Source organism: Scleropages formosus, chromosome 9, assembly GCF_900964775.1.
Source record: "Scleropages formosus chromosome 9, fSclFor1.1, whole genome shotgun sequence".
Classification (NCBI taxonomy): Eukaryota; Metazoa; Chordata; class Actinopteri; order Osteoglossiformes; family Osteoglossidae; genus Scleropages; species Scleropages formosus.
In genome coordinates, this window is record NC_041814.1 from 28,575,700 (window position 1) to 28,647,788 (window position 72,089).

The following is a 72,089-nucleotide window of genomic DNA, read 5'->3' on the forward strand; positions in this document are numbered from 1 at the left end:
TGTGTGGGTAGGGTTAGGGTCTATATGGGTACGGTCTATATGGTTAGGATTAGGGTCTATATTGGTAGGGTTAGGGGTAGGGTCTATGTGGGTAGGGTTAGAGTTATAGTTAGGGTCTATATTTTTAGGGTTAGGGTCTATGTGGGTGAGGTTAGGGTTACGGTCTATATGGGTAGGGTTAGGGTTAGAGTCTATGTGGGTAGTATTAGAGTTATGGTTAGGGTCTATGTGGGTAGGGTTACGGTCTATATGGTTAGGGTTAGGGTGTATGTGGGTAGGCCCTTAAGATTAAAAAAAATCTGCAAACTAAACTGCTGTTCCACTGAATTGCCTTTTGGTTACAGTGACAGGTGGTAAAAAGAACATTGACATTACTTGATACTTGTCTCCATAGCTTTTTACAGCGTTAACTTGTATTGGTCAAGCCATTTGTACCGCCGGGCAATTTTTTACTGTAAGCATGTCGAGAGGACACGCTCAGCTCGCTGACAAAAGCAAAGAAGGAGTTTGGGTGCTCGAATCCCTACTGTATGCCAGCTATTGGAAAACAAGAATGAGACAGCACTTCTCAGACAATTCAGTTCTCACGAAACAGGGATGCGTTTAGACTAAGCGCCTCCATGAGCGTTACATTTTTTTAAAAAATAATTGCTCAAGGATAGAGCAGAAGAGGGTGGGATTCGAATGGGGTCCCTTGAAGACAAGGCAGGAGCTCTAACCGCTACGCCACCTGCTGCCATCATATATGAACTTCTTCCTTAACATCATATTTGCCTGTGTGTGCGTGCCTGTGGGCGCGTGTGTGCTCTCTGGGAGAAGGTGAGCAAAACAGGTCCCGACGATGCAGCGGCTGACTGATAGCACGCGGGGGCCTGTGTAAATAGGAGCTGCCGGGTACCGGGGGCCTCTATTCAGGCCCATTCAGGCTAAAAGCGGGGAAGGCCGGCCGGGGCGTGAGTCCGTGTTGAAGGGACATGTCAGACGGCCGTTGTGGCAGGCGATCCTCTATGGAGTCCAGGGGGCTCAGACGGGCAGCACTGCGTCCAGCCAAACCCGCACAGCACTTTTCCAGTGACCCCTGTCACCCCCTGGCAAACACACACACACACACACACACACACACACACACACACACACTTTCCACAATCCCTGTCCCCTTTTACACAGGTGGGCTTCAAACAGGACAGTCCCTTCACTAATCCCTTTATGACCGTGTGTAAAATCGTTCGGTTCCACATGAGGAAATAGCAGAAAATCAGACTCTTAAAAAAATACTGTGGGTTTAGGGTCCAGATAACTGCACATTTTCTAGCGTTTGTGTGTCGCGCCACTTTTTTTCAGGTTTTGAAAACGCCTTTCATGCTGATAAACCAAACAAAGGGTCTCGTGTCACGTTTTATCGGCCTGTAAAAACGGAGACAGCAAAAGTAAAAATGGAAACAGGGCTGAAATATTTGCGGAGCCGTTCGGATTTGTGCGTTTCACCTCGTATTTTTTGAGAAGCGCAGAAACAAAAGAAAAAAGGTGGATTGACAAAGTTATGTTAATTTTTTTTGACTCGTACAACGGGAAATGCGTTAAGTACAAGCTCTTAATTTGAAGCTGCTTCGCATCACGGGTTCAACTACATAGATAAATAATAGTTACCAACATGTTCCCAGTGTTTATTCTCAAAATATCCGTAACACACGTAGAGTTAATAACTTTCTGAGAACAAGATAAAAGGTGCAAGATATGGCAGAGTCAATAAATTCAGGCAAATATTACAGCGCCGCTTTATGAGCAGTAAAACACAGTAAAATCACTGGGTATTTATAGTATTTTCCCCTTAATTCCCTGCACTTTGGAATACTAACCTGTAGTCTGTCGTTGACCTCCGGGATTGTGGGTGTCTTTCTCTCCTTCATCTGTCTCGCTCACCTTCCTTTCCTTTGTCCATGTGTTTCTTGCCTTCACCCAACTCACTCATCTTCTCCTCGATCAGTCTTCTTCATCTTCTTCTCCATCAACCTTGCTTGTCTCGCTCATCTTCCACTCATTTACCAGTCTTAGTCAATCCATCTCTTTTTCATAAATCTCACTCATCCTCTTCTCCTTCATCAGTCTCATTCTTCTTCTTCTCCTTCGAATATTTCGCCCATCCTCTTCTCCATCAGCTCTGATCATCTTCCTCTCCTCCATCTACTTTACTCATCTTCTTCACCTTCATCACCCTTGCTTATCTCCCTGCCCTTTATTTATCTTGCAAATCTACTTCTCCTTCTACCTTGCTCATCTTCTTCTCTTTCAACGATCTCCCTAATTTTCCTCTCATTACCAGTCTCACTTGACTGACATTTACATTTATTCATTTAGCAGAGACTTTTCTCCACAACGACGTACATCTCAGAGAACAATATGAAGAGTGCGTCACATCAACAGAAGGAGAGATTTGGTTGCTGACACATGATTCTAGAGTTCAGTCAACAGGCTTTTCCATTATTGAACAAACTGTCACTAAAAATTATTAAACATTGACAGGGCTTCAGCAATTCTGAGTGAGCAAAGGAGGTCATTCCACCATATCGGAGCCAGAATCAAAAACCATCGTGCTTTTGCTTTTGGACCTCTTGTGCATAGGACCACCGAACGGGCAGAGGTGGAGGAGTGTAGCGCTCTGGTTAGGATGTAGCAAGCGATCAGGTCTTCCTGTCCTTTTCCAACAACTCTTTACTCGTCTAGCTTTCCTTCATCAGTCTTGCTCACATTCCTCTGTTTCACTGACCTTTCCCATCTTCCCCTCCTTTATCCTTCTCACCTTTCTTCCACTCCTTCATAAGCCTTGTTTTTCATCCTCTACTTCATCTCTCCTCCTCGTCTTTGACTCCTTCATTAATCTCATTCATCTTCCTCTCCATCTACCTTGCTCATCATCTTCTATCTCATTGATCTCAGTCGTCTTGCTCTTCTTGACCAATTTCTCTTGTCTTCCTCTCTGTTAACTACCTTCAGTATCTTCTTCTCCTTCATCAGTCTTACTCATCTTCATCTCCTTTGTCCAGCCTAGTGATAGAGGTCTACTGAATACTGTTGTTATTCTGATTTTACTCGACTTACTTGACTTGCATAAGTCAGTCCACTTGATTTGCTGCAGGGCACAGTAAGAGGGGTTTATAGGTTTATACTTTCGACATACTCTTTAAAACCGAAAGAAATGTACAGTATATGATGGATATACATGATGCATTAAAATATTTATTTATGGTATTGATATGTTAATATATGCACGCACATACATATACACATATGCATGCGTCTATAGCAAGAACGTGGAGAAACATCTGCAGTGTGTATGAAACAAACACCAAGTTAAATCTGAATCAAGATCAAACGAAAGTAATGTACAATTAAATATGTTTGATGGCTGATGCAATGATGAAAGATACTTGTGATCTGTATTCATGCACAAAGGACATAAGTGCGTATCGCTTAATCACAGCAGTTACCAGTGCAACCGCCAAGGCGTCTGCGCGAACATCTAAAACCTTTGGTGCTTCTTAAGCCAGAAGGGCCGTGACCACATATCGGAGCTCTAGAACGGCCTGTCGCCACGGTCGCCAGCAACATCGCCTGAAACAAACGTGGTCAATGTGGCATTTTAGACGGCAGCTCTTGATTGGCAGATTAATATCAGGTGTATCCGTCGTACAGCCGAAGTTTTGGCAAAGAGATTCCCTGATGTGACTCACAGACTGCGTGTGTTTTAGCAGCTTTTGCTTCTTTCTTCTCTTTATGGTGGTGGGAAACCACCTTTCCTGAAGCCATAGAAGCGGCACTTCCTTGGGTGTGATTTTTTTTTTCAAGTGGTTAGACAGCTCTGGAAGGGCGCAGATCACAGGTGTACAGGTCTGATTACAGAGGAAGCGGACAGGTGTACTCTGTCTGAGCACACGGATTTAGGCCCCTGTGCTCATTCTGAAGCTGCTCTCTGAAGCTGATCTCTCTGTGACTCAGGGCACGAGGCTTCAGAGGAGAAAAACGGTATATTGCACATCCAACCACATCCTTGAAGTCCCAGTCGTTAAAAAGCTGCTTGAACAATTTCAGAACGACAATATTCCAAATTTTGCCAAATGTCTAAATACCAAATATGACTTTAATTGTAATTAATCCAGCCAACAAACATTAACAATAGCCACTCATCCAATGCAAGCGTATGGTGGCCCAGAGCCTACAGTGTCCTGGAAGCACAGGGTGTGAAGCAGAGTACTCCCTGGATAGGATGCCAGTTCATCATTGGACAATCACACACACATACACATACATACACACACACAGAGCAATTTAAAGTTTCCAGTCCACTCAAAATGCATGTCTTTGGACTGTGGAAGGAAACCAGAGCACCCGGAGGAAACCCACACAAGGCTGGGGATTGCATTTAAACTCCGCACATTCTGAGCTGGATACGAGTATCAGTGCTACTCGCTGCGCCACTATGCCAACCCTTACTGCAATTAAAGAAAAATATAAGGCGGAGAACATCATCTCAGACGCATTTGAAAACTTTGTCTAAAAATAATGGCTATCACACTGATTCTTTACTAAAACAACTCTAGTTAAAATGAAACCCCAATCAGTTATCTGTAATTCTCAGCCATGCTTTTAATTTCACAGAATGAAAAAGCTGCCATTGAAAATCCTTGTGTTGCAGAGATGTCAAATAATAAATACAGAGCACTTCACAATGCTGAGAATATACAGCGCTGCTTGAAAGTTTCTGAACCCCCTTTGTGCCTTAGTTTTACCGTGAAATGGTTATTTAGTGAGAATCAACGTTTCTCATGTGACACAATAGGTGTGTAATGACCAATTCCATATGTTGCTTTAGAGGAAATCGTGTGTCTAATAGAAACACACAAGTAGTACAGGTATAAAAAATAGTGAAGCCCAAGTTACATTACTTACACCAGGTAGGTAAGTAGAATCAGGTGTGTAAATCATAGTCATGTTTTCATTCTGTATGTTTATTTTAACATTTAACACTTAGATTTTATGCATTTATTTGAATATTTTACTGATCAATAATAACCATCCCTACAGGGTTCACATACTTTTGAGCAGCACTGTACCAACACACATATATAGATGTATGTAATAAACATAATATAAAGTATGAAACAATTGCTGTAATATTATCGAAAGGAATGGCACGGTTGGAAATAATGGGCAACGTGGTGATAGTTTTTGGTTTAGAAAAGTATTTCACTGTACAGATGTGTAGCGTAGTGAAATGCACCGCAGGCGGAGTTTCTCACATCGTGGTAAAAAGAAACTTTTGTGAATTCATATCAGAAATTCGGCTTTATGTTTTGATGACGGGGCCAGATGACCACTGCCTTAAAGGTGGAGTTTTTGGTCTAATGATGAGAAGTGAACCCCATGAGGTCATCCACGCATCAGTGGGGACCAGGTTTGGAAAGAAGGGAAATTTCCGGAACGATCCATCGAATCCCGTTTGTGACGGCGGCACCATCCTTTGGCTGCGACGGCTTTGGAAAAGTGACACGGGAGTGAGCAAAAGCGCACCCACTTGCCATGTTACGAGTTTGGCCGCTGACGAGAATGGCGTTCAACGTACAAAAATGTGCCGAATCCACTGGCTGAAAAATGCCTTCAATAAAGAAACTGTATCACTGTCCTTCCAGACAGATGCCGATTGTTTTCAATGGCAGGATTCAGTGCGCACCCGGATTTCACTGTTGACCATCTGACAGCCACGGACATAAAAAAAACACACAGTTTTGGTCCTTTTCAGGATCCGAGCCATGGAGGACAGATGACGAGAGGTGAACAAGTGGGGTGACTGTGCTGAAAAAGAGCCCTGGAAAAGGATGGCAACAGAGAGAGAGAGAGGGAGAGAGAGAGAGAGAGAGAGAGAGAGAGAGAGAGAGAGAGAGAGAGACACAACATCGGTGTCTGAAAAGGTCGACTCAGACTGGATATGTCTAAAACATGGCCTACGAAAGGAACTTGTCAGCGTCTTCAAATGCATACAGAAAAATGGCAGCATGTGGCTGTCAAAGGACTGGTTCAAATCCCCACTCCTGCTGCAGTACTCTGATCAAAGTACTTATACAGAATGATTACAGTAAAGCTAAATTAATAATTATAAATAGTAATTTATAATAATTCTACTAATACATCTATTTATCAGACACTTTTCTCCAAAGGGACTTCTAATGAAGTCTATGTAGTTTTATCAGCCCACACACCTTATTCACCACGGTGACTTACACTGCTCCATACACTACTTACACTGGGTCACTCATCCATACATCAGTGGAACACACACACACTCCCTCTGTCACTCACACACTATGGGGGAACCTGAACAGCATGTCTTTGGACTGTGGGAGGAAACCAGAGCACTCAGAGGAAACCCACACTGACACAGGGAGAACATGCAAACTCCACACAGACTGAGCGGGGATCGAACCCATGTCCTTTCACACCACCCAGATGCTACGAGGCAGAGCACTGCTCACCGTGCCACTACTACTATTACTGCCACTAGTAATAATATCAATATATCCTTAGGCCTCCTTGAACTTGCATCATCCACGCAAAGCTGTTTATCACAACACTAATACACAACAGAGGGAATCACCACAGAATTTGCCAGCGAACTGACGTTTACACTGATTTGCGTGGGGTATATGGTGGAGTAAATGCATACGTAGACGCTTCGATCCAACTTGATCTTACAAAGCGCTTTATACAGGACATTTCTAAGAAATTTCTGTCATCCTGAGATGTTCCGGTTTGGTGTTTTTGGGCACCTGTGTTCGCCACACTTACCTCAGCCTCAAGATAACGTACAAGTCCTCTGCAACACATTGAATCGCTTTTAAAAAACGGACAGTATTCAACGCGAGGTCCACAACGAGAGGAAAATAGGGAATATGTACTTTTATAGCTGTTCGACTGACGTTACAGCAGGGCGACTTTGCAGTAAATTTTGCTGTATTCATGTGTCAGCTGAATGTTTGCTGAAGCAACCCATCTTCTCGCTCAAGGGTACGACAACAGGACCCCTCCGGTAACGAGAAAGCACAGCTGTCAGGTCCCGATCCGTAGCTGTCAAACCGCTTGAACTAAGCGCCGAACACGGCGACACTTTGACCCCACGTTTCCAAGACCTGCAAGTCTTGTTTTTTTTTCCTGGTTTCTGGGCTGGAGGTCTTCTAATGGGCCCTAACAGCAGCTTAGCAGGGATCCCTCCACTCTTTCTCACTCAACACACGTGCGAGGGAAAGCGACGTGACGAAACTCAGATCAGAATGCCACTTGGCCTCTTCCTCTCTCCCAGACACCGTCTCACCTTTCCATCGAAAAAGTCATTCCTAACAGTGGGGAAAAAACGCGATGGGCGAGGCGCCTTTCTGTTTCCGAACAGTCATGCTCACGATCAGCAGCTGCATTTATAACATTAGGATTAGAATTAACACAAGGTTCCTAAGCTAAATTCTGATCCCAAAACTATGTTAAGAGTCTTACCAGGCATTGCGAAAGCCCCGCCGGGCAATAGTTTTGAACGGGGTTATAATCTCGCATGTAAAACAAGGGGTTTTTTTCATAGCTGGAGCTGAACCGATGGAGCTGTGGAACTGCAGCGTGCTGCGGACGTTTCCCTCCCTTTTTCCAGAGGGCTGAGCTTGTCCTTCTCCACAGTGGGAAAATGGCCATTGTAACCACCGACCGGCAGGACGTACTGCCCCCTCGCCATCACCAGCCGATCGGCTGCTCTCTCCGCAGTTAAGTGCCCTGAGGGGGCGAAGATTGCGGAAAGGAGCAGGGGGGCAAAAATAGAGAGCCCTAATGGAGCGGTGATCAACGTGTCAGAATTGTAGACGTTGTTATGGGCATGGCGGGTGGGGGCAGATCTCTTGTGCAGGAAGGCTTACCCGCTGTGCTCCATAATTCCAGCCGCCCACCATCCCCCCAGCCCCTCGTGGCCTTCTTGTAAGAATGGCCTTGTACTGGATCAGACCTTGTCCCCAATAACATGGCCCTCCACCCCCCAGGGTGCCGGCAGGTGGTTTGGCTGATCTGCGCATGTCGGCAGTCTTATACAACACGGGAAACGCTCCAATATTTGGCACCTACTCCCCAAGACCCATACCCCAGTTTATGCGATATGTCCTAATAACACAAATTTAGCACAAAATCATACAGAAAGGTCGCTTAAAGATTACTTATAACACCTCATACTGAACGGTGGAAATGATTAACTGAACTGCCAAGACGAAATCTGTGAGGTCTGGGATCATTCCACGGTCTTCCGCGGTCACGGTTTCCATACACGAAGGGCCCCGGTGCAGCACCGGCGTGATCGAGGGTCACTACCCGATGTGCCTTTGATGACAGGATGGAGACAGCAGATGGTACGACGGTCAGGGTCTCGCTTTGCCTACACATGTGACGGCACTTTCGTTGCCGGGTGGCGTGCGAGGTCAGGTGAAACCGCGAAGCGGCTCTTTTACGTGAAGCGGCGCTCGCACCGGTGATCGCCCCCCCCCCCCCTTCATGCATACCATTAACCAAACATAGCATAATAAAGATATTTGGCAACGGAAAACAATGGAAATTAGAATCGGTACCAGCGGAAGCGCTCAGAACCAATGAGCGGAGGTCATACTTCCTGTCCTTGGCCACACTTCCTGTAAGCAGGCACTTCCTGTCAGCACAGACAAGGGTACGAGGGTATAAACCACACTATTAGAATCTTCCCCTTCACCTCGTTGCGAATTTATCACGGCATACCAAAGCTTCACATTTCGGACGTTTGGCACGGGTACCGCATGGAGTACGACGCTATATCGTACCGCTGCAATGTTGCAAAGTATGAATAAAATGAGAAATGGAAAAAGAGCCAGTAATTCGCATAAATGCCGCAAAGTTATTCACAGTGTAAATGATCTAATCCGGTAGCGATGCGCCGTAGCACACTATTAGCCAGGAACTAGCTAATTCCGCGTGCGAGTCAGCAAACGAACCCCGGCCCAAAGAGTTTGCTGCGTTTGTTGCGTCCTTCGCTTCGGGCCTGCTTTTTTCGCTCGGCGTCCTCACAAGACGGTTCTTCCTGTTCCGCGTAGAACAATTTACACGCGATGTCGTCGGGCTGCGAGAAACGGCCGACATTTCGCCTTACGGCTAACGACAGCTAACCGCTAACGTGCGGGTGGCACCGAAGCGCGAACAAATGTTCCTTTTCTCCCGAGCACCTTAACCGGGAGGCGCCGGGAGCGCGAGAGGCAGTTCAAAAAGACCTCTCGGGAAGAAATCCCTCCTTCTGGGTCGGCTGCTGCTAGCCACAACCGGCAGGGCAGTAGGACCTGGAAAAGAAATCGATGTACCTGACTGATATTCTGACGAGCGTGGAACAGTCACCTCCACCCTGACCCAACCGGGCTCAGTTTATTTTCCTTTCATTTTTTTCCCCTCCCCTTCTCTTCCGCAGAGCGCAGTCGGTAACTAATGGAGACTGCAAGGGCAAACATTTACCTTCCTCTGTGTGTGAAATATTTCTGCTCACGGACATCTCCGCCCACAATGAATGGTCACCGTGCAGAAACGCGCACGGGGGCCTTCGCGTGAATGACGCCCTTGTCTCCGAGGGAAGTCGCGGGGAAACTTCAACTTGCCCGCACACAAAAACGCCGCCCGCACGGCCGCGGCGGGAGAGCGCCCGCGCTGACAGCGATTAATTAGGCTCAGAAAGAGCCGGGACGCTTCAGCAACATTCGAGCCTCGGACGCCAATTAACAGATTACCTCCACGGACAAGAGCAAAGGACGCGCGTCTGTCAGCGCCGGCAAGGAACGGCAGGAAGGTCGAGAGCAGGTATACCTGGAATGTCCGAGGGGCGAGAGGGCAGGAGGGCAGGAAGGTGGGCCGAGGGTGGGGGTGGTTAAGAAGCGCCAATCACTTGAGAAAATGCCGACAATGCAACATCAGATTGTCCATGAAGACAGGCCCTACTGGGGACTGCTCTGTTCTGAAACACGCGCAAGGTGGGTTATACACGAAACATACAAACACACATACGCACACACACACGCACACACCCTTTCAGAACCGCATGTCCCATACGGGGTTGCGGGGAACCGGAGCCTACCCGGCAACACGGGGCGCAAGGCCGGAGGGGAGGGGACACACCCAGGACGGGACGCCAGTCTGCCGCAAGGCACCCCAAGTAGGACTCGAACCCCAGACCCACTGGAGAGCAGGACCCGGTCCAACCCACTGTGCCACTGCACCCCCCCAAACAAACAAACAAGCAAACAAACAAACAAAATTTAATGTGTTTTTCTCCCCTTTTAAGAAGCCCGCTTCTGGAGGGGACCTGGGGCCGGTAACCTTTGCGAAGCCTTTCCCCTTTGCATTCAGCCGCCGAGACGCGGGGTGGCCGAGCGTGACCGGTCACGGGCTGCGTCGGTGCCAAGGAGCCGCCTCGGCACGGCGGCAGGCCGGCAGGCCGGCGCGCGGCAATTTGTCAAGGACAAACCGTGGTGTCAGGTGAATAAATGCCCGCACTAAAATTAGCACAGTCAGGCAGATGCATCACCAGGACAGCGCTGAAAGTACCACACGATGTGGGATTCACACATTTCACTTTGTTTGCCGAGTAACGCGATCCAGCCGCATCTCGCGCAGGTAACCGCGCGTTCTGCGCAGGACTATTAAGACAAACGCTGGAAAAAAATGTGACAGTTGAGTGTCTCGTATTCCACTCTAATACGATTTTCCACCGGATGCGTCTCATTGAAAGCTGCGAATGTCGCAAAAATTCGGGAGCCCGGGTCGGTGACACGCTCCTCGGCCTACGAGAGGGAAGACCACGCCCATCGCCCCGCCTCCAGCATGATGTCATTGTAGTACAAAAGAAAGAAATCTTGCTTAGTCACCACTTTTGATGCCCATTAAATGTTCAAAGAAGAAAAATGTTAATATTAGATTTGGCTAGACGAGCGCGATTACGTACGTCCCGACTCTCAACTTTGCATTTAAAGCACACGGTCCAGTGCCGCTCTTAAAAGGATGAAATGATGACTTCACCTTGCCATTCACAATGCTGCCTCGGCTCCTTGAATAGGAAGCTGGGGGCGGGAAGGGGGGGGGGGTCAGAAAATTGAGAAACCAATTTGTTAGATTAAACATTTCTTGAAAAAGCGCGTGATTTAGAGAGCCAGATCGCAGGCGAGTAAGGCCTCACCTCCGGTGGGACCACGGCACTCTGTCAATCCGGAGAGCCCGGCGCTCTAATTATAGCCAGCAGACACATGAAGGTCAAACCCTTATTTAAAGTAAAGGTTCAGATTCCTCATGCGCATTGATAGACTCGCCTCTCTCTACGGTGATGCGCAGCTCCTGAAATCGGGAGCAGACAGCGAGCTGTCGATAGCAGGAGCGCAGGCGGCATTCGGGGAATCGCTTACAGGAGGCGGTACAGCGCTGTACGTGCCCTGCAAACAGGGGTTTGAATACTTTAAAGTTTGCTCTGGGGATGGCAGGCGGTGTAATGTTTCGCACTGACACCTTGCAACCGGAAGGACCCGGGTTTGAATCCCATCTCCTGCTGTGGTACCCTTGATTAGGGTACTTTGAAGTGATACAGTAAAAAATTACCCTTCTGTGAAAACTTGTTTATTCCAGACCACCCTGGATGAAGATGCCCCATCAGTAAAAAATAACTTAAGATTCTGGGGTATCTGAACGATTTGCGCGGGCCTTTGCTTGTACGATGTCATGGTGTTCGGTGGGGAGGCGGGGTGTAAAACAACAAAAACAGTGCCGACGGATCACATCGGGTGCTTGTCTCAAGCTCACGCCGTGCAAACTGATGCGCCGAACCACCGGGTGACAACATGAGAAATGGGTGTCAATTCTAAACCGGCAAATGTTGACGTTTGTTCATTAAACTGGTGCTTTCCTCCAAAGCGATTTACAGCATTTAGCTTCTTACAGCAGTTTACCCATTTATAGAACGCGGTAATTTTACGGTATCGCTTCTGGGTAAGTACCTTGATCAAGGGAACTAGAGCAGGAGCAGGGATTGGAACCTTGAAATGTAAAGCAGCAGCTCTCACTTCTACGCCGCCTGCTGTCCTGCACCCTCCGCTTCAACCTGCCTCCAAGCGGAAGTGTGGACAGAAGCCTTTCACGCTCCCGTTTGGTCCCGAACGAATCCCCGCCGTTCGTGGGGTCGACGCCATCGGCCGGACTGACGCACGCAGCCGTTTGAGCCAAAAAAACGCAGGTGAATGACCAAAGGTGAGCCGAGGTTGGGGGAAAAGGGCCCGTGGAAATCCAGAGGCTCCCATCAGCTGGGCCTCGTCCCCGAAACCCTTCATTTCTTGTCGTGGAACAAAGAGCTGCTCAGAAACAATTCCACATTGTCCTTAAAGCTCATAAGCACGCAGGAAAAATGTTAAGCCTTTTTTGTGTGTGCGTGTGCGTGTCTGTATACATATATTCCGTCGGCCTCCGTAATCCCGGCCTGGCTTCGACCTCTCAGAATCACCTTTTTCACCCCAACGCATGTGCTTATTTACCTTACTGCCTCTCGCTGTTTTTCCGACGTCCTGCCGCCCCGAGCCGACCGTCCTCGCACAGCAACAAAAAAATTCTACCGCGTCTCCTTATCCCAAAGTCAATAGCGGGGACTGGTGCTTCTTCATTAAAGCGCCTTTTTTTTCCAACCGTCAGTGCGTCACGCAACATCACAGCACCCGCTTCTTTTTCCCCTGCATTGTGAAGCAGGAAACAGTTAAGGTTGCATTATTTTTTTTTTTTTTTTTTTCCGAGGCAGCCCCAAAAGACTTGCGGACAGACAGATCAGTGGACCAGCTAAGCCACCGCTGTCAGACGCTGTCTGTTCGGGGCCCGGAGATGTAAAGAAGCCACCTCAGTCAACAGGAAGCGCCGGGCTCAAACAAACAAAGACGGCGGCCCATTTGCCTCCTGCCCCCGCAAAGGCCCCTGGGCTCCTCGCTGCCACCCCATTCATCCCCTGGCGTGCCTCGCCGTGATTAAAGCGACGGGCTTCAAGCGCAACTTTATTAAATGAATGGCTGAACGCGCCACGCCGTTGTCATTATCAGGTAAAATTTACCGTTGCGTCTCCTATGAAGTGGCGCGCACACAAAGGACGCGCTTAATCTCGAACCGTATAATTGGTACTTGCTGGCAAAATTACCATATATGTGGGAGAGATAAACATGATACATGTTTCCCAGCTCCTCTCACATGTGGTTTCTTACACTCGGGTCAGCTTGCTTGCATCTGCTCACCAAGAGGCATCTGTTCGGCAATAACGTATTAATTATGCCTCCCCCGGCCGGGTTTAAAGCCGTCTAGGGTATCGGCAGGGAGCATTTATTTATTTATATATCCGTTCATTTTTTAATTTATTTAATCTATAAAAAAAATTTGCTGCACGCGTTCAAACAGGTCTTTGAGCGGCGATACCGCACAGCGATCGCTGTCCCGCCAGCCCCGGCACCTCTCAGGTTGTGTTCTTGGCCATGTTGCGTAGGGTGAGAGCCTGCAAGATGATGGATGGTGTGGATGATGATGATGAAGATGATGATGACCCGTCGTCCTAGGTGATGTGGAGCAAAGCGGAGGGGCTCCGAATTATTGTCGCCCTAATGTGGAGGGGCGGGTTCCCTAGTGCCGTCCACCCTTCCGCTGTCATTAAAACCGAAGGAGGCCTCAACGTGTCCCATGATTCATTGCTCCCTATCACTGCCTGTCTGAACCAAAGAGCGAGGCGTCACATGTCTGTTTAACCAAAGAGCAAAAAGATGAAAAAGCAAGGCTTTTATACTTACCAACCCTTTTGTAAAGTTAACCACATGGACGTACCTGGAATATTTGAGCTTCGCTGCTTGATACTGCTGCAACACCCTTGATACCATGGTAAATACCATGTTAAGTAACACTGGACTGATACAGTAAATATTACCCAGCTGCATAAACCACCACGGCACTGCACCGAGCTTGCAGTCATTGACAATGGATGGATGGATGCGTCATGTCTCTTGAGGCTCAGATTTTACCTCCCTGGTACCAGGCAAGACACCCCTGAGTCTTTATTTCTCTTGAGAAATTTCGAGCTTGATTCGGCTCCCCAGACTCCTGTTTACTGTAGTCTTCTCTTGAACACGGTACTTTTGGTAAACCTGGTGTCACCTCAATGGTCTCTGTCACTTGGATTCCTCGGTAATAAGGCAGGCCTAATATTCAATCTAGGGAAGAAAAATTTGGGTATTTCAACAGTAAATCACGTGTTAACTTGACTAAATGGAACCATTCTGCTCGTAAATACACACCGTTGGGTGTAACACATCATTTCCCCAATTGTACCACTATTTACCGTAATGAAGTAACATGGCATGTCCCTTCTGTAAACTGAGTGATAATATGACAGTTAGTTTTGTAAATTCGTAACATATTACCTTGCGCCTTGCATTATCCCAGAGCTCTGTCACATATTTACCTGGACAAACTCTGTTTACATTGTCAGGTATGCTGGGCTGTAAAACAGCACAGCCACATAATGCAGAATTCATCGCGGTTTATGGCGGGGAAATTGCTTTATGGTTAAAGACGACGTGCACATATCCACACTCACACACACACACACAGTGGCTAAAGCTGCTTGTCCCGGGGAGTTGGAGTATTGAGATTTGAACTGACAACCTTCTGCTTGCAATGTGATGGCCCTGACCACTATCACATCTGCTGCCCCTTTTGTCTTAAGTCCCATCAGAATAACATAGAAAGTTTTATAATTATTACTTCTCTTGTGAAATTGCAATATATTACTCTTCAAATTTACATTACATTTATATGCTCTGGTTTCCTCCCACACTGCAAAGACATGCTATTCAGGTTCACCCATAGTGTGTGTGTAAGTGACAAAGAGAGTGTGTGTGTGTTCCACTGATGTATGGATGAGTGACCCAGTGTAAGTAGTGTATCTACCAGTGTAAGTTACCGCGGTGAATAAGGCGTGTGGGCTGATAACACTACATAGAGTTCATTGGAAGCCGCTTTGGACAAAAGGATCTGCTAAATAAATAAATGTCAAGCTGAATATTCCTATAAATTGAATTTTCCACTGCTTACAGGGGGTACGTCACAAAAACAGCTTTGACCTCATCTCGATCTGCTAGCCTCACGGAGCAGAGGTTGCTTTCGACTCAGAAAGGAGCTCGGTTGAAACCAATCCCCCACTTTCAGCAGCCCTGTGGAAAATCCTGCTTCACATGATAAATCACAGAAATAAAAAGCGCGGCGCAGTAATGCGTGAGGAAGAAAAGAGGATAAAGCAGCGCGCGGTGACGGTGAGGACGGGAAGCAGCACATCTCCTTTATTAATCCACATCAATTATCCTGATATTAGGCTAAGTGGGAAAGGGGTTAGACGCAATTTCACGGAGCGCCGCGAAAATGAGGTTGCTGAATGACATGGAAAAGAAGTGTGATTTTAAGGGGAGCAGAATACATACTTCAGTTATTGTCCCAGAAATGGCCCGGCCTTCAAGAGCACTAATGTATCGACGCATTGTCGGGTCTAGAGCTGCGGGGAAAATGTGCGGCCGTTCACGCTGTACGTCTGCCCGTGCGGGAGCGTATTAGGGCTCCTTCATTGTGATGAATGAAAAAACAGCGCAAAAAGTGGACTGCTGCTGTTTCCCGGCGAGGCTGAAACGCAGACAAGATACAGACTGACATTTATTCATTAAGCTGATGATTTTCTCCAGTTTATCCCAATAAATGGCTTAAAATGTTAAGCTATAATTTGCCCATTTGTGCACATGGACAGTTTTACTGTGTCAGGTTAGTGTAAGGACCTTGCTCAAGGGTACTATAGCAGGATGTGAGATTCGAACCAAGGTCCTTGGAATGCAAGTGGGCAGCTCTAACCACTACTGCAGCTGCGGCTGCAAAACTGAACTGCTCTCCACTTATTTATTCATCTGTTTGACCCTTTTCAAGGCAACTTTCAGTGATAGGTTTGTACACTACCTGTCACAACGGGGTAATTTTTACTGGGTCCGCTGGTGAGTTCGTGCTGTACTTGGGGATGCTGTGGCAAGAGGAGACGTTTGGACCTGGGTCCTTTGCTTGGAAGGCAACAGCTCTCAGCACTACGCCACCTGCTGCTACAACACTTACCCTAGCCGTGCAAATATACAGAGGATGCTGTTTTACGAAGCTAATCTTGGCTTCCCAGCATGCTTTGCTACAAAAGGTGCGCAACGCAAATGAACGGGCGCAAGATGCCGGAGCTGCGGTTGACTTGGTCCATCACCGTGACATCTGCTATAGTTCCTCTTCTGGCTGAAGGTGCCGCAACGTTGACTGAAGGTCATGTTTAATCCCCCCAATAAAACTGAGCTCGGGTTCACACACTCGACAGGAGCAGGCAGTTGCTCAACACACCCCCGACCGACCGCGAGTTTAGATAAGACAGGGGGCCCGTCCGTCTCCGCACGGTTGGTTCTGTCGCCATCGTTCAGTGGTTCCCGTGGTTTCAGTCCGTGCTGCGTGAAACAAAAGTCACACCCTGCGACACATCTTTCGGGGTTACGAGCTCAACCTCGTGAGGTAGTTCACTTAATAACCCAACTTTGTCCTTCATCTTCACCACGACCGAACTTGGATTTTACGCGTCTCCCAGCATCTGAGTGGCGCGAGAGCGGAGCCACCATGAGCTCTTCTTCTCAGTCGCACTTCAGCTGGTGCCGCTTCAAGTTCTCGTCCTCCATCAGTCCTTGTCAGCTAGTTTCACCTGTTACAATCTCAGCGATCATGTCCCCGCTTGGACTGTCCAAACCATGTCCACTCGGTCGCTATGCGTCAATTCATGTCCAGTGTTTTCATTGATTTCTTTTCTCTTTGCTCTCCTGTTTTTTTTTCCCACATTTTTTCGTTTTTTGCATAAACGCTCAGTATCGTATGTATGTTTCTTTGGTTTATGAGCATTTCTGAAGTGTTTTCTTCATAATCCTTACAAAAGGTCTGAACGGGCTCAGGTGGACAGCAGTACAGCACTATGGAGTAATTAATGAAGGGAAATTGTTGTGTTTATAATGACTAATGTTATCTACTAAAGTAACTGTATCCATTCAGATGGGATTTGATGATATTTTTGTATAAATGGGCATCAGTTTTGGGGCTCAGAAAAGTATTGATTGTTTTCACTGTTGAACCTACAGATGGTCCCCAAATTACGAGGGTCTGACTTACGATTTTTTGACTTTACGATGGTGCGATAGCGATCAGCATTCAGCAGAAATGATACTTCGAATTTTGAGTTTTGATTTATTTCCTAGGCAAGCGATATGAGGTACGAAACTCTCTCCTGATGCTGGGCAGCGTCAGCGATCCTCATCTCCCAGTCTGCCACGTAGTCACAAGTGCAAACAACCGGTACTCTACGGTGTTCTGTGTTTCCAACGTTTTTTTGGATACCCCCTCGTATCTACGTTGTGTTTTGTGCATGTCTACGAAGTGTCCATCTGTGTCTCCCGCTACCGGTGAGAAGAAGAAGAGGAGGGCAGTTACTCTTGAGGAGAAACTCGAGATAATTGCCCAGCATGAAGGCGACAAGCCCATAACGGCCATCGCACGTGAACTTGTACTTTCGCAATCGACGATCTCGACCATCTTAAAGGATCAGAAGCGTTGATGTTCGGTAGGTTTGGTGTATTAAATGCGTTTTCGACTTACGATATTCTCAACTTACGATGGGTTTATCGGAAACGTAACCCCGTCGTAAGTCGGGGACCGCCTGTAATTGTAACGGTAGTTGGAGTTGTGAGACTTGACCGTACCGACGGTTCTTCAGGCGCGAATTGCCTTCGTACGGTGAGGCAAGGCTGTAGCTGAAAGCTTCACCTCAGGTAACAGGTAACAGCTTCACCCCACCCCCCACGCCCCACAGGTGAGACCAGCCGAGCCGGGAACAGCTGCCGTAGGACGGGGCGCTGACGGACGCCGAGTGATCCGTGTTCCTGCCGGCATGACGGCCGCGCTCCGGCTCCAGCGTCTGAGGATTCCCTCTTTGATATCCTCAGAGGAGGGGAAAAAAAAAGAAACAGGCTGGAGTATCAGCGCTCAGGATACCGCTGGCAGCCGATGTGTTTTCTTTAGGAAGAAACACGTATTACACAGTGGCAATCCTCTTCTCCCGAAGAGATGGTTCCTGACACACGGCAGCCTGCAGGGTTTGAGGAGTCGCCCTGACAGCTTTCCAGTTTGCGTAAACCAAGCTGGGGATGCCGTGAACAGGCAGCTGAGTGTTTGAACACCAGCGGGGGTCATTTACTGTAAACCAAACCTCGGAAAAATGCTCGGTTGGCTGCAGAAGACGCCCGTCAAGCGGCCTCGAAGTGCGTCTGGGACGACCGGACAAGCAATTTTCCTGGGTTTTAATTTACAATAAGGAAACCTTCAAATATATATATTTTTTGCCCGGGTTCCTTCAAAGAAATATCACTGCTGGGCCTGCCTCGAGTTCCATAAGGGAGTCCATTACTCAAAATTCAATTCCATTTATTGCCCGATATGAGGTGTGACGTCTAGAGAAACACTCCCCAGAAAGCAATGAGGTGGAGGCTCCACGCACACTCCACGCTCGGGGTGGGTGCTTCCACTCGCTCGTCCCACCCCCAAAGCGAAGGAGTCGCCTCTCTGCTGATTAAATGCGCGGCACAATTTACTGCCGGGTGTACGGGGCGATGAAGACGGGCCGCCCTCCTTCCCAGCGTCGCTCCGTCTAAAGTGCCAACAAGGCGGGGCGGGGCGGGGAGGCCCTGCGGGTCTGGCCCCCGCAGATCCCGAGCGCTCGGCGACGCAGATGCGGCCGTCGAGCGGCGGCGGGACGCGCGCCCCGCCGGAACTGGCGGCGTCTCGGCTCCCTTTGTCCGCTAACTGCTCCCTTTCAGAAGCTCTGAATGCGCGGCTGATTTGGTCGCCGCCGCTGCATTTATCGCGCGGCAGATGTGCCCGAGTCACGCGGGGCGCAGCCGACGGGGTCCGCCACTGGCGGGGAGGGGGTTGAAGCCGGTTCCAGGAGCGGGCCGCACCGGAGGAAGCCTCCCGCCCCAACCCCCCCAACCCCCCCGTGCTTAGAGTGGTCCTGGCTGAGCCTTGGCAGCAGGAAGGAGCAATTAGATCATGTCAATGGCTGCTTGATGACTCCTCTCCACTCTCACATCCATTTACTGCTTGATTTCATGTGCTCGCATCTGCCTCAGACCGGGCGCGTGTCGAAGCGTCACCTTACCAGGAAAGAACGAAATGTCAGTGCGTACGCGACGAAGGACGCTGCATATCTTTGCCCGGTTTTACCGCACTGCGAATGGAACCGGTGCTCTGCCCAAGTGAGCGAAAATGGCAATGGAAAGAAGTACTTATTAAAGGTGCTGTTCCAGACCTGTTTGTGGTGAACAAATGCAGGACCGTTCCCAAGAGGAACACCTGCACCCTCTGGATTTAATGAGAGGGGTTTTTTTTTTTTCATTCATCATCATCATCATCATCATCATCACTTTTGTCTAAAAGTCACCTTGGACAATGATGCCCGCTAAATAATTGTTGATTGTAATAATAAGCCATCTATCTATCTATCTATCTATCTATCTATCTATCTATCTATCTATCTAGTTATTTCTTTATTAATTTATGCAGCTATTCAAGGGTACAGCTGGCAGCGTTGGACATAGAGCTACTGCCTTTGGACCCAAAGGCTGAGGGTTTGAGGCACACCTCTTGCCGCAGTATCCTCGAGCAAGGTACTTACCCTAAATTGCTCCACTAAAGTTACACAGCTGTATAAATAAGGAAATAATTGTAAGTAGCTTAACAGTGTAAGTCGCTTTGGAGAAAAGCGTCAGGTAAATGAAAAGATGTATTTATTCCTTTATTTAATCTGTATCACATGGTCTTGCGACAGATTGTGTAATTTTGTCATTATAAAAGCTCCATCGGGTCACGCAGGAATGTGGGGCTATGTGATCTATGTGGAATGGGACAAATGAGAACTATTCAGGCCGCAGTCCTCGGGGTTTCAGCTCCAGACAGGCAGCGAACCACCTGATTCAACTTAACTCTTTTTTGCGGTGTCGAGGCGAGCCGGAGGACCCGCTGGACTCGGGCCTCCGGAGCTGTAGGACGATTAGCCCTGGAAGAAATGTTCTTCAGGTGCTCCATTCATGCTGCTCCCATTTATCGAAACCTTTCTGTAAGACAACGTACGATGTCGGGTTTGTACACTAAGCCAGTTACAGCGATTTACCCATTTATACTGCTGTATCACTTCAGAGGGGAAGTAATCAGGTTGGTAATATTCAAACGAGGAACTTCAGATCCAGAGACAGCAGCTCTGACTATTACACTCCCTGCTGCCCCGTTACAGCCACAACCCAAAAAAAACTGGCGTAAATGTGACATCTGATTACAAGGAGCATTCCGCTAAACCTTTACTTTTTAAAATTAAATATCATATCGGGTAAAATGAGCTGGAATCTAATCCAGAGCGTGCGAGGCCCTGTGAGAGGACATGGGTTTGACCCCTGCTCAGTCTGTGTGGAGTTTGCGTGTTCTCCCCGTGTCTGCGTGGATTTCCTCCGGGTGCTCTGGTTTCCTCCCACAGTCCAAAGACATGCTGTTCAGGCTCACCCATAGTGTGTGAGTGACAGAAAGAGTGTGTGTGTGTGTGTGTGTGTGTGTGTGTGTGTTCCACTGATGTATGGATGAGTGACCCATTGTAAGGAGTGTATCTAGCAGTGTAAGTCACCGCGGTGAATAAGGTGTGTGGGCTAGTAACACTACACAGAGTTCATTGGAAGTCGCTTAAGAGAAAAGTGACTGCTAAATAAATGTCAGTGAAACTGCACTACTTGCTCTCCAGTTGTTATGCAACGGCACAAGAAGCAAAGGGCTATGAAACCTTGTTTTATCTTATTTATCATCAATTGGCACCTACTGATTTGGGTTTGATCAGAGATTCCTGCAATGAGCTGTCAGAGCCTGCAAACATTTTTGGGTGCAGAGGTCATTCGTGAGCCACTCATACCAAGGCTGGCGGCTGCGGCGGGACAGGAATGATCAGAGCCCCGCCGCGTCGGAGACCGTGAACTCGCAGCCGCTTTCCGGAGCATGTAGAGTAGCAGGCAACTTATTGATCAGGGACACGGACTCACATCTTCATGCAAAGGGGATCACAGGGTAAAATTATTAAAGTGTGAGGGTAAAGTCTTAATAAAGGTACTAGTCAAAAATATTTGAAAGATCGACAAACATGGAAACACGTGCAACACTATAATTTTTTTATCATTTATATAATTTATATAGAACATAATTTACATGTAACACTTACAGTTTTTACTGGTAGGTGTTCAACCTCACTTTGAGAACATGTTTGCATGTCACTTTTAACTCAAAATGATGCTGTGACCAAAGGCCTGTGTCCGAACACACACACGAACACACACACGCACAGCCCTGTCTAAGGTCTTAAGGTCTTTATTAAGCGGTGTCTTTGGTTATTGATTAAAAAGGAGCGTTGGTGCCAAACCAAAGCAGAACCCTCCTCACCACAGTCCCCCTTGAGGCCGGAAGGGAAAATACACATCTCTAGATGTAAATAGTTTTTTTTTTAAATCAACAAATTTATGTATTTAACCGACACTTTTCACCAAAGCACCTTAAAGTTACAGCTTTTTACTGTGACAATTCAGAGCAAGTGTCTTGATCAAGGGTACAACGGCAGGATGTGGGATCCAAGCCTGGATCCTTTAGGGAGTGGTTCTAACCACTATGCCATTTGTCACCCCAATACGAACGTCCTGGGAATTGAGAAAGCTCCCTCCGATCCACCAGCCATCTGGGCATCGGTTAGGGCTAGGGTTTCGATTCGGGTTAGGGATAAGGTTAGGTGACTTTTGTTGTAGGTTAAGGTTAGGGTTAGGGTTGTGACCACACAGGTGGATTTGTAGTCAAGCTGTGAGACTGTGGTTATGGTTTCGATTAGGGTTTGGGTTTGGGTTAGAGTTAGGGTTAGGGAGAAGGTTAGGTGGCTTTTGTTGTAGTTAGAGTTTGGTTGGGTTAGAGTTAAGGTTAGGTCTAAGGGTTAGGGTTGCCTTTTGGTGTGACCACACAAGTGGATTTGTAGTCAAGCCGTGAGACTGTGGTTTAGGGTTATGCTCCACATACCGATCTTTAATCAGTCGCATTACAAAAATGCAGCCCACGATCCCACTCTTTTTTATTGTAATTGCCCCCACCACACAGCATCTGTACCTGCACTTGTTTCTGTTACTGGGTGGAACTCAGGCTCGTTTAGCTAATCCATGTCAACACTGACATGTTCGTGAGTCAATAGTATACATTCACCATGACAATGTAGGAAAAATTTCCAGTGTGGATTTTTTTTTTTTTTGGCCCCCGCTTGGCAGGCTGAGAGATGGTAAATAGCACGTTCTCACAGCCAAGTCCCTGCAGTCAGAGGCCCCACGTCTTAGACACCATAAGCAGACAGGTTTAAAACCTTAATAACAATGCTGCGGCAGACCGAGCTGCGGCACCTCGGCCCACGGTAATTTAGCTGGAGACGCAGGATTGCGGCTTATTCTGCTGCGAGGATATCAGTAATCACTCGCAATTATGTGTAAGTGTTGCGATGCGGAGGTGAAACAGCCTTTATCATTGTGAGCGCGGATCAGGGCACACGGACATTAAAGGATATAGGTTTGACTGGAAACCGCTCCTGCGCATTACGCTGTGTGTACCCCGGTATTGATGGGAGGGTAATTGTAGCCCTGCGCCACAATGTAAATAATCTTTTGAGAGACAATGGTTATGTGGTGCAGCGCGGGGCTGGGGAGAGAGCTACTTGGGGGGTGTGCGATTGCGTGTGTTCGACCTTGCGGTTGTCATCTCAGAAGAGGGGGTTCTGGACAGACTGCTGCTGGAGGTTCTGTTAGGAGGAGCTAATGGAAGAGTAGATATAAGCTGGGCAGACCCAACCGAGGGGTCGGAGGTTCAAGTCCCAGCACAGAGACTCCTATGTAGTCGGTACTGTAGGGATCGAAGACCTGGGTTTGTGCCATTTGAAGGTTAAAGGTTCAAGTTCCAGGTAGTAATGTCCCGTGCAACAGGCAATGTAGGCTTCAGAGTCTGAGTCTGGGCATCTGAAGGTTGCAAGTTCAAATCCCTGGAGGGAGTTTCCAGTGCAGTGGGTAGTACAGGTGTTAAGGAACTCGACTGACACCCATAATGTTGCAGATTCAAGTCCCAGAAGGGGTTCAGCTGTTGAGCCCTGGAGAAAAGTCCCTAAAAGGAAAAATTATCTGGTTAAAATGGGTAAAGTTGTTTCATTTAACATAAAAAAGACTGAAATGAAACAGAGCATGTATAATTATATGTTGTAAATGTTTTATTGCTCTCAGAGAGACATGGATTCAAGCCTAGGCTGCTCGCCGAGCTCTGTCCGTCTCCCCAGCTGCTTCCAAAACAAAGAAGCCACCGGAGAATTTTTTAAATTTCTCCTTCTTTTTTTCCCGAAAGCTGATCTTGAACGGAAGTCTAAAGGGCTGGCAAACGTCCAGCGTAGTGGAAATCTGAGATTTCAGCTTGGGCAGGGAGCGGGTGCAGAATGACACCCTGATACATTTCCTATCAGCCTGACTGCCAGCCCTCTCCTTCATGCTAAAGGAGCTGTTAAATTGTTTTGGTTAATTTAAATCGTGGGGGTCTCATTATGCAAGGTGTGCCGAGCGCCACTCTTGACACCGGCACTTAGGGTTAAGACATTACATTCTGTCAGGGGGTCAAACGGCAAACAGCTTTCGCTGGATATTGGGCCTATCTTTCAATCGAGGCAGCTCGGCGCAATCACACCGTCATTGTTCCTGTCATGTTGTGGAAAACGCTTTTGTCGGAGCGCAAGATGAATCACCTGAACTTGTCTTGGAAAGAAAAAAATGAAAAAGAAGTCGTCGGGTGGAGGGGTGGAGGGGGGGAGGGCTCAGATCCGATCGGCTTTTTCATTGGGAAAAAACAACATTCAATTCATTTTCCCCGGCTCTTTCATGTCAACTGCCTTTTCACTAGAACACGGTGTTTTAAAAGTTATTCACTTTGCCTCTTTTCTTTCCGCGGGCCTCGCAAAAGCAAATATCTGGCGGGGGAGTTGATAAAAGAAGCGAGCTTTCACCCAGCTCAAGGTGCTGACGGCAGGGTCGTTTTGTTATGCTGGGAGCTTAGAAAAAACAGAACTTAACAGGACTGGACGCTGGCGAAATTAAGTGGCAAAAAGCTTTTAATTGTCTCAGGTTCATGTTGCCTTAAAGAAATGCGGTGGGCCTTTGTGTGCTAAGCCACTGGGAGGGAACCGTATTCTTCCTTTTTTTTTTTTAAAGAAAACTAAAAAAAGTTTAGCCTTTTTATTTTTTCCCTCCCAACTGTGAAAAAAAGGACAAATAAAAAAAGCCCACGAGAGCTACCTGCAAGTACATGATCTGAGGTCTAAGGTGAGCGTTTTCAAAAGACTCGAACGCCCGGTTGGAAAACCCGGCAACCCGACAGGTCGCTCACATGCTTCTTCAAACCCAAACATGAGAGAGATTTAATGTTCCTTTGATTCGGCTCCCCGAAACATCAAGTGATCCTACGCATTCAAAGCCCGTCTGACACGGGCCCTCGACGATCGGCCGTGTTTCTACGCCGCTGTGACACGGTGTGGGACGCGCACCTTGTTTTCATCGAGTGTAGCGTAGTATGGCGCAGGCGATAAATTCTCCCTAGTCGCCCGGTGCAAATAAAAATGGTGCGGCGTGTAGGAACCTATTGCAGCGGGACTGTGAAGAGCTGCGGATCCCAGGTTGGTTCCTTCTAGTCTCGGCGAACCTGCATTTGGTCCTTTTCGGTGCGAACGAAACTGTGGCGTTTGCACCTAGAGCAAGAGAACGAGATGAGGGTTTTTTAGAAAGAGAGTCATTATCAAGTGGGAAAAGGCAGGCCAATGAAGAAGGCATCGCGGAGAGGAACCCCTACGGCCTGCACCTTAATGATTTTGTCTTTTACGACAGTCATTTAACATACTCCCCTTAAGCGTCTGACAGGCAGAGGGGATCAAACTGCTCTCGGCTCCTCCGCCGCGTCAAGTGATTTGTGGGTCGAGCCAGACTGTACCTGCCAGCCGCGGCGGGGCCGGGCAGCCACGCCCACCCCGAGCAGCAGCAGACAAAACAAACCGCCCGAGCAATGGGGCCGCGACCCCTTCTCCACCTTTCCGCACCGGGGTCGGAGCGTCGAAGCCCGGCCTGTCCGATTTCGAGCAAATTACGAGTTCCGAGCGCGGGACAGCCGGGGCGACGGCCCTGGAGTGGAAGATCTCTGCAAACGAAGTCTTCGGCGTATGAAGAGACACTGCCAAAGGCCTCTGGCGAGATCTTTATTACACCTCTCTGGAATCAGGCACCTCATTTCCAGGCAATAAAACTTTAACCCATTATGGAGAGTGAACATAAACGGAATGATTCAGAGTTTCTAAAAGGAATGAGTGTGGAGATAACCAGCCGTGGGCAGCAGGAAGGCAGAACGCGGGGCGAGACGGAGCCCGGACTGCGTGCCACGGTGGTCGAATTTCGATTTTTCACATTAGTAGCGTCTTTAATCTCGAGGGGCTCGGAGACTTCTTCTTTCGAAGCGCTTACGTAAACATTTAAGAGCAATAACGCCCGAAACGTTCTCAACATCCTGCGCTGCGTGACACGTCCAACGCATGCAAAACGAGGCTTTTCAATGGACCTTTTCATTGGTTCGCGCCTTCATTATGCGGCCCATACAAATAGGTTGCAGAAGCCGACTGCGGTGAAGGTTAAATACCTCAGCACACCCTTTCCCCTGTCGGTTTATAGGCCGAGCACCTGGACAAACATTTGTGCGAAATGAGCTGTCATCATTGTCGAGAGCCAGTAAAAACTCTGCGGCTTTTGTTGACACACAAAAGAGTTTGGGAATTAATTTAACGCTTTGCATTTCTTTTCTCGAAAACCTTACGTTCACTCCAACCGCGATATCAAAGGACTTGTCCGCTGGCGTCTCAGGCTATTTGCTTCTGTCGAGAGGGTAGATGAGCTGTGCTCAGCAATTGTTTCCGTGCTGCCGAAAGCAGCCTGGCACAGCGTTCACGTATCTGGAACGCCTTCTGATGTGTTTTCACGGATTTGTCGCTGCGCCGCTTTCCAGGCCTTAAAATGCGTTGTAAAATCTTTGCAAACCAGTGTAATTGACCATGTTTTGCTACTGCTGTTTGACACACACGGTGAAAACATCTGGGATTAAGTTAAGCACGGAGCATGGAATCCCTCACAACATATTTCTATGTTATGTGTTACGTATTTTCTCTACGCCACTTTACTGTGAGCGTCTGAGCGTGCGGTCGCTTTACCTGTGGAACAAAAATAACAAATGCTCGTGTTCGATTCATAGACCCCGAACCCTCTGTGTAGGGGCAGTAGGTGGTGTAGTAGTTTGGGCCATCACTTTGTGAGCTAAAGATTCCCAGTTCGAATTCCTCCCCTCGCTGTTGTACCCTTCCAGTTCAAGGTACTTACCCTGAAGTGATACAGTAAACCATACTGTAAAAATGGGTAAATCTTTTAGAGTAGCTTAGTGTACTGACCTCACTTTGTAGGTCACTTTAGAGAAAGGTATCAAAAAAAAGCATAAATGTCAAAAAATCAAAATGAAAATAAAGACATATGTTGCTTAACGATGGGAAACACACACACACACACATTTTCAGAACCGCTTGTCCCTTACGGGGTCACAGGGAACCGGAGCCTACCCGGCAACACAGGGCGTAAGGCCGGAGGGGGAAGGGGACACACCCAGGACGGGACGCCAGTCCGCCGCAAGGCACCCCAAGCGGGACTTGAACCCCAGACCCACCGGAGAGCAGGACTGCGGTCCAACCCACTGCGCCACCGCACCCCCCGATGGGAAACATTCTGAGAAATGCGTCGTTTGGCGACTTCATCTTTGTGCAAACATCATAGAGTGTACTTAAAGAAATCTAGACGGTATAGCCTCGATCAAAGTGTACTTACACAAACCTAGATGGTATAGCCTCGATCATAGAGTGTACTTACACAAACCTAGATGGTATAGCCTCGATCATAGAGTGTACTTACACAAACCTAGATGGTATAGCCTCGATCATAGAGTGTACTTACACAAACCTAGATGGTATAGCCTCGATCATAGAGTGTACTCATACAAACCTAGATGGTATAGCCTCGATCATAGAGTGTACTCATACAAACCTAGATGGTAAAGCCTTGATCATAGAGTGTATTTACACAAACCTAGATGGTATAGCCTTGATGCAGTCAAGAGATGCTGTAAACATGAGATTTATGACGCTGCTGCCAGTGTAACACGGCACACTGTTTTACAGTAAACTTTTTATAAGTAAAAAGAGTATTTACAAAAATAAAAATAAAAAGTACAGTATAGTAAATTGATAAACCAGTAACATAGGGGTTTTTTATCATCATCAAGTATTATGTACTGTAATTGTATGTTTTATACTTTTATACAACTGGCAGCACAGTAGGTTTGTTGCCACCAGCACCACCACAAACACGTGAAAAAAAATTATTATCGACTAGCAACGTTGTCACTAGTCGAGAAGAATTTTTCAGCTCCATTGTAATGTTATGAGACCACCATTGTACATGGGGTCAGTTGTTAAATGAAACGTCGTTAAGCAGCGCATGACTGTAAACGTAGCACTGCAGTTATTGAGTGCACTGTGCAAGAAGTCCATTCCTTCAATATTCCCAGGCTTCTCCTCCATCACGTTCAGTCCCATCTCATTCTCTTACCCATGGCGCATGGTGAACAGTAAAGGAATATTGAAAAGAAGCAAAAAATGATGATAACAAACAAGATGCATTATTTTGGATCGTATTTTGGATTGAGATTTTTAAAAACAGCTTAAATAGTGTTTGTAAGTGAACACACTCAATACCGGTGATGGGGTTTGGCATAAAGACCACAACCGCTCTGTTTGTACAGACCAGAATCCATGAGGACAGCTCTCCGTCATCTCAGACAGGTGGGGAACTCGTGCTGTACGCAAACCCCAGGCGAACTGCGGAGAGAAGATCACACGAGAGAAGAGTCTGAATGCGACGGGAACCTTTTACGTTCACGGGATCTCGACATTCGCTGCTGCTGCTCCTGCAAAACAATGTTTCTGTCACTTTCTCCATCATTTCCAACTTACAGCAAAAACAGAAAAACAAAATCAATTAAAGGACAAATCTGGAATGTGTATTCTCCTCAAAATATAGCCATTGCTTAGAATTAGGCCTGTATTTGACAGTTAAAAGTGAACTTTCATTTTATTCAGAATTTTACCGCAGATCCCATTCTTAAACAGTGCTTTAAAAACATACCAGAGGCTACAACCGAGGGCTGTTTAAACTGGCTTAATTCTGAATAGTGGAATCAAGGGATAAAACTTGCAAGTCGTGCTGATGGTGCGAATGTGTGCATTAAGATCATTCTTCGTCTATGTAGACAAGAAATGTTTTTAAATGTGGCCGAGAACAAGGAATGTCAACTTAACGGTCACATACTCTGTCTCGATGGAGAGACAGGGCTATATGTTTTACACCATAATTCCAGACATAGACACCATTCTGCCTTTCACAGCACACATCTTTTTTGCCTTTTTTTCCCCAAGGGTCCTGGTGAGAAGAAGAGATACAACAGCAGATTAACAAAAACTCCAATTTTGCATTAGCGCCTTCAGCCTCTATGGGCCCAAGCAGGGTCCAGGCAGCCTATTGAATTACATGTGGCTTATGGAAGTCCGAGCGCTCTGGGAGGGAATTGTGAAGGGATTAGTTTTGTCATTATACGCAAAATGAGAAATAAAAACAGTGTAAGCATGGGGGCAGGGTCGGGGGTGGGGGGGTTATACCCAATGGAGAGCCCCTTTCTCACTGCTGATTCCACACTTGGGAACAGAAGACCGTCAAGGGGCAACCCCACTTGGGCAGATTAGCCTAAACCCGCCGGATGATGGAATCCTGGCCTGGTTGCTCTTGTGGTGTCTCATACAAAGGTTAGCTCAGCTAGTCCATCTTTTTCAAGGCTTCTGTGTCGTGGTGGCAAGAATTTTGGGATTAGGGACCGAGGACAGAGCTTTTCCTTGAGAGGGTTTTAAGGGGTTGGGGGGATTGGCCAGCACCTGGTATTGCCTCCTTTTGTCGTCCTTGTGACATCTCTAAGGGAAGGAGGTGTCATGATGAGGTGAATAACAGATTTCGTTGCATTCGTCTTCTGATGTTAGTCTTAACAGTCTTGTTGTTCCTGTCTTTCCCATTTTCTCAACATATCTTACCTGTTGGTCTCTCCCATAACTTTTGAAAGTATAACTACTACTTCCATAAAATCAGACCAGTGATCAGCACTTTACCCAACTGCTGCCTCACCAACAATTTGCAGATGCAAAGTCAAGACCTACCTCCTCAGATATGATGCCTAGAATGGCATTCTTTGTGAAATTGTTTCGTCCAAACGTTGCTATACTGACAAGGTAAGTGAGAGACATGGAAAGGACTTCCGGAAAGTTCTTGAGGTCCCGTGTAGCCCTCGGTGACCTAAAGTATGAGAAAAGCCCCATGGTTGAGTTGAGGGGGAGCACCTTGATGGTGTCCACCTGCAGTCGGGCATAATGGTGTATAAAGACACTTCGGGAACTCAAACTACCGTTAACCTTCATGCTGAAGGCTTCCTTCATTTAAAATAATGATTGGTGTGTTCAGTGAAGGATTTTATAAGGCAGTCAAACTGAATTATGAGAAAATAGTATTTTGACATGTTCCAATTAAAGAGGACCATTAAAATTGTAGTGCATCCAGCATTAATGACCTATTAACCAAAAGAATTAACAAATGAATCATTAGCTATTAAAAGTCTGCCATGAGTCATACCTTCTATTAGTCATAAATTAATGACCTTGTAATTATTTACAATTTGAATCGTTAAGATGTGCTTCCTGATTTTTGTACATTTCTTGCTTTGTATTAAAGTTGTAATATTATTTCAGTTTTCAATATTATTTCTCATATTTTTATGCATGAGAATAGAGAATTTATCACCAATTTCATGTCTGTAAGTTGTGAGTCGATGACATTCCGGCTTGGGCTGGACGTTGGGAATGGTCAATCATGGCAAACAACCTCCAATTTTATACGGTGTTATGCATCATCATACGCAGAAAAGAAGATTTTTAAGGGAGAAAAACATATCAGAGCTTCACAACTGCACACGTTCAACACCTTTGGTTTCTCCTGCAGGTTTTAAATATTGACTCTTAATTCCTCGCACCCAAGTAGGATCGAGACCAATGAGTCTATTGAGAAGCAACAGGAGGCTGAGTTTTTGCCGGCCGCCTCTGGAAGAGCTTCAGCTCATTTCTGAAGGCTGATTCCTGTGTTACATGTTTTATTTGGCAGATTAAACGTGCCATTTATAGCCGACTTCGATCCTCAAGCGGAGCGCAGTTCCTTGTTCCTTATAGGGCAGAGCTCAGGGTTTGAGGCGATCTCCGGAAGAACACCTCATGTCAGTTTGTCCAAGTTGCTCGGAAGTCAAGGCAAATCCCAGGTGTGATTTGTTGTAGTCCCCTCACCTAAACATGCTTCAGCAAAATCGAGCTATGCACTATAAATAGCTATAACGCATAAATAGATTTTTGTCAGAGCTGTAAAAAAAAATAACGTGAGGCCCTGGAAAGGGAACAATTTTCTAAAGACATTTCTGACGCGTTTCTCACACAAGTAATAAACTCGCACCACTAAATGCCGTAAGATGTTACCGAAATTAAGCGGATGCCAATATTCTCACCACAGAAATCACATAATACCCAACGTAGCCCTGCTTTCCAATTTGCGGCTTTTACAAAGTTATTTTACAGAAAACCAGAAAAAGAGCTTGGCAATTCAGAACACCAATTACAGGTACAAACAGTGGTGTGAAACAAATTGAATCCAAAGATGCTGCTAATTGTTTGGGAAACGAAGTGTTCTCAGTACTTCGGTGGTAATTTTTTTTTTTTTTGCACAAATATAATATGTCTGTGAATCTTTCTCACCACAGTAACCCATGTCAGAAGAAGTCATGAGAATAGGCAGCGACACATATCGTGTGTGTCCCTGTGTATCTATCTACACGCCAAGATATGTGTTCCAGAGTACCTCTATGGATGAGTGACCCAGTGTAAGTAGTGTATCTAGCAGTGTAAGTCACCGCGGTGAATAAGGTGTGTGGGCTCATAACACTACACAAAGTTCATTGGAAGTTGCTTTGGAGAAAAGAGTCTGCTAAATAAATAAATGCAATTGTAAATAAATGAATCTTGGCCAATTTACCACTTCACTAAGACATGACAGCACAATTAAGGCCTACAATTACGGTCGTGTCTGAGTTCACAGGGTACATCAGGCAGAATTATATCTGCTTTATTTTCCAGCATTGTTTTCATTTATATTTCAACATATTTTGCTTTGGGAAAAAGCAGACTGTACAGATAAAAAGGCAATGTAGCTTTTACTGAAATCTATGTCATCACTTTTTAGAGCAAAATATTTATATTTTTAAGACTGGACAGTCAAAAGAGGTCAATATTATAAGTAAATACAGCAGAAAACAAGCATGTTCTTTAGAAAACACCTACGTCTTTGGTATTTAATTGTACTTCACAATGATTGGCTGTAGCCAGTTCACAGATTAATATCTACCCGACATTTTGCTCCAAAGTGCCTGAAAGTGTTGACACTGTCCTGCTTAGAGCGATTCCACTTCTCATGCAGCTGGGAAATTTTTACTTTACTCATTCAGAATGAGGACCTTGCTCAGGGGTAGTAGAGCGGGAGCAGGGATTCCAACAAAAGCCCTTTGAGGACAAAGTGACAGCTCTTACTCCCACGGCACCTGCTGCTCCAGGTAGTGTAGTTCCATGGAGAACGTTTTTTCAGAACAATTGACTGTGGTCTGCGCACAAACTGCAAAGGGACTTGGATCTAGCAGGCAGGATTGGTTATGTGTGCTCAGCCTCACTCGATTTAGTATGTGTCATAGGTTCATAGGGCCATAATCATTGTGTTATTTTAAATAATTATTTATTTAGGAGACACTTTTCTCCAAAGCAGCTTCCAATGAACTCTATGTAGCGTTATCAGCCGATGTACCTTATTCACCACGGTGACTTACACTGCAAGATACACGACTTACACTGGGTCACTCACCCATACATCAGTGGAACACACACTCTCTCTGTCACTTGCACACTATGGGGGAACCTGAACTGCATGTCTTTGGACTGTGGGAGGAAACCCACACAGACATGGGGAGAACATGCAAATCCACACAGACTGAACAGGGATTGAACCCATGTCCTCTCACACCACCCAGGTGCTGTAAGACAGTAGCGCCACTCGCTGTGCCACTGTGCCACCCATTGTGAGCTCTCCACACGCAAAGAGACCAAACCCATGTCTCTGTTTGAGGTACAACAATGTGGGGGCATTCAAAGGACAGGCCAATGAGAGAAGGAAGAACAAAGAGACACCTGTCAGCAGGTAGGGCACGGCTAGAGCTCCACAGTCCTGGACAGAGAGTGTCCGGTGTCAGCTCGTTGATGCCTCGGAGGGCGGAAAGAGGCCCATCTCACATGAATGCTCTTTGGGCAACAGCTAGTGCTGTGTTTAATTAAATATCACCATAAAGCTGCAGATTCAAGTCCTGGGAGTGGAGCCTTGCTATTGTATCTTTGAGTAGTTGAGTAACCTGAATTGACTGAAGGAGGTACATTAGGATGTGCAAATGGGAATTGTACCAGACTGCAACCTATGTGAGTCACCTTGAATAAAAGTATCATGTGTAAAATAAGCTCGTCCAAAAATACATTTCATGTGGTACGCGTCGTGCACACATGTAGTATAACTGATTAAATGTTTTATTTTGAAATACAATAAATCACTTTGCACTTGGAAGAAAAAGTCTTCTATATATTGTGTCATATTGTAAAGTTGTAAACAGCAATAAGAACAATTTTTAGAGACTATCGTGTATGAATGACATGCGATCAGAATTTTTATAGACACGGTACATGCCGTGACCCTTTTTGGCTTGACTTTTAATTTAGCGTTAAGACTTTGATGAACTAGAAAAAAAAGAGAGAAACACGGAGAGCAACAAAGCGTGGTTATATAAATCCTACACGGAGCATTGCGAATGGGCTACAAAAAACCAGCAGCTGTGCAGCAAAGTTTTGGGATTCTTTAATTCCTAAGGCCGGGACGTGCTCTGACAAAATGCTCGCATTCCACGTTCTCATAACTTCCTTTGTTGTAATATTGTTTATATAAATCTTTTGCTCCTATTTGCTAAAAGATTTGCTGGAAGACTACATGAGGATGATGTAAAATATTTTACCCTTTTTCTGTAGCACAGGTCGGAACCTGCCAAGCTTCGGAGCGAGCACTCGCTGTGTGTGTGTGTGTGTGTGTGTGTGTGTGTGTGTGTGTGTGTGTGTGTGTGTGTGTGTGTGTGTGTTTTTCGGGAGAGGAGGGGACACGGCTCTGTGTTTTATAGAGCAGTGGGTCAGAGTTCGTGCCATCGGTGTGTCGCCGTGTCACCAGGGTTGGGCCAGGCTGACCGTGATGGACTGTCCTGGGTGAACGCAACGTTAGCGGCCCGATCCTGATCTCACCTGTGCAGCAGGACGGTGTGTACACAGGTGTGTGGCTTAAGCGAGCGACACAAAACACGAGCGTCAACGGAGCGTCAGAGGGTGTCTGGCAGATATATTGCACAATAAGAAGTTACCGAGGTGGATTTATGATAAATTTACATTTAATTCACTTTGCGGTCTCGCTGACGGCACCGGACGAATTAGCACGTTGTTCAAACTGATTACTAATGGGACTTCGTCATAACAAGCACACGTCTAACATGATTCCGATCAATATCGACCACTTCCTCTCTTACTTGTCTCACTTCCTGTCTCACTTCCTGTTTCACTTCCTGTATCCATCTCTGCTTTTTAAAAAATATATTTTATATTTTATGTAGATTTACATATTTATTTTTTAATTATTATTTAATTATATTTTAATAATTTATGGACAATAGAATTGCGTTTCGTACAATTATATAAAACAACGCATGATGTTTTAAAAACAATGCAAACTCCCGGCTTCACAGCCCATTTAAGTGAAATTAATAAGGAGTTAGCAAGTAAATAAATAAATACAAAGAGGATATCAACAAGCCACCAAAGTGCAAAGAGAATTTTGAGTGAGAGGTTATAGTTATAATCGCATATTTTAGCCTCTCAAGGGGCAAACAGGGCTCTGTTCTCAGTTACGACAGAATACACGAAGAGATTAGCGCTCTTAATAATTGGGAGCGTAGGCATGCATGGATTCGGGTGTGTGATTTATATTCAGAATGTCATTTTGTCATTAGTGTGCTGTTTAACAGGTGCTGCGGCGTTAGTATTAGGGACAAAAATCACATTCCTAAATGGTTGTGTCATTTAACAAGACTGGGGGGATGTCACATCCGCGAACGCACCGCAGTCAACAGCACCTGACGCCAATCAAGCGCCCAACGACAATCAGAGGGCTCGCCTTCGAAAGACCCTCCTCAGCCCCTTCGCTCTCGCGGAATCTCAACGAGACAACCGTCCCCCTTTGCGCTCCGGTCCCCGGCTTCGGACCGTCCGCCTCGTCTCCCGACTACGTCCGCGGATCCTCGCTCTCGCTCTCGCTCCGACCGCCGATCGACCGACTCTTCGTCGTCCCCGACAACGAGAACTCGCCCGACCCCTCGGTTCCTGCAAAACGACCCCGCGCTTGGGTCCAGCCGTCCCCACGTCCTCGGTTCTACGTAACAGGGGGAAGTTTTGTTAAGGCAGGTGGGACCGGACTGAGCTTTGCCCATCGCTCAGGTGTCTGTCTCTTAACTGCAAAATGTAATTAATAATTCTACTTTGAGTGTTCATGACGTAAGGCGCAAAAAAATTCGACCTTCTCATTCATTGTAAATAAGCATTCGTCTGGCGCAGGGTCACAGTGGTCCACAGTCTGTCCCAGAAGCATAGGGTGTTAGGCAGGGTACACCTAGACAGGACATCGATCCATCACGCTGCAAGCAAATAGAGTCATTCACTGACCCACACACACACACACACACACATTGCACTACTCCACCTGGACTGAGCTGGATTCAAAGCCATGTCTGAAAGCAAAAGCAAGTGTGGGGCACCAGTGCTACCTGCTGTACCACCGTATCACCCAGACCAGAATACTGCTACTGATCCAAGTGATTTACATTTTTTCTTATCTCTACAGTTGGATTTTTTTACTGGAACCACAGGGTGTTACATGAAGACAAGTCATCGGACTTGCTGGGCCTCCGCTCTCCAATATGGCAGTTTTATCTGAGCAAGTTGGATGGAGTCACATAAAAAAGACAAGTATTTATGACTTCCTCCAGTGATTAATGATAAGGTGTGCGCTGAACAAAGGAGAGGACTCACATGGGTGAAATTTCTCAGAAAGCACCGATATTCCTGATACCTTCTGTACAGTGTGGAGGTTAATCATTAAATCACTAATCATCAGTCACAAGAGAGCAAAACCATCCCATTTCCAAAGGAAAACATCCACTCAAGATTACGTGTCGATACAGCAAATCACATGACGCATAATCTGGTGCATCATCCTCTTTATCATATAATATATAAAAGCACAATACTGCTAAATAGTGCATATTTTTAAATAAATGTCAGACTTCTATAGTTGTGTCAGTACAGATGACATATATTGAAAAATACCGATTTCCATCACGAGCAACCGAGCAGGAAAGTGTCTCGGCTGTAGTTTAAATTTTCCCAGAACATCCAAAACTTGGAGACAGAGTCATCCATGCAACACACCCCAAAATAAAACCATAAACAGTAATTACGCATACAGAAATGCTGTGTTATTTCTCTTATTATATAATTTTTAATGCTCTCGGTGTTGTGTAATTGATGGGCGAATGGGTAATTTGGAAGAAGAACAGTTTTTAGAAGAATCCCTCAGCTGTTACTAAGAATACAGTTAATAAGCTGTTACTAAGATAGGAACATAATAATAATAACAACAATAATAATAATAATTGAAGGCTGGGTTCTCATGAAGGCTATTGCAAGAGATACAGTAACACTGAGATTCAGCTCAGGGCTTCTACAATAATCATATTTTAACACCGGTCTTCCTAACTTCAGCATTTTTTACACTTCAGCACTGAAATATGCTCCGCTAAAAATAATGGCTCTTATTTGGCCTTTTTTTTTCGAAGGCGCGACCAGCGCCGACTGAGGGAACGAGGCGAGGGAGACGTGCGCTGCTTAATGTCACAGTTTCCCAGGGGTGCCTGGATAGGAGACAGGGAACTCCCACGTGAAGAGATTAGCAAGCATTCATAAAAGGATTGGACTCTTCAGACGCAGGGCCCAAATAATCATTATGTCAGATCTGAGTGGCGGGGGGTGGGGGGTTTGGGGCGCTACCCGTGTCTGTCCCTGCGCGCTCAGGGTGTGGGCTCGAACCCGGGCGCGAACCTCGCAAAGGGTGAAAGCGCTGAGGCTGGCGTGCACGGCTGTGGTTTGCAGAGTTGCATGCTGGGAAATGTCAGAAAAAAGACGTGTGCCACCCTCACACAGACCCTTACCGTCTCCGGCATCCAAAATCAATTGTATTGATCCCATCATGCGGAGAGCTGTCTCCAAAATATCTACAACGCAATTCCAGCCGCTCTATACTCTAATTTACCGGGGCTTTTTGCCACAGGTGGCCACGCAGCGACACGACCGAGAGACGATCGACATACGTTTCGAAACACTGCGGCGACTCGTCGAGGGCCGTGGCATTTGGGAGGGCGCGTCTCGAGCGGAAAGCATCCTTGGGGCCTAAGCGAGCATCGCGCAACATCCGAGCAGCGCGGTAGGAATTAGCGAGCTTTCCGAGGGCCTCGGCGAGACACGTGCGAACGGCGGCGGCGCTTCAGCATCTCCACCGTGAAACCGTGTCAGGACGCACCGCTGATCTGATCTGACAGCTTAGTGATGTTTTCGGCAATACAACGTCTTAGCAAAGTGCTCCAGAGAGGGATTCATCTTTTATTCATCCAATCTTTTTAACCCATTAAAACAGGCAACGTTACAAAGCGCACGGGGACCTCTGAAGGACGTACGGCGCCCGACACAAAATGACCCGCCCGTCCAGTACTCGGCCGCGTCCTCCAAAACGGCACGGATGCAGCGGTGATGATGTTGTCCAGCCTCAGTCAAGCAGTTATTATTAGTAATTCATTTTTCTTTAGGTTTCTACGCTCAGCTCGTTACAGCCATTGTCAAAGGTACTATGCTATTTACAATTACATTTGTTTATTTATCAGATGCTTTTCTCCAACGCGACTTCCAATGAACTCTGTGTAGTGTTACGAGCCCACACACCTTATTCACCGCGGTGACTTACACTGCTAGATACACTACTTACACTGGGTCACTCATCCGTACATCAGTGGAACACACACACCCTCTCTGTCACTCACACAGTATGGGTGAACCTCAACAGCAAGTCTTTGGAGTGTGGGAGGAAACCCATGCAGACATGGGGAGAATATGCAAACTCCACACACACTGAGCGGGGATTGAACCCACATCCTTTCACACCACCCAGATGCTATGAAACAGCAGCACTACTCGCTGTGCCCCCCCCCAGTTACTTTTATTCTAAGGAGAAATTCCTGTTAGAGGAGGTGAACGATTATGTCGGTGAAGCTATAAGGGTGAACTCAGCGTTTTTGATCAACACATTGTGTTTATGCACCGTGGTTCTACATTTATTTGTTTGATTAGTTGGAAATGACAGGAGCCTCACTGGTGTGGAAGCGTTGCAGTGTATTGATCCGCAAAAGGTACTTTGCGTGTTTCCCGCCAATGAAGCGGAACAGCGTGTTTTTTTTCCCCAGTGCACTATATGAAATATTACTGACACACCCATGCGTGCAGAATAGACGGGGGAGGAAGTGTGATTTCCCACACGCTTTTGGCAAATGATATTTGTCATACTGGGGGGTGCAACGGCGCAGCAGGCTTGGGCGGGTCCTGCTCTCTGGTGAGTCTGGGGTTCGAATCCCGCTTGAGGTGCCTTGTGACGGACTGGCGTCCTGTCCTGGGTGCGTCCCCTCCCCCTCCAGCCTCGCGCCCTGTGTTGCCGGGTTAGGTTCCGGTTGACCGCGACCCTGCTGGGGACAGGTGGTTTTGGCCTGTATGTGTGTGTGTGCGCGCGCGTGTGTATTTGTCATATTCATCCGCCAGATATTCACCAAAAGAGATATGCCCTCCCGGTGATGCTCGGTGACCCCCCCACCCCTGCGGACAGCTTCAATACGGTAAAGTGCACGGGGCCCCGCCCACCCGAGGCCACGCCCGTGTCAGACAGCTCCGGGGTCATAGGCCACAGCATGCCGCCTGAGCCCTGAGAAAAGTCCCAGCAGACACAGGGAGAAGCCAGTCCTCCTGATGCCTTAATACCTTCTGATGACAGCTCTGTCCGCGGGCTCAAAGACAAGAGAAAGAAACACACACACAGGTTCGAGGCGTGTCATCAGAAAGGGCTGCGAGCAGATTAGGGGCTGATCTAATAAACACCGGTGTTACGCGTGTAATGCCTGCTTCGGTGGGTCGGAATGCGCGGGCATCGCGCCGTGTCGAGTTTGCGTTCGCGGCACCGCGGGGGCCGAGCCGGAGTCAAATGACAGCCTTCGCACCTGGGTGGGGACGGAGACGCGGCGGAGACGCCGACGACGGGACGCGTGAGATCCGCGGCGGAGCGCATTCCCAGCTTTGTCTCCCGCGGAGCCTCGTCATTATCATCATCATCATCATAACCACCATCATCATCATAATCACAATCATAATCATCGTCATCAGCGCTCTGGCACCAGCAGAGTGAGAGATGATGCCCTTGAAAGATTAACTAAATAATTCATCTGATTTCATCCTCCCTACTTTTGTTCCCCTCCTATATGGGAGGCCTTTGCTTCCGAAACAAGTTTCATTACTTTGGCTTTTCTTTTTTTAATACTTAAAGGCGGCAGAAATGAGCCGCTGCTCATTTCAATCAAGAGTTGAGGTGAGCCTAGTTTGCACGGCTGGTCCATCGCTATAGCAACCGCCGCCTTCGCTCAGCCACCGAGACATGCCCCCCCCCCCCCCGCTTCCGAATGGGGCGAGTGAAAAGGCTCGCCGAAGGGAGAGCGGCGGAAATCGATAACTTGAGGGGTAATGAAGATGCAGGCTCCGCTCTCGCCCGCACACACATTTTTAAACGGAGAGATGTGAGGAAGGGGTCGCAGGTTGCGGGGAGGGGGGAGTTGTGAAAAACACACCGATGCTGCGCAAGCGAGACACTGAGCGCAACTTGATTTTTCCATCCTTCCGACACACACGCGCGCACACCGTTGTGCTCCACTGTGATGCTGCAAGGCAGCTGGAGGCACCAGAGATGTGGCGCATAAAGGGAAACTGCGACCGTGTGGTCGACGGTCCACAGGTCCAATCAATCCACAGGTCGATCATTTCTTTTTCCTCTCCGTTCCCTTCTGTTCCAGTTACACGTCTCTTTATGTCGCGAACCCAACAATTTTACATGTTGCTTTGACATTTTCCTCTCAGTTCTCCCCCTCACAGCTGCATTAGCACATAAACTGCACTGTGGGGCATTAGTGCCGGAGGGCTGACCGCCGGTCAACAGCGCGGGGCTCTCGCCGCGCCCGTCCGCCTCGGGCCTGTCTCATGGCAACAGTCGCGCTCGGCGGCGCACCGAGTGTCTGGCCGCAGGACCGGAGCGGACGGATCGTTGCTGCCCTGCCTCCTGCGTGTCAGCGAGTGCGCGGAGGCCATCCTTCATCGCCATTGGCCGATTATGACATCATTCTTTAAGATGTGGGGCGGGGGAGAAGTTACACAAGCAAAGAAAATTCCTATTTATTAATATCCATTTGTGCTGCAGACTTGCAGGATAGAGGCTGGAAACACACACACACACACACGCGCACACACACGGTCCATTTCAGTCTCATCTCCAGCTTCAACAAGAGCTTCAACTGCGTCACACGCAGCACTTGCGTTCTCCAAGAACACGCACAAAAAAATAATTGGGTTCCGGTTAGACCTGAGAATTTCCACGTTTAATAAACTGCCCGCGCTCCGATGCAAAGAGGAAGTCCGATTCGTCGCAGGCGTGTCCACTTGTCCCAGGTGCCCCCCCAGAGGTGCCGCGCAAAGAGACAAAAGGGAGGTGGTGGCGCGGGAGGAGACGACCCTCTCGGACCGCCGCCGAAGCGTCCTCACGCTGGCGCTTGGACACGCGCACGCCTCTCGCAACGGGCTGCGATAAATATTTAACACCCAGAACCCCCCCGGCTCATTATTAGTTAATGTGATGGCATACGGTACATATGCCGAATACATAATGAAGGGTTTCCATTGTGACATCATCCTCGGAAGGAAACCCCTTTTCGCTGCGATTCAGGAAGTTTCCGGAGCTCCGTGGTCAGAGGGCGCCAACGGGGCGAGTTCTGCCCGCCGCCTCGGAATGGGAGGGTGGCGGGGGGGGAGACAGAAAGAGGTCGGCACAATGGATGGCCTCTGGGAGCAAATCGCACCCCGCACACCCTTAAACCCTCACAGCGCAACACACACTGCGCCAGAACTCCTCAACACACCCTTTCCCTGCAGAGTGCGGCCCAGAGCTCCGCCGGTACTCCAGCGCTGCGGGGGAACAATACATCACATCAAAATATTGCCTCTTTCATTCGAGCACCCTTTGCACACAGCGACACCCTCCCTCAAAAATTCATGTGCTCAGAAAAAAAACAGAATAAAATGAAAGTGGACACTGTGTCCCTCTGGACTTTTATGTGAAATATTGCCATTGACATGTATTTAAATGTGTGGGACTGTCCTGCGATGGACTGGCGTCCTGTCCAGGGTGAACCCCGGCCTCATGGCCTATGCTTCCAGTTACATTTATTCACTTAGCAGATGCTTTTCTCCAAAGTGGATTACAACAGATACTATGTAGTGTTACTACCCCACACACCTTACTCTGCATGGTGACTTACACTGCTAGATACACTACTTACACTGGGTCACTCATCCATACATCAGTGGAACACACACACAATGGGGGAACCTGAACAGCATGTCTTTTGAGTGTGGGAGGAAACCAGAGCACCCGGAAGAAACCCACGCAGACACAGGGAGAACATGCAAACTCCACACAGGCTGAGCGGGGATCAAGCCCATATTCTCTCGCACCACCCAGGCGCTGTGAGACAGCAGCGCTGCTCGCTGTGCCACCGTGCTGCCCGGCTTCTAGGATAGGCTCTGGACCTTCATAACCCTGCACTGGACAAGTACTTATGGATGGATGGACAGATGGACGCACTTATGGACGGGTGATTGTTTTGAGACGGGAAAAAATCCGCAATATTTTTGTGCCATTGAAAGCCTTACAGGGGGTGCGGTGGTGCAGCGGGTTTGACCGGCTACTGCTCTCCGGTGGGTCTGGGGTTCGAGTCCTGCGTGGGGTGCCTTGCAACTGACTGGCCTCCCGTCCTGGGTGTGTCCCCCTACTCCCTGTGCTGCTGGGTTAGGCTCTGGCTTGCCGTGACCCTGCTAGGGACAAGCGGTTTCAGACAGTGTGTGCGTGTGTGTGTGTGTGAAAGCCTTAAGTGACATAAATTCCATAAATATGATTTTTTGTAAGTAGAAACTACAAGCACCAAATGGGGTTTTATTACTGTGATCAAATCTATACTTTGAGCAAAGGGAATTCTGCATTTCAGCACCAGTCCTGATGAACTCCGTAAGACACGTTAAGACAGTAAAAGCACTGCAAAAAATACAGCTGACTGCAAAATATAACATACTTCTTAATTAAATACATATTTACATTCTTTTCCATAATTAGGCACCCTTCTCCAGTGCACCTTTGTTTAATAAAATCCTCCCCTTTCACTTGTTTCGCTTCATACGTCAATGTTTTACTGAAAAAAACTGCTACAGCAAAATTATGCACAGACAATTTCTGAGGGTGATTTCACAGTTACTGTAATACTGTCATGTTATTCACTCCAGTACAGGCATCATATGTCACTACAAGCGTATTTATATAATTATTTTATTAAAAATAACAAGCTGACGAACTGATAACACGGTCAAAAAATAATTTTTCAACTGAAAAGCTGCATCAGCGCTTACCTGACTAATATTTTTCTTATGTTTGCACACTAAGGTACTGTCAGTCAGTCGCTCATTTATACAACTGGGTAATTTTTACTGTTATCAATTCAGGGTAAGTACCTTGATCGAAGAGCGCTGCAGCACCTGTAGGATTTGAACCCATGTCCTTCAACTACAGCGGAGCTTGAAAGTATGTGAACCCTACAGGGGTGGTGATTATTCTTCTATAAACTATTAAAATAACCGTATAAAATGTAAATGTTAAATGCTGAAAGAAACTAACCCAAATAATTTCCATAAAATTACCTACTTGGTGTAGCCAGTGTCAATTGGGCTTCGCTTATTTTTACACCGACACTATTACCATGTTTCTACTACGCACATGATCTCCTCTAAAACAACATATGGAATTGGTCATTACACACCTATTATGTCACATGAGAAACACTGATTCTCACTAAATGACAGTTTTATGGTAAAACAAAGGGACATGAGGGGGTCACATACTTTCCACAGCACGGTACATGGCAACACCCCATTATAATTATGTATGTTCTTCACTGCACAATCATCCTTCTCAGTGATGAAAGGTTTTCATCGCTGGCCCCGATGACCCCCCCACCCCCCACCCTCGTATGTTGGCTGCCGTCGCAGCAGAGCTTTTAATTCATCGTGTTTGATCGCGGTATTGACTGCGTGTTGAGCTAAATGAGTCGGCCGAGCACTCAACGGCGTATTTTAAATATATTAATGAAATGTATGATAATCACATTTGTGTTATTAAAATGACTAATACAGTGATCATTATTTCAACCGAACAGTTTTTACAATCATTACACATATAGCCAGTCATAACTGATAACACTGTGGCTAGAGCTGCTGCTGCCTTTGGGTCCAAAGGTTGCAGGGTCAAATCCCAGCTTCAGTACCCTTGAGCAAGGTTCTTACTCTGGAATTGTTCTAGTAAAATTACTCACTTGTAAAAATGGCTAAATATGGAAGTTCTTTGGGTGGCACAGTGGCACAGTGAGGAGCCCTGCTGTTTCACGGCGCCTCCGTGGTGTGAGAGGACGTGGCTTCGAACCCCTCCAGGTCTGTGTGGAGTTTGCATGTTTCCTCCCACAGTCTAAAGACATGCTCTTTAGGTTCACCCATCATGTGTGAGTGACAGAGAGAGTGTGTGTGTGTGTGTTCCACTGATGTATGGATGAGTGACCCATTGTAAGTAGTGTATCTAGCAGTGTAAGTCACCGTGGTGAATAAGGTGTGTGGGCTCAGAACAATGCATAGACTTCATTGGAAGCTGTTTTGGAGAAAAGTGTCTGATAAGTAAATAAGTGTAAATGTAATCGACCTCACATGTGGATTTGCAGTATAATATGTACTTCAGAGGCTAATAAGGGGCAAAATTATGTTTGTGCCTTATTGCTTGGGTCCAGATTGTGCTGTGTTGCTTCCAGAAGGGTGGAGGCTTGGAGGACGTGATGTCTGGGACAGGAAGGGTCCTCGATGATATATCCACCCGTGCGGTTTCTCTAACCGTCCGTCCTGAGCAGGGTCCCGGGGAACCCGGAGCCTATCCCGGAAGCACTCGGCCCAAGGCTGAAGGGGTTTAGACCCTCAGCGGGAGGTCGGTCCATCACAGGGCGGGTCTTGGATGATTTAATATGGAAATCTGGAAAAAAAAAAAAAAAGTTTTGCGGTTTCACGTCGACATTTTTCCACGCGAAAAGAGTTGCAGAGGCTTCGAAAGACCAGCGCAACCCCCACCCGCCGTCAGGTCTCGAACCCCGCTTTCCCCATTTCCATAAGCTAAGCTAACGTTGACGCCTCGCTCGGCCGTTGCCCCGGGTGCGTGTGAAATGATTCTCGTGGACAAAGTGGGCCGCCGTCAATGCCCGGAGCCCATTGTCCCGCAAAGCTCCTTCGAGAGCGCTCTTCACAGGTCCGGCAAACAACACTCCAGACACTCCACATATTTCTGAAGATCCTCCCTTTATGCGGGAAGCGCTCCGGGCGCTCGCTGAGAGGAGCGCTGCAAAACAAGGCCGCGGACATTGAAAGACCTCGAGTGTTCGGAGCTGGGGGGGTGCCGCCACCCTTCCAGCCCACCCCGCGCCGACCTCCACCTTTCCCTCGTAGCCCCGGATGATAATTGGAATTGAAACACTTTTTTTTGTCCGGGACCCCTAATTCGGTGAATGCGCGGCAACATGGGAAGAGGTGAAAGCGGGCGGCGCTGCGCCGGCGGTGACTTGGCCCTGGCGCTCGAGAGAGCGTCCCTTTGAAAACGGCGCACAATGAGGGCCAAATGTGTCTTTTTCTGATTTTCTAATTACACCGCAGCCTTTTGCCTCCCCGCCCAATTAATGTGTGGCTCGGCGGGATTTGCGGCGCGGAAAACAAACGGATTGAAAACAAACACGGCGGCGACGAGGTGACATTAATTAATTCCTCCTTTGAGCGACGCCAGAATGGGATGAAAGCGCTGGTGAGACCGGGATTGGGCGCCTAATGAAGCGCTTCATTTATAAAACGGCCCCTCCGCTTTGTCGAGGAGGTAGGCGCAACCTGAATCGACGCGAGGCATTGTGGGGGTCGCGTCGCGTGAATGCCGAGAACGTCAATCCTCCGCGATGCGATGAAAGAGGAGCCGAAATGCACGTTTCAAAATGCGACTCCCTTCTTTGCGGGGCGGCCGGGGGTTTCGCGCAAATGAAAAGAAATCGTTTTCGTCTTCGGCCCGTTTCAAAAGCCGGCGAGGCGCGGCGAGAGAGAATATAGACACGAAGGTGTGAAAAGAAAGGACGAAGGGGGCAGAAATCACATATTCATAAAATGTATCTTTTCTGTGCCGCCGTGCTGCGTTCTTCACCTCCGTGTGCGTCAGCGGAATGTGGAAGTCGGCTTGTCAAGGCCTTCTTCCTTCTCCCGAGCTCTGAACGCGGGAGCCGACGGCCGGAGCTGACCTCGCTTCGCATCGCTCGTTTTTTTATTATCGTGATGGAATACCTTTTATTTTCGCTCTTTAATACAGCAGCATCTCCTGAATAGAAAAGGTGTTGAGCTAGAGACTTGGAGAGATGTGTGAGAGTGTGTGTGTGTGTGTGTGTGTGTGTGTGTGTGCCACCTGAAGGTCTTTCTGATGTTGTCCAACACAGGAAAAAAAAATCATGGTAAAAAAAAAAACTGGGTATTACAGCAAGCCTTCCTCCAAAGCATCCATCGCCCCGAAAAATATTTTTCAATTGCATCCAAGGGCTGAAAAATTAAGGCAAAATTAACCGCTGAATTCATGGAGCAGAATAAAAATGCAATGGTACGCACTAAATCAGCTCTGGGGGGAGTAAATATCACTTTCATAATCACCAAATAAACCTGATTCTGATTCTTTAATCATGTCAGAGGACACGAATGATGCAGAAATTGAATAATAAAATGTAGAGGTAATGTCCATTATTTTGATGCGATGGCAAAACTCCCCCAGTAAATTAAAGCTGATGCTCAGCTGCAAAGCAGCGGCGGTGCATTTACGGTCGCTGTGAACGGGAGACACACGTCTGCATTCATAGCGGTTGATTGGTCGTTTTTTACGTCCCTTTCTGAGATGCTGTCAGGTCTCGTAACCGCATTATGTCGCACTTATTTTCCCCGTCAATTTCATTTTAGACTATTAGCGCGGAAACGCATGGTAAAGCCAGTCCCCCCCCGCAGCACCGCCACCACCACCCCAGGATTAATGCATTGTTTCCCTGCTCCCCGAGCGAAACAAGCAAAGCAGATTAACGCTCCAAGTGGAATGTAAACAATGCCACAGTGGAAGGGTATACCACGGTGCGGAGCGGGCCAGTAATCTGCCACTTGTTCTTTCAGCCGAAGCTCTCCCGCATTCAGACCACGGCAATTAGCGCTTACGCTGAAACCGACGGTCGGCAGATATTGAAGGCGGGAGGGATGGAGGGATGGAGGGATGGAGAGGGGAGTCCCGCTGTGAGAGGACGCATGAGACAGGTGGGAATGAACGAGAGCGAAAAGACAGCATTGAGGAGGCCTGTCGGCTGGTGGGCTCCTTTGCCGGTTCCACGTACGGAACCAAAAATCCAGGTATCGTCACCGCGGTACAAGTGGCCACCAGCAGTTAGGTCACCAAGACATAACCAGCATCGTGACCGTAAGATAGATAGACTCCAGATTCACAGAAATAGATCCTAAATACAGCCCCTTGCAACCAGGTTCTGTTTAGCTGCAAGCCTGTGAGGTATTTTAAAGTAAAACACTGTGATTATGGTGCATTAACCCTCTCCAGGCAGGCGTTGCAAATTAGCATCGGCTGGTACAGGTGTTTCCTCCTGCTAGTATTAATTTGGCCTCGAAAGGGTTAAACCCAATCTGACGTGCACCTCTAGTATCATCTGTGCCTTTAATCAGGGGAAGAAGGTAATGGGGGGCAAAAAATATAGTAATAGTACTCAGTAGAGTTTTACATAACTACTGGGGGCAAATGAATGCTTGTTTCCAGACTGAGGGGCACATCCCCCTCCACCCCCACCCGCCTTGTTGCTCCTATCCTTTGTCTCTAATATCAGAGATACATCTAATCTAAACAATTAAAAATTGAAGCACGTACAAAATGTTGTTAAGCAAATATTAGTTATTTAAACCCCCTCCCAGTCATACAAGCAAAAGAAGGGCATTTAACGTCCTGGGTTAATTTAAATACATAATTAGATAATGAATGCACCTTCCTGCATAAAGAGCAGCGAAATGCGCAGGAGCGTTGATGTGAGTGTTTCTCTGCTTTGCCGTGCAGGAGGAGCGTTTGGAAGGTACTGACAGCAGGTGCGGCGCTTCGATGGAGTCGCCGGGCTGGCGGAACTCGGGTGCGAGTTCGCCTTTCTGTGCATGGGGCCACCGCTTTGTGGCACTCTTATATAATCCCGACATCGTGTCAACAAAAAAAAGGTCTCTTTCACCATCTAGAAAACTCGATAGCTCCGACGGCGAGTCTAAATTTATACCTCGATAAATTTTTTACGTTTAATGCAAAATTAAGCGAGGTCAGCTAGCCTGTCGCCAGCGAGAGGCTTTAAAAACAGTGCCGGGGAAGCTCGGAAATCGCTGACACAGACATGTCATCTTGAGTGCATTTCACTGTATTCTTATGAAGAAAAGTACAAAATTGACCCCAGACAGGAGGAGGAACCCGAGGCAGCGCTATTTCAGACCCGGCACCCAGAGAGCCAGGGAGTAAAATTAGACCCAGCTAAGGCTCGGGATGCTGGGATGCTGAGTAACTCTCGGTAGCTGTTTCTTCGCAAGGCGGCCTCTGGCACGAATCGAGAACTTCGACTTGTTTCAAGTGGCCAGGCTTGTCCTGGGTCATTTTTTCATTAGCATCTTAGTATTAAATGGCAGCTGCTGCCGTTGGAGCCAGGGACCTCAAGACCCTGAAATGTTGTGTGGTTCAAATAAACATGGATTATAATGTTACTTCAATTTGTTTAGCTGACATTTTTTTTTACAGTGAAACATATGCTGTTAAACTACCTTCAGTTATTTTCCCATTTATACTGCTGGATGTTGTCATATGCATGCATATACAGTATATTTATTTTTCATTTATGGAGGTTATACTATAATCAAAGGAAACTGCTGCTGTACCTTAGCGCAGGCATTTTTAAGGGAAGTTTTTCAGTAAAACAACAAGATGCATAGATTGGCGAACAAAGATAAGTTGGAAAAACATGCATTATTGTGATAATAATAATGTGTTTTATTAATACAAGGTGAACATGAACTCAAGTACTATTCTGATACTCAAAGCAGGTTTGTGTCAGTATTGATGGAGGAAGCATAGAACTCTGAAAAAAAAGAGACACTTCCTCTGTCCTTTGGAAAACAGTTCTAAGCTTTGTTGGTACCAATTCCACGAACATGTTGCTTTCAAATGTATTGTGACAGTTGCTTTTTTGAACTAACATTTTCGCACTTCGCACTCGTATTACTTGGGGTCAGCACCTTGATCATGGTTATCACAGCGTGATCCCCAGAGGTCACTGAACTGGACACATTTTGGACTCTTGTCAGCATCTATGACTTTGATACCCCGTGGAAGTCCTTAAAAATGACAGTGAGCAGAAGTACAGGTGCTGAAATACCTTGTACTAAAATGTGCAAAGCAGGCCAGCTGGAGCATTAGCAATACAGAGTGATACCATCTGACCGGTTTGTGCTCCACAAGACAGACGGTCTGCTCCAACATCCCCATCTTATCCACATGGACCAACGAGTCCACCCAGCAAGTCACCTCTGTCATCCACTTTTGTTCATTACCAGGTTTTTCTCCCAGAGCTTCATCAGAGGTCCACAGAACGTGTGAGTCATGTGCTGTTCGAGGCCATGTTGGCATTCTTATGTTGAGGAGAATTTCCAAAATTACGCTTTTCTCAACAACACGGCTCTCCCAACAAGGTGACACATTTAGTTTGAGAATCTTGTGGTTAAAAATTTCCAAACCATCCATTCCCGTATTTTTCACACACAACTGATGACATATTGATATTTGGAAATACCCAACGAATATATTGGTCTTGCTGAATTACACTCTTAGATAGAATATTCCTGTCTTTTTACATAACTGAAAGAGAGCAACTCAAATTAGTAGGTTTGGAAAATTAAGATGTTCAATATTTGTGGCATAAAAGTACAGGCTTCTCAGGTACAACAAAGGTTGCTTCTATTAGCATTTGAACTTACCAGCAAATGCACCTTGTAAAACTTTAATAATATAAATTCTACTATAAACTCACACTTGCAAGAAATGCCCTATGACAACAGAAATTTCACTTCTCAACATATACCTTGGCAACATCGAGCACCAGGGAAGGCATGCGGCCTTCCCCCACACACTGGATGTGGTTTCAACTGCGCATACAGTATCATCTCATAGATACATGCCCTCAGATGCAAGCGGAAATCTTATGATTGCTAATATGTACTGTATAATAATGAGGCCAAAAAAAAAGCTTTTGAGAAAGTGCTAAAAGTCAAACATACAAATGTGAGACTTGCATACGAGTTTAAAACTTTGGGTGAAAAATTCACAGAATTCTTCAAGGACAATATCCTTTCAAGGCAATATCATTACGATTGATTGATTTATTATTAAGGTATAGTGCAGACTGGGCGGGATGCCAGTCCATCACACGGAAATCACACACTCAGCCGCTCACAAAAACACACACTAAGATCAATTCACCTGAAACACAGCTTTGGACTGTCAGGAGAAACTGGACCACCTGGAGGGAACATGGGGATAACATGCAAACTGCACATACAATGAGCCAGATTCAAACCCATATATGAGGCCACAGCCCAGCTACTGTGAGGCCCATTACCACAAAGAAGAAAAGAATGTAAGAAAGACGTAACAGTACAACAGAAATACACACACACACATAAACAGAAATAACAGAGAAAATAACTGTAAAATAAACCAGGGAAAAAAGACAAAAAACAGGTGCACATAAATATTCTGCATATAGGTGAGTTTACATTTATCTGACGCTTTTCTCCAAAGCAACTTATAATGTTAGGGTCACATTTATTGCAGTTATAAGCTCAGTTATTTACCCATTTATACAGCTGGGCAATTTTACTGGAGTAATTTTAGGGTGCGTACCTTGCTCAAGGGTACAGCTGGAGGTGAAACCTTCAGCCTTTGGATCTAAAGGCAGCAATACTAACCACTATGCAAGCTGTCACATGTGATTTTGAACATGTTAGTCTTAAGACTGGATTTAAAGGTGTCGAGAACAGTTCTGATAGACAGAACTTGGTTTTGAATTAGATTTACTTTGTGTTTGAAAGATAAAGGAGGAATTTCGCATGTTTGGTGGAAGAATTAGACTGCTGTGGCTCAAGAACACATTCTATTTTCCGTTTTAATTAATAGCAAAGAAAAGTTCTCTTCACAAGAAGATCTTCGAGAATGAATTGCCCTCTTTATGAGAGAAGCATAAATAGAAAGGCAGGCAAAACTAAAAGATTTTTTTCCATCGTTTCAAAGTTAATAACATTACAAAATGTTCTATAAAAATGAGAAAGTGTTACTACTACTTTGCAAGAAGATCTATATTCATATCTTAAATTTGTAATTTTAATTGGTACATAGTTGTCTACTGACATTTTCACTTGATATCGAAAGCAACAAAATTCATACAGTTTTGGAAATTTTCTTAAATTTGTCTACTGTTCAGAACAAGGGGGGCACGGTGGCACAGTGGCACAGTGGGTTGGGCCAGGTCCTACTCTCCAGTGGGTCTGGGGTTTGAGTCCCGCTTGGGGTGCCTTGCAACGGACTGGCATCCCGTCCTGGGTGTGTCCCCTCCCCCTCCGGCCTTACGCCCTGAGTTGCTGGGTTAGGCTCCGGTTCCCCGTGACCCCGTATGGGACAAGCGGTTCAGAAAATGTGTGTGTGTGTGTGTGTGTGTGTGTGTGTGTGTGTGTGTGTGTGTGTGTGTTCAGAACAATAATGAAGGGAGAGAAACATGTCCTTGTATTTCAGTTATTTCACAGAAAGATGTTTATTTGTGTTTTTTTATGTATCAAATGACCTGCATAACAGTAAATGCGGTGCAGCTGCAAAAGTTTTAATAATAAAATAAGGATTCATATTTTCAGAAATATTTTTAAAAATGTGTAAAAGTACCTAAATTTAGTTATGACAGATTGGTAGCCCTGGGCAATAATTCTGAGGGGGCAAGACTCCAAATGGCTACCTGGTGAATGGAAACTCTAAGTATCTTTATTGGGACACGTGGGATGGCTTACTGTTGTCATTTCAACTGTTGACTGAAGATCTTATTATAGTAATTCCATTCAATCCATTTTTTTTTTATGGAAAAAAGAATTGGGAAGAAAAGCATATCCCCAAAAATATAATGTCATTGTCGTAACATTTTCATAGCTCTCTCATCATCTTGAAACGATAAAGCTTGACTGGTCTTTGCCAGTTGTGTCATGGTCTTGTTCATTGGCTTCCTTGATTCCTGGCTTTGTGGAGGAAAACCTCAAAAAACTCAGAGCTCTGCAAGATCTTTGGGGTGAAAGAAACCAAAGCACAGTGGAGCCTACAGAATCTGTGCAAGGCTTAAATGTCCCCAGACCTGTGAAACACCGACACAAGGAAGCAGACACGAGATCTTATCAAAAGAACACAAAAACATAGCTATGGCTTCTTTCACCCAATAATTTTCCAAATGGTTTGTCTCCCTTCCCTTCATTTCCTTCTTCTCATTCTCATTACATTCATACCTGCCAAAGCATTTACCTCTAAAAGATATGTTATTACAGCTGATGTGATTTCAATGTTCAGAGCGTCTCAAGGCCATTTGATGTATATGGAAAATCCTCTAGTTTTGTTTGTTTATTTGGGAAATTCAAACCTACCTTGCAGGTTTGTGGTGTGTCTTGAAGGCCACGATTTTCTAAACTTTGAGAACTGTTTGACAGCAAAAAGTGCAAGAAAAACTCTTTATTTGTACTGAAAACGCAGGTCTTGGAATCTTGGACATTTTACTTTGATTTTTCATTAATTTTTTCCTCCATGTTGCTGTGACCCAGTGTTGCAGGTTGTCGTTGCATTAAAAGTGGATCACAAACATTTCCAGATAAACGTGCTGCCTTTTAGTTTTATAATACATTGTAAGTAAATGATATGTTCTTGTGAATTTCAATACAGAAAAACACTCATGTGATAAATGTAAGTCATGTAACACTGTTGAGCGCTGAGAAATCAAATCCTTTCAAAAAAACAGGAGGGTCATCCACACTGGGGGGAGGGTGTGGGGGGCCGGGGGGTTGGTCAGTCAAGAGACTTGCAAATTTAAAAAAGTACGTGTCTGACGAGCACTGCGACATGAAAGGTAATCTTCTTGGAATTCCTGTTCCCTCTTTTCTCTGTTGTTGTCGCCGAAGACTGAAGAGCGTTGGGCCCTTGGGTCGAGGGGTCAACGCAGCCGAGTTTACCGAGGCCCCAGCTGCTCGTACGGATCTGTTTGCGTGCCGGCTTTTGGGCGTGGGTGGGGGTGGGGTGGGGTGGGGTTGGGGTACGGAGGCCAGTCATCGAGAGCCACTCCATCCTCGTAACCTGGCACCTCTCCAGCCGTGGAGGGAGAAGGGAACTTTTTATGATCTGTCCCAGTTCCCCGGCTACGTCTGCCCGCATTCGAGGCGTCTTGGCCAAGCAACAACCAAATAAAGAATATAAGAAAGTCCAACCAAAGCGGAATTCTTCCCGAAAGGGCCCCTCCGACCCCAGTCTACCGGAATGAGTTTTCCCAAAGAATCCAAACAAGGTGATCTCTTCTGTGCCAGTTTCCAGTTCTGGGCTACAAAATGTTTTTTGGGGTATCGGCTTTTCCTGTGTGCCGCCATAACTCAGACTTTCACTTCTTTTGGGTTTTTCCAAACAAGCCTAACAAATACGACCGAGAAAAGGGACGGCCACGTCTAGAAAAGACCGTCGGGGCCATCGCAGAGACGCAAAGTATTTCGCACTTAGGTGCTCGTTTTTGCATCAGGCCTAAGCCTTTGGAGAGCAAACACGCAATGCAGGAAGGGACGTCCCCCCCCAAAGAGACACGGCAAACGTAACGCGTATTGTGTGCCTGTAAAGGAAGCTGTCTGCTGCTCGCTAAAAAAATTAACAGCTAATTTAAAACCCATTGAAGCCCTTTAAGTCAATCGGTTTGTCTCGCAGGGTCCGAGGCCCCTTTTTGCCAGGCACTTGCCATGTGTCCGACTTGAAAGTCCCAGGAACAGACATCGCAAGAAGAAACAAAGTTCAGAGTTGACACCTTAAACTCTGATGCTTGGCCTCAGACACACTGGCACATATTAAAGTGCTGGGATCTCATCGCATCGGTGGCACTAATACAGCTTTGAAGTCCTGTTCTCCACGATCTTTAACAAATTAATTTTTCAAAATTAAAAATATTATGTAAAAGAGAAGCCACAAATGAAATACAGGTACGGCTTGTGGCACATAATGCTTGGGCTGTGGGTTTGGACTTAGGTTCAGTCCAGCTTCGACTACCATACTTACTCGAATATAACTTGTACTTTTTTCCCCCAAAATTCAAGTAAAAAAATTGGGAGCGAGAAATATGCGTGAATTTTCGAAAACTAAAATTTTTCAGGAAAAAATGAGCTCCTCAGAATGCGCACACGCGCGCACACACATATTATCTGAACCGCTTGTCCCATACGGGGTCGCGGGGAGCCGGAGCCTAGCCCGGCAACACAGGGAATAGGGCTGGAGGGGGAGGGGACACACCCAGGAGGGGACGCCAGTCCATCGCAAGGCACCCCAAGCGGGATTCGAATCCACCGGAGAGCAGGACTCGGTCAAACCCGCTGTGCCACCACGCCCCCTCCTCAAAATGCTTTTCTCAAATTATTAGTGTTTTGAAATGCAAGTTTCTGTTTACGCCAATATTGCACATTAAACTCAGTCACCATAAACCCACAACCTGCTGCTTGATTGCCACGTTTTTCTGCTCAATCAGTAACTTTGAGTTTAAAACCAGCACTGTAACTTGAACGTTTGTCCATATTTCAAGCAAAAATTACCGGTAATTTACAAGACTTGAGATACGTTATGAGCAATGGTTCACGAATGGCTGATGAGAAGTGATCTGAAAGCGGAGGCAAAACGGACGACAGTGGTAGGACGGTACACATACGATTGGTGCACTATTAATAATTTGTAGGGACAGCTGGTAGTGTAGAGATTAGAGCTGCTGCCTTTGCATCCATAGGTTACTGGTCTGATCCCCACCTCCAGGTGTAGTACCTTTGAGCATGATACTTACCCTAAATTACTCCAGTAAAATTACCTAGCTGTTTAAAAGGATGAAAAATTGTAACCTTAACACTGTAAGTCTCTTTGGAGAAAAATGTTAGCTAAATGAATAAATGCAACGAAAGATCGTACGACTCAACAACAAAGGCAAACCAACAACTGTTTAAATGCTGATTCTCTTTAACCGAATTCCAAAACATCTGAAACTGCCCTAACAACACCGATTAGCTATTTCTTACAGTTTTAAACTTTTTTCGTGTGCGAGGTTTATGCGACACTTTTACATTTCTTTTTTCCAACAGTAAAATTAGGGGTGCGAGATGTACGCGAGGCCGAGTTATATTCGAGTAAATACTGTATGTCTGTTCACACGGCTTTCCTCATGACGGTTGTGTCCAGTGGTGTGTGTTTCCGGTGAACACATGCATCTCATTGGTCCATAGTGTGTGTATAAGTGCTCTGCTGTATAGATGGTAGAAGACAGCCAGTATTATAATATTTCTGTCTTATCCATCGGCACAATGCGTTAGTATCTTAGTATGTTAGCATCTATGAGATGTACGTCGCTTCTGCCAGATGAATAAATATAAATGTAGAAATGTTGCTCCTTATTTGTTTCTAGGGGGCGCAGTGGCGTAGTGGGTTGGACCGGGTCCTGCTCTCCGGTGGGTCTGAGGTTCGAGTCCCGCTTGGGGTCCCTTGTGGCGGACTGGTGTCCCGTCCCGGGTGTGTCCCCTCCCCCTCCGGCCCTACGCCCTGTGTTGCCGGGTTAGGCTCCGGTTCCCCGCGACCCCGTATGGGACAAGCGGTTCAGAAAGCGTGTGTATTTGTTTCTACTAGAGGTATGAAAAGTGATCCACCACAAGAGACGAATTTGTCGGTGTGACCGGCTCGTGTAGACCAACGATCCCTTTGATAAAGTGACAGCTGAGGATGTCGAGAACCGTAGAGGTGTTAACTCCGGGGAAACGTTCGAGTCTCGATTCCTCGAAAACGAGCCCTTGAAAGGCCCAGCAACATGTGCACGTGATTTTCGTATTTTCATCTGCTTGTTTCTTTTTGTTTCTTTTTTTTCTTTCCAATTTGTTTTTTTCCCCTTGTGGCCCTGAGAAGGGTATGAGCAACGCCTCGTACCGTGAGTCATCTCAGGTTATCCTCGCGAGCGAGACGGCGCACTTTGGGGAAACACATCCTCGGGCCATGCACTTAAAATAAGCAAATAGTAAGGAGGAATTTGGAGCTCGGTGGCGCAACTGTTACACCCCTAGCCCCCCCCACCCCCCACAGCCAAACCGTGATTATAAATTTTAATGAAACGGATGCATTCCTTGAGAAAAGCGATACTGCCACGCATTCTGCTGCGTTTGGGAGCTTCAACATTAAACAGTTTCCCTCAGTCATTTGAAACGCTGATACTGTATTTAAATCAATTTGTGCCTGCACTTGTAGAGAAATTACAGTGTTCACCATATACTTACGTGCACCAGAATACACTCGGGGTGCGATGCGAGCGAAGCGCGAGACCACATCGAAGGAGCACTTTCATATCGACATGCTTCAAAGGGTCGAAGGGAGCAAAATGCCACACCTGGCAGCACAAACAATCTTTCGATGTGTTATTATAAACGTGGTGCTAATATCATATTTCTGTTGTCTTTAGAGAGTTTTGTTTGTTTTTTATTGGGCTTAATTAAGAGGATGAAGGAATTAAAAACCCAGGTGTGAGACAGCAGGGAGGGAAGTGTTGTGGACCGAGTTGTTGCTCCGCAGCCCAAGATCATAGGCTTGAATTCCCACTCCTGCAGTAGTAGCCTTGGTCACGATGCTCCGGATCAAATGGGTCAAATGATCAGTTAGTCAAAGTCACCGTTTGAGGACTAAATCGCTTGTATGTGTCCCGTATGGCTGGATAAGAGTCATCCAGGTAACCTAGAAGGTGGCCAGTTGTGTTTAGGACCCAAGGAGCGAAACTGCAGCTGTATCTTTAGGCAGAATTAACAATGAATCCTTAGTTGCTTCGGTCATATTTCTCACACGTAAAATTTAAAAGTCGACTGCGAATCATACAAAGTCAAAAAGTGCGAAAATCTGCGCACTCAAATTTGTCATGAATTTGCTTGGCTTATCTTCTGCCCCCATCCATATTAATGAGAGCATTGTGCTCTGACCGCAAGACGCGCCAGAGCACGCGTGGGAGTCGGCAGGGAGGGGCCGGCGTGAGGCCGTGCGGCGCGTACCACGCTTGTGCCCTCGGAGCGGCTCCTGGCTCCTGACCGTGAGCATCCTGCATAGACTCCTGTGAAATGCTAAAAGGCAAACTTCATCTTGTTTTGTTTATTTCCCTAGATTTTATTCTATTGTATAAAAAAAGTGCTGAAACCTCTATAAAGTGCTGTTTCACAAACTAGAAGAAATGTAATGATAGCGGGTAGTATAGCAGTTAGCGCTACTGCCTTTGTGTTCAAAGGTTGCAGGTTCAGTCCCCCACTTCTGGCTGTAGTACCATTGAGGAAGGTACTTACCCTAAATTGCTCCAGTAAAATTACCCAGCTGTATAAATAGGTAAGTAATTGTAACCTTAACACTGTAAGTTGCTTTGGAGAGAAGCGTCTGTTAAATGAATAAATGTAAGCGTGGAATGTCTTTCCCGCAAGTAAATTTTAGGTTCCGGGGTGTTCTCTTATTGTTTTTCTTTGTTTTTCTTTCTTGGTTTGTGTGTGTGTGTGTGTGTGTGTGTGTGTGTGTGTGTGTGTGTGTGTGTGTGTGTGGTTTTTTTTTAATGTCTGGGCAGGTTTCTACAGCAACTCCATGCATCGCAAACAGGCTCCGATCTTTGAACTTAATTTAATTCACCGTTCGGATTGGAAAAATGCCCCTGAATAAAGCAAACAAACATAAACAGATTCAATCTGACAGATCCAGATTTAATAGGTCTCGTTTTGCATAAATTCACAACGCGGTGAATTTGACATAAAGAAAACAGCACAACCTGTCATACCTGGAGTAGAATAAATTGCACAGTGGCCAAGAACACATCTATTCTGAAAACAATACGTCGCAATAAAAACAATAAAAAAAACAATGAGACTGGAATCACAACTCTGCTCATCTGGAGCTGAGAAAAAGCAGCGGCGATTCTGCCCGAGGCCTAACGGCTGAATTTTCATGAGTTCTGACCCATCGCTGCTTTCCAGATGCAAAATATACAAAACATAAAGGAATCGATATACCCTTACAAAAGAGTTCACATAAATTTACATACACTTACTGACAAACAAAAATATATATAAAGCCCTTCTGAAGAAAGAGAAATTAAGAACGTGTTTGCCGCCAAACAGTGGTTTTGGACGATCTGGCTGCGTGTCTGCATTTACGTGTAACTCTGCACTTTAGTTAACTCTGATCCATACGCTGAATTGGAAAAAAGTGTCCGATAAATGAAAAAATGTAAATTTACGATGTCCCATTGTAGTCGAACAGTCAAAAGCTTTTTCCCAAGCATTGATGCAAATACTTTTCGACTAAATGTTCGTATTACTCCCTGCGATGGGCCGGCAGGTAGGGTAGGGTCAAAGCTGTTGCTTTTCGACCCAAAAATTGCAGGTTCAAATCCCCCTTGAGGTGGATACTTACTCTGCACTGATCCAGTAGAATGACCCAGCTCTATAAAAGGGTAAATAATTGTAAGCAGCTTAACATTACAAGTTGCTCTGGAGAAAAGTGTTAGCTAAATGAATGACTGTACTGTGCTGTAAATATCTTGAAAAAGTACGCATACTATATACAGGATAAATATATACAGTTGACCCTTGAACAACACGGGGGTTAGGGGCGCCGACCCCCTGCGGAGGAGAAAATCCACATGTAACTTTTGACTTCGATACCATAGTCGATTGACACATGTTTTGTATGTTATATGTATTATGTGCCCTATTCTTACAATAAAGTAAGTAGAGAAAAGAAAATGTTATTAAGAAAATCATAAGGAAGAGAAAATACATTTACAGTACTGTACTTTATCGATACCGTAAGTTTACGTCGTCTGTTTAGAAGATGAATCGTCTGTCTGTCTGTCTGTCTGTCTGTACCTACATCAATATTGTCTCCTATGATACAAAGCGCTGTAGATGTTACACGTATTACTAACGCTAGACATCAAAAAAAATTTCCAATATACTTCTTGAAAAAAATCCGCATATAAGTGGACTCGCGCAATTCAAACCTGTGTTCTTCAAGGGTCAGCTGTATATATAGGATATATGTATGCTATATACAGGCTCATGTATAGTGTGTGTATATAGATATATATATATATATATATATATATATATATATATATATATATATAGCATATGTATATACTATATATGTATATAATATGTATAATGTGTATATGCATATACATTATATATATTATATACATATATAGTATATACATATATAATGAATATACTGCATATATATATATGCAGTATATTCATTTATAGGTATTTTTGCATTTATGTTTACAGAGGCAGAAGTTTGAACATAAAGGTGTGCAGCATCCCAAGGTAACCAGGGGAATTCCTGTTGCTGGCACGCGCACGGCAGGTCTCCCGAACGACCTTAGGCATGTAACGAGTGAGCGAGCACAGGCCCTGGCTGAGCAGAGGTCTCCTTGTCGAGCGAAGGCAGACGAAACAGAAGAGACGAAAGGCATAAAACAGCCTCTCGCTATCCCCGAGCGAAACCGTAGACAACTACGCCAGCCTGCGGCCCAAAAAGAGGCCGAATATATTATTTACAAACAATGAGGTGCTTTTATATGACATGAGCACATCAAAAGTAATAAAACTCTGGAAGAGGAAAGTCCTCTGTGTGAACAGACAGCGCTTGCAGGCCCGGGCCTGAACCTGCAGTATTTAATAAATCTTCCTTAGCAGTGGGGGAGGGGCAGCTGAGAAAAACCCAAACAGATTGATTAACTGATGACACTTTTATGGCTATAAAATTACCATTGTTGTGCTTTTGAACACCCATTATTAGCTGTATAAATGATAATGAATGACCATTTATACCTTCACCGCAGACATCGTTTCAAAATCAAGCTCATATTGCCCTTTTCCTTTGATAGCGGGAGTTTCGATGTACAGATATAAGCCCAGGTTCCCCCCCCCCCCCGCCCCGTTCTTTAAAGGGGACGAAAGTGAATCGTTCATTCAGGTGGGATTAGCAAACAGGGATCAAATACAGGACAATGTGCATCGGTTTGGTGGCGCCGTGGTTACAGTCCCGCAAACCGCAGTCACGCTGGCGACGAGGCCGACGAGGACGGGAACGCAAGGGTGTGCGACGTGGACCGAACTTCCCTGAGAAAGTTGGACACTGTGTCTACACTGGGTGACCTGTCCCGCCTCTCCGAGATGCTGTTTCCATGGCAGAGAGGTGCAGTGAGAATGTTAAACAGCTGGTGTTGCTTTGGTGACCAATGCAAATGGATTTGGAGCACTGATCAAACATTGCTGTCTGTGTGCCCCCCCCCCCCCACCACCCTGTCCTGTCCCACCCCACCCCAATCCCCGATCCCATCCCCAAACCCTTTCCCATTCAACAAATGACAGTTTACTCATAGTGATTCAACCACAAGCGATCTTACACCTCACGCAGCAATTCGAAGGCAAATATTTTTCCATGGTTGGAATCCATGCTGTCAAATTTACAGAATGGTCTCACGGAAGGTTTTGCAAACATTCGGAAATTCAGAAAAAAGTTACTCCACATTTTGTCCCACTATACATAGGTGTTAAAGAAACATTTGTGAGGCACGTGATTTCCGACTTGTGTAGATGGAATGGCCGTAGGAAAATTGCAAGCAGTTTGCTTATCAGACTTATTGATCGGAAGAGTCCCTATATATCATTTTACTTGTTACTTCAGTTTAAAAAAAATATTTTTTATATTTCATTTTACTTTCTTCCTGTTTTGCCAGACTGATAACTTCTTATGAGGAATATGTTAGCATCAATATCGGGATAATGAACACTCCATTCTGTGAAAGGATTCCTACGTTTGGATACCCAACTGATGGAAAATACACCCTCAAAATGCACAGAGAGAACTGAATCACTATCACTATGTAATAGTATGTTAGCCTGATGTGACCAGTCTGAGCCTGTGAAGCATTCAGATTATAGGGAAGGAGCATCTGCTGCAACATAACTTTGCATTTTGAGAATAAACATCCAGTTTTCATCTGCACATGCAACATCTGAAATTTTCAGTGAAACAGTATGAAATGTGTCTTGGTAAGGACTGAAGAAATACAAAAACATCATAAAATTCTACAGCAAAATCCCCATTATTCCAATACAAAAAGAAAAAGTTTAAGCGGGTATGAAGAAGAAAATAAAATGGACTATTAATAGAACCCTGAGGCACCATTAGTACTGCTAGATATAAGCTATATACTAGCTGGTAAACACATAGCTAACTGAAGGATCCGTGCAAGTATTAACAAGAGTAAAGAGATGATCCTCACTGCTGAGTAACGCTGAAGAACAAGGATGAAAGGATGACTAACCCAATGAAAGACAAGGCAAGGTGAGTCAAGATTTTTGTGGAAGTGAAAAACAAACAGAGAAAAAATTTAAATGGAGATCTTATTATAACAATGCAGTTTGTAAAAAAAGTTATTAAAAGTTAATAAAAAACAACAAATTTGTTCTTCACATTTAAAAAAGTATGGTGCGATCAAATATTATAAATAACAATTTACCATGTTTTTTTCTAGGGGGATTTCAAAACCAGAAATCTGTATTTTGCTTTATATGTTAATTATGTAAAGTTTTTGCCTATGGCATCACTTAACGTAACTATGCAGGAGTATTTATGTGCAGAATGGTCATTCCAAAACCCTTCTCTTGCCATGCTGTTTCCTTTCCTCTTAGGGTGAAAACAATTTCTTTGGTAGAAACAAGTATTACTGTTAACATTCCTTTGTTTAAGACACACAGGTAGGACCTACCCATCAATCAGTGCCTCTGACTCTATTTTGTGTTAAACAATAGAGTAAGTTTAATTGTAGTCATTTTACATCTCCCCTAGGTTACACACTTCAGCAGGAGGCCATTGCTTCGCATCCTCGGATTCAGACCTCACCCCCGTTGTAGTATCCTTGATCAATGTACTTATCGTGAATGAATACATTTAGAATTAATTCATGAATTAATATGTGAATTAATACATTTAGCTGCTCTGTTATGTCAATGGGTAAATCAAAATGTTCCCTATATAACGTCGCAAGTCATCTTCTAGAAAAGTGCCAGTTAAATAAAGGGTAATGATAAAAATAATAACATGCTTAATTAATCTTGAGCTTTCCACCTTACTTTGGCACTGCCAAATAAAACCAGAATAAAGACAGGATTTCATAATACATTACAATATATTTCACTGAGTTTTTAAGAGGGTGAATAATTAATAAGTGGGTATAACTTAAAGATTTATATGTATTAACTTTATTCTTCACATAGCCTCCAGGGCTGGGGAATCTGAAATTTAATAGCCCATAAAGCAACTGTTAATTCTCTTATTTGCCTTCACACACTTGGAGTGTCCCTTTTTAATTGGTTCTGTGTGTAAAATTTCGAACAAGCTGTAACAACATAGTTCATCCAAATAGCTACAGGACATATCAGCAGACATACCATGTATCTACTTAAAAAAACCGCATGAGAAATTTGGCCTTTGGCCCATTTAATTTTGAAGCGCACACTCCCTTCAGCGTAACACCAGCACTGAACACAAGTGATACAATCGATGCCATTTTTACGGACGGTAAACTCGCACTGTGACCACGAACAATGCCGACGCGCTGCCTACAATCAACATGTCATCGATTGCTATATTTTTCATGCTTCGAAGAATACCCTTAGTCTTGTGTCATTGACCTTTTGAAAATGGCTCTAATTATCCGAGAAGACCAAAACCCGGTGCTCTGCCCGTGCTCCTGCAACGTTTATTTCGACATCTCCGAACACACGTCTCAGTCATCACTTCCTTTTACATTTAGCTGATGCGTTTCTCCAAAGCAACTTACAGTGTTGATCTGCTTACAATTTGCTTCCCAGTTACACAGCGGGGTAATTTTTACTGGAGCAATTTAAGGTAAGTATGTTGCTCAAGAGTATTACAGCCAGAGGTGAGATTCAAACCTGTGACCTTCTGGTGCAAAGGAAGCAGCTCTAACCACTACACTACCAACTTTCTACTTGGTGCCTTGTTTACCCTGGCCATGCTTTGCTTCCTCTCTTGTGTGTCGGGTGGGAATGGGGTCCTGTCCTATCCCGTGCCATCAGGATCCACCTGAAAGCCCTGAGTCACAGATATCGGAGGGATAAACTGTTTGGGATTACCAGTCAGCCCTGGCAGTACATGTATCACATTCCACAGATGGGCGGCACAGCTTTGGCGCAACCACACGTTGAACCGTTTGCTTTGGTTATCATTTTAACTGTGAAAGTTAAGTAAAGAAAAATCAGCGTCTTGTTCATGTTCGGATGAACAAATGCAAATGTTAATTTTTAGGTACTGCTGGTCTCCAAGGCAGCTTAGAATGGATTCTCTTATAAATAAATTACAGTTACTTACCCATGTATACAGCAGGGTAATTTCGACCGTATCACTTCAGGGTAAGTACGTTAATCAAAAGTAGTACGGCAGGAGGTGGGATTTGAACCTGCAACCTCTGATTTCAAGACAACAGCTCCACCCACAACCTCACCTACAGTATATAGAGGCACGTGTATATAGTGCGCATGCACACCTGCGGATAGTGATACAGGTGTCGTTTCGTCTCAGATCTCAGGATGGTACCATAAGTTGCACCTTTGAAGAATCAGTAAAGCCGTTATTATTATTAACTCATGTTTGCCTTTTTGAAAGTGACTTTAAATGTGAGGTTTGTACACTAAGCTGCTCATAGTCATTTGCACTTTTATACCACTGGGTAATTTTTTACTGTGTTGGTTCAGGGTAAGTATCGTGATCAAGGGTACTACATTACTGTTATTTTATGGAAACAGTAAAAAGTCGTATTAGAAGCTCGAAGATTATGTCAGTGAAGCTACAAGGATGAATTCAGCATTTCTAATCACTGAGGAGCTGCAATCCAAATGGCTTGTCTTGTACAGTATTCGTGGATCCTGAGGTTATATTGCTTTATTTATTTTGTTTTTAATTCACTTCTTCAGACTGATGCAAACAGCAGCAGGGATTAGAAGTGTTTCACTTTGTGGAGATGCCTGTGATATTTTACAAATTTATGATAAATCAAGCGCTATAGTGTGTTTGCTGCCAGAGTAGTATAGGAAATATTATTCATGCACTCATGGGTGCAGAACAGTCAGGCCAAAGAAGTATAATCCCCCCAACTTTCAAAAAATATTAATATTAAAAAACTAACCTAAAATTAATTAAACTAAACCAAAAATGAAACAGAAATTTGAGAAGGTCTGTTAATATCAGCATTAGTTTTTCCTGCCTGTGGCTCTTCTATGTTTTTAGCCATTAATGGGAGGGAGGTCATTTGGCAATAAGACGTAACCAGTTTTTTACATTTCACTTGCACAGCCTGTGCATTGGCTAGCCCGTCGGGGCTGTTCCCTTGGGTTCGTTCTCCCATCTCTTATTGGCATTCGCAGAAACGAAATGACTATTGCAAAAGTGTCGATGACTCAGAAATCAGGCAACGGGGATTACCGGTTAAAGGGAGGTTTTGCTCTGACAAAATAAAAATTGCCTGGGCAGAGTGAAAAAGCAGCTCTCAATGGACAGCAGCATTACGGGGGGAATGAGGAAGGTCTGGCTCGTTGATAAATCGCAACCGTCGCTGTGCCAGCACCAAGAGTCTGAAAGGAGTGACAAAAAAAAAAAAAAACAGAAAATAAACAAAATTTCTTCGAGATAATCTATCCCAGCGATGCGAAGGACGGCCGAGAGGGGTTTTTGAGCGCAGAGAATCCACGCCTAAACCTGGAATCCTTTTGTGATGACAATCGCACTTTCTATAGCTTAGACGAGGGTGTAAAAAGAAGCCCCCCCACCCCCCATGTGCACACACACTTTACTCGCACCCTCCCCTCACACGCACACACACTTGCTTTAATCCCACGTGACCGAAGGTGGACCTCGGTCCGAGATGGAGAGGCTGGCAAACGAGGGGCGAGCGCAGCGTATGGACCGGCTGGACCTCAAAGGGTGGGAACAGCTGGAGCGCCACTCGAAAGGTCGGCGGACAAAAGCGCTCCCTCGGTCCTCTCCGCGGGGGTGTCAAGGCGTCTCCCCCCGCGGGCTCCGCGTTCTCAAAGATAAACCCCGGACGATGACACGCAGGGTGAATTCGGTGGCCGCCCCGCACAATGCCTTGTGTACGACAAGAATGAATAGGTGCCCCGGCGACTGTAAGCTTGTAAATGCCTCATATTGACCGATGTGCATTCAGAGGCGACTCTAGCAGCGAGGCTCAGTGGGACAGACATTCTGTGTCGTTTGTTGGGGGCCATATTGATATATTTTGTCGCGGAAGAAAAAAGTACCCTTTAAGGGTAATCGATGCTCATAGAAAAGCCTCTACAATGGGTCCACATCCCAATAAAGGGGGCAGATGTTTCTCCACCGCTGCGGTGGAGTCGGCGCTTCACCTACTCGGGTCGTCTTTATCTTGTCCTCCTCCTCCGCATCTGATTTCCACAAGAAGAGACTTTTCCACGGACTCGTTTTTTCACATCTATTCATGTAGTTGAGGCTTTTCTCCAAAGCAACTTACAGCGTTAAGCTATTCAGATTTATTTACCTATTCAAAGCGGTGGGGAAATTAGCTGGAGCAATTTAGGGTAAGTACCTCGCTCAAGAGTACTACAGCTGAAGGTGTGAGTCAAACCTGCACCCTTTGGGTCCAAAGGGAGCGGTTCAAACCGCTACGTTACCAGCTGACACATTTAACCACATGCGTATCTGCCATCCTTGTCGAACCAGAGCGGCTGGCCTTTCCTAGTGGCAACGGCTAGAAAAATGGGCCCGAAACAGAAAAAATGTGGAATCCCTCTCTGATGGGTGAGCACAGGCAGTTAAGACAAGGGAAAAGGGGGAAAAGTAGGGAAAAGCTCGGTAACAATGGGTAACTGTTTGAGTTAAACGATTAGCCCAGATCACATTTTGCAGGATAAAGCTACTTAAAACAGACGGAATTCATTCATCAGCAAAAAGCATATTAACGGCAGGCTTATTCGGACCGAGCCTAAGCAACGCCGAAATGTCATGAGAATTCGGGGGGGGGGGGGGGGTGGAGGGTGTGAAGAACCCCTCACGTTGTTTTATTTGCACTTATTTATTTATTTGCATTTTTCTTGCCGGCGTCTGCTTACGCAGAGCCTTGTGCAGATTGTGGTGGAGCGAAGAGTCGGGGCGGCCGGGGGCTCGCGAGCAGATGGTGCAGGATGCTCGGTGGCAGAGAGCGGCTCGAGGTACTTGGGATGACATCACCGAAATCCCCACTTGCATGTCGCGTGGGAGGGGCTGCCTCACTTCCTGACACACAGAGGGAAGAGTGACACCTATTGGTGTGACGGCGTCTCTTCTGCGAGCATCGCCACGACTGAGGGCTCAGGGCCACGTGGTCCAGGTCGCTACACACACAGCATCCCACCAAGAGGATAATCACAGTGGATGATTGCCTTTAAAAAATGAATCTCGGACCATATGTTTGAAAAATGTAATAATAATAATAAAGAGTTGAAATCCCCCATTGCTATAAAGATGTCCACATCAACCTGATATAGGATGGGATTTTAATGATTGACAAGAATCTTACAGTTTGTGAGCAGATATATGTTCGGCAGTCAGCTATACATGGTAAAAATCCCTTTTTCAGGACTTTGACTGGTTAACCTGTGATCTTTGAATTTTATTTCTTCAGTTCCTTGTCATTTTTTTCTTGAATTCAGAGCATTTCTCAGTTTCCTTCATTTGGAGGGAGGCAGTCAAGGTGAAGATAAAATATCTCGCCCAAGGGTTTGAACACATCACATCATGTTTTAGAGCGTAGGCTGCTCTCACTAACCATGATGCTGCCCCTCGCTAACATGTCAAGATGCAGTCCTGGGCGACTTCATACAATACAGCTTCATACATCCTGCATCCCTCCTGCGGTTCCATGATTGTGAAGGTATGTTGCTAGGGAACACTAGAGCCGTTTCAGGGCCGTGAACCGACAGCGTACAGTGTACCACGCACAGGATTTACACAACGTGACCTACTGCTGCAGTAATAAGGAGGATCAAGTTAACTTGTACATTTCCTCAGCTTCAGGTCTCATTGCCCAGCAGAGAACTGGGAGTGTGGATCTAACATGCATGCATGAAAAGCAAAATAAAATCACAAGATAATTAAATATTAAATATTCAGAAATCAATCAATTAATAAATTCCCTCGTCTATCCCCATCCATCCATCCATGAATTATCAGCAAGTACTTGTCCATTTCGGGGTCCCAGCGATGAGGAGTCTATCCTGGAAACGCAGGGCACGAGGTGATGGGACACCAGTCCATCACATACAAAAATTAAGTATTTCCTCCATAATATTCGAATGTAATTAGACAGACACAGTGTGCAGCTTCTATATAATAATAAAACATACCCATAAATCTCTGACAATGATTTGTATGAGGGATAAAAGACGTAAATTGTTTGCCAGCATTATTTGCAACATCTGTCACATGTGGCACCACGTTCAACCAAATTCCCTTCGGGTCTCAAAGGTCCTGATCGCTGGCAAAGCAAACTCAGACAAATTTCTTCGGAAGTGGAATGCAAGACGTTTAGCAGTCCATCAGAATCTTGGTGTGCGGCTGTTGGACGAGGAAGCGGATGAGTGAGAAAGAGCAGAATAGCTTTTTAGTGCCTGCTGTCTGATGGTGGCACTGCTTTGATCCACTTTTAAATATATATATTTATAAATAAATAAGATAAATAAATAGTATACAGTATACTATATATATATATATATATATATATATATAAAACTGGATTAAAGCAGTGGCCTCCATCAGAGAAAATATATTTATAGATATATACATAATCTGATTTTATATATATGATCATATTATGTATATTGCTCGTGTGTGAGTGTGTGTGTGTGCGTGTGTGTCTGTAAACCATTTCCTTAACTGTTTCCTGAACATGAGGAGATAATCCACAGACCGTAGCAAATCCTGTCGAGTCACTCTCAGCGGGGCTACAGCTACACCCTTCCAGATGTTTCATTGCTGTTCATTTGCATAACATTACATAATATTCTTATGTAGCTGAGATCTTAGTCATAGTAACTTACGATGTTAGATAATAAGCTTGAAGCAATTCACCTGTTTACCAGCAAGGTGGTTTTTACTGTGGTTCAGGGTAAGTACTTTGATAAACTAAATTACAGCAGGAGCACAAATTTGAACCCATTGCAGTGGCTCTAAGCAATAAACTTCCCGATGAAGTCATAGGTGCCATAGAGCTGGTGGTGTAGCGCTTATGGTTGCTTCCTTAGACATGGAAGTCATAGGTTTGAATCCCACCTCCAACTGTTGAACCCTTGAGCAAGGTACTAATGCTCAACTGCTCCACAAAAATTATGTAGCTTAACATCGTAAGTCACTTTGTTGAAAAGCATCGGCTGAATGTATAAATATACATATAACGTTACACATCAGATCTGCCTTCATGACATTTTTTAAACTGGCAAAGTACTTAATTTTCCTGTTTTCAGTGGAAGCTTTTATTGTTTCGTCGTAATGCTTTTCTCCATTCAAGTGTTAAAAATAAATTTTAATTAAATAATTAAAATTTATTTATTTTTAAATAAGTTTTGAAATTAGTCTGGGAAATTTGAAATTAAAATCAGACTTTTGCACTAACATCAAGATGTGGCATCTAATTCAAGAGGACCCTGAACGCACATGATTTATGAAATATTTTGTATGCCAGCATTGTGTGTTTATGAACGTCACTCGAACGAAGCCTTGAAATTCCTTTAACTTCTAAACCTGAAGCACGGGACCTACAATTGGCTCCAATAATTTCCTGACATTTCTTTCTTTTTTAAAAGTTATAAAATAAATCATCGACGGCCTCGCTGTTAAGTGAATAGTTTGAATTCCAGCTGCTATCAAAGTCTAAACAGAAAAAAAAAAATATTTGCTGCAATCAGGAAATCTCTAGATAAAAAGGGAAGCTGAGCCTAATTGCGTTTTAAACAATTTAATCTCTTTGTGCAAACGGACCGTTTTTAAAGGACGTCTCGACGCGGCTCTGCTAACGCTACAGCTAAGCGCTCGCTAATTGCTCCCCGGTTGATGATTTACTTCTCATCTGCGGCGGCGTTTCAGCACCGAGTCATCGATAGCATTTCTCGGGGGGGTCACGACTGTCCTCACACATCCGTGGCCAAACAATGGACGAAAAGGCGATAGTGGCGAGCAGAAGGAAACCTAAAGTTGAAGGACGTGGCGTCGCGGAGCCCCTTGGAAATGACAGAGATAGGCCCGACCGGCAGGAAATGCAACGGCGCCGCTCGAATCGCCACGTCGGATCTCGTGAAAAGCGACTCGGCGGCCTTGTGGTGCCGTATCCGAATCGGCGGATCGCATCTGATCGATTGTGAAACGCAAATGAGCGACCCGCGATGCGCGATTAGAGACCGGCCCACGCTAATCTACATCCAGCAGGTGCGCTGTCACGAATTATGAAAATAATGGCGGATTGGAGCGCCGACGCCCCCCCCCCCCCCGCCTGAGAAAAGCCAGAGCCGCCGCTCAAAGCGATGCCCTCTAAATGCGGCCTACCTGTGTGTCCCAGACGGAGGGACTGGGAAACTTGATCTTTATCTATGGCAATTTGAAAGAAAAGAGTACAGTAGAGCGATGACCAGGAGACAAGATCAGCGCAGATCACTGTCACTCGCGGAACTTGTCTTGCATGGCACAAAGACACGGCCTTTTAGTCTCCGGAACGTTCCATAAGGGACAAGGACATCTCGGAGATGCCACATCGGTGCTCCGTCATGCGCGGTTAGAGAACCCGAAATGCTTCCATGTAGAAGTACAGAAATGTGAAGGAGGCGGAAACAGGTCGAAACTCTGGTAAAAACACACTACTTACACCATGCAGATTCTGCTTTGTGGAAATATGTGGTTACTTTAAATTAAATAATACCTTGAACCTTCGAATAGGGGCAGCTGGTAGCATAGCTCTTAGAGGTGCTGTCTTTGGATCGAAAGGCCGCAGGTTTGAATCCTCCCTTGAGTGACGCACTCGCCCTAATTGCTCTAGTAAGAGTTACCCAGCTGTATAAATGGGTAAATAATTACCAGTAGGTTAATACTGTAAGTTGCTTTGGAAAGTGTCAGCTGAATGAAGAAACGTAGATTTTACTGTGTCAATTCAGGGTGAGAATCTCGATGAAGAGTACTAGAGTAGGAAATTCAAGCGCGGGTCCTTGGACAGCAAAATGTTTCACCTCTTAGCACACGTAGTAGAACGAACCCTCAACCCCAGCTAAAGATGCTTTACCCATTGGGTCAGTAAACTTAGTTACATTGTACAGTTTAATGTATACTGTAAGCGATTTCAGACAATGTGTGTGTGTGTGTGTGTGTGTGTGTGTAAATATGTGTTAAAAGCCCCGGAGGTTTATTTTCCTCTCCCTTTTCTCTTTGGGAGTTTTTTGTTTTCCTTTCCTCAGTTGCCAGTTGGCTTACTAAATAGGTCATTATAATTTATTGTACTTTTACTGGTATTTTTTCTGTGTTTTCTGGAACTTTTTGATCCAGTAAGAAGAGCGCCATATAAAAATAAATTGAAACTGAAACTGATTTGCAATCAATACTGACTATTTAATTATCCCGGTAAGTTACCTTGGACAAAGGTGCCAGCTAAATAAACGACAACAACAACAATAATAACAGATTATACTGATGATGATGGTTTAAACAAATTGTCACAGGACATTTTGAGCAGAAAATCATATAAAATAAGAGTTATAATATAATGGTTTAGCCTATTAATATGACAAATGGGATACAACGATATGGTAGTGCAATACGTTCCAGGATTGGGGTTAGGGTTAGGATGTGGAAACTGCAAGAAACGTTAAACATGTCAGCGTGACACGGTGCCTCGGTCCCCGAGCTCATCTTCTCACACCGGCGCTAAGCCTTTCAAAGGGCCAGTCTCAGGTGACCTGTTGCACGGGTCACTCCGATCCCCTTCTTCCTCTTCTTTTCTTCTCTCTTTTCCTCCGAAGCCACGGCGGAGAGACCGAGGAGGCCGGTAACTTCATCGCTGGACGTGTCCTTGGCGTGTTTACAAAACGCGCGGCGGTACACGTTACAAAGGCCCGGCCGAGTGATGTCTGGGAGAAGATGACAGATGAAAGCTCGGCTCCGGGTGTGAGCGCCGGCCGGGCACTCCTGCGTGTCGGAGCGCTTCCAGCCTCCTTCAGCGAGGCAGGTGGGAGATCCTGGACGTGGGCACGTGGCACAAACCTTAACTTGTGGTGGCTGATCCAACTTTTCATGTCCTTTGATATATATACGCCCCACCTAGTACCGGCGATGAGCAGCGACTTGTCCGACCCTTTTGTGGGATGCGCATTGTTTATTAATCACTGTTTTCTGTGATGTGTCTCTCATCGCTTCGACACGTATAATTAAGCTTTAAAGGATGCTCCAGTCTCGATGCGTCTCAATCTCATTTGTTTTATCTTTTTCCTTTCTTTTTTTTTTTTTTTTGAAGATGAAGCATAGGTGAGTCTCTTCAGGTCAAAACTCTCAGTCGGCCGTGTTTTTTGTCTTACGTTTCACGAAAACAGCCCGCGGCAGATTCGTCTCGGAGAGACGTATTCTATAAACATGTTAGTCATAGCGGTTTAATTTGCAAAATCAATAAATCATTAACGTTACCTTCGGCAAACCAAGAGCCAGGAAATAAGTACAATTCATTACACGGACTCGACAATGGCTCAGCCCTCTTAAATTATTTTGCTAACCGCTTTTGCGTTACCTTAATTGCATCGAATGAAAGGTATTAGGATGCGAAACGCACCGCTGTCGTCAGGACACATTTACGGTGAAAGAGCAATTTGCAAAGTGCAGTCTGGCACGGTTCCTAAATTTACTAAGATTACTACGTGCTCCTAAATTTCCGTTAACTAAATTTACTGGGTTTACTACTCGTTCTTAAATTTCCGGTTCCTGAATTTACTAAATTTCGCAACTGGTCCCTAAATTTCCCGTTTGTTGATTTATTCAATTTTAGTCCTAGTTCCTAAATGTCCAGTTCCCAAACGCACTAAATTTACTACTTGTTCCTGAATTTCCAGTTCTCAGTCTGTACTACATTTCCAGTTGGTAAATTTGCTAAATTTTAGTTCCTGATTTTCCAGTTCCCACACTTACTACATTTCCTTATTAAAGGCTCATTTCAACTCATTTCCTGGACCATTTTTCTTGGTGGGGGTCATGGGTTCAGAGCCGATGTTCTACACGCTAAAAATACTTCATTACTAAAGTTAGCCATGAGCAACACTGAAACCTCAGTCAATCAAAACTTTTTGGTGAAGGCGATATGTTGGTATGCGCTAGGTGGAGGGGACGCACCCAGGACGGGACGCCAGTCCATCGCAAGGCACCCCAAGCAAGACTCGAACCCCAGACCTGCCAGAGAGCAGGACCCGGCCAAGCCCACTGTGC